The sequence below is a fragment of the Stenella coeruleoalba genome (genome assembly GCF_951394435.1).
Source record: "Stenella coeruleoalba genome assembly, chromosome: 17".
Classification (NCBI taxonomy): Eukaryota; Metazoa; Chordata; class Mammalia; order Artiodactyla; family Delphinidae; genus Stenella; species Stenella coeruleoalba.
The window spans coordinates 52,761,332-52,833,420 of NC_137163.1; the positions used below are offsets into that span (position 1 = coordinate 52,761,332).

A 72,089-nucleotide genomic window follows, 5' to 3' on the forward strand; every position below is an offset into this window, starting at 1 on the left:
TTCATTTATGCCAAGAATATAATAGGAACCAAACTTTTAAGAGTAATGTCTGATCTATATTCATTTTCACCACAGAAGACAATATGCATATATATTTATATACACACACATATATATGGGTGTATATAAACTATATAAATACATGTAAGATACATAAGACATATATAAGTATCTTAAATTTATTTAAGAATGTTATCTTGAAAAGTTAAGTCTGGGTTACTTAGCTAAGCACCCTTATTCTCCACTAAGTCTATAGATATAGTTGGGGATACATGTATGCACTGTATGAATGCAGTGAAAGAGATTGCGAAAGCTCAGAATTCCATGAGCCATTTTCCCATGGTGCCCTTGTCTCAGATTAAGTTTCATATTTTATAAACCCAAGGAACCTCTCTGTAAGGAGCTTAGTATACCCACTTTCAGTAACTCAGATGATTAGCACATCAGGGTGAATAATGCTCTAAGTAAATGTCAGTTCCTAATGCTCAAGAATAGTTCTTGAATGAATGAATACATGAATTAATGGACCAAAACTGTTAAAGAAGTTCCAATTAGTGGCTTCAAATCCTTCCCAAATTGTTACTTTTACTGCTTGGGTACACAATTTCCTGTGGTTTGAATGTATTGTGTAGTCTATCCAATTTTCCAAAAGAGCAACCTAACTATTAGAAACAATCAAATAACAATTTATAGAAACTGGTTAAATAATCTGTAGCGCATCCACACAATGGGCTGCTATCAAGATTTGAAAAGAATGAAGATCTCCATGAACAGAGATGGGATGAGTTCTGGGACAGATTTGGTGGGAAAAAATAGGAAAAAAAAAAGCAAAGGTGCAAAAGAGTGTATATAATATGCTACATTTTTTATAATTTTAAAAAAGAGAAATAAGAATTTGTATACATATTTGCAGATTTTCTCCAAAAAAATTATGGAGTTTAAACCACAAGTTAACAAAAATGGATCCTTATAGAGGATGGTTGGGGATGGGGTCTATAGGGATGAAAGTGAGATTTCTCAGTTTATCTTTTTAATTTTCTAATCATAAATGTTTTATATTTTCAAAAAAATTAAAGAGGATTAAAAAACACTAAAATTTAATTTAGGCAGAAACAAATGAACTTAACTGTATATTAATGTGATAATATAACCACACAGAAAAAAAAATATGCTTTGAATAGAGTACTCTGGCTATATATATCCTTAATAAAGTATATTACATATTAAGAAGAACTGCAAAACAATCTTGAACTTTACTGCTAGATTTAATTTTGGTAGTAATATCAGTGTTGTTATTGTGAAACCATTTTTGTGTATACTTCTTATATTAAGAAAGAACAATGAGTAAATATATTGATACCCGCTGGAACCAATGATTTTCACTCTGGTTTATACAAATATGAAAGGGCAAAAGCTACAATGAACATTGTCGTACTAGATTTGAATATTCTGTTCACTGAAAGATGCTAAAAGCAGTAACACCCCAATGCCAGTGAACCAAAAAAACAAACTTTATGGCTCCTCACTTATGGACTTCTTATAAGGCCCTATACCTAATTTTATATTTGTAATTTTGTATTCTTCTTTAAAAAAAAAAAGACAATTCCAAAATTATATTAGCTTCAGGCTCCACAAATCTGCATCTACCTCTTGCTATGGGACACCTGGCCCCCAGAATTTGATTTCTGAACTCCTTTACCCTTTACAAGGAATCGAGCCCCTTGGAGAAGTGGCTGGTTTCAGAAATAGAACAAGGAAAGATCAAGGTGAGAGCCTAGAACATATTTTTTATGCCAGAAAGCTAGAAAGTGATCAAAAACTAATGAGTCAAGAGAATGAGACACAAGCCACAGAATGGGAGAAAACGCTTTCAAAAGACACATATAATAAAGGGCTGTTATCCAAGATATACAAAATACTATTAAACCTTAACAATAAGAAAATAACCTGATTTTTTTAAATGTGCCAAAGAGCTTAACAGGCACCTCACCAAAGAAGATATACAGATATACAAATAAGCATACAAAAGATGTTCCACATCATATGTCATCAGGGAAATGAAGATTAAAATGAGATACCACCTATTCAGAATTGGTGAAAATCCAGAACACTGACACCACCAAATGCTGGCAACAATCTAGAGCAATAAGAACTCTCATTTACTGTGGTGGGGATGCAAAATGGTAAGAAGACAGTTTGGCAATTTCTTACAAAACTAAGCATACTCTTACCGGACAATCCAGCTATCACACTATTTGGGATTTACCCAAATGAGTGGAAAACTTTGTCCACACAAAAACCTACACGTGGATTTTCTTTTTTTTTTTTTTTTTTTTGCGGTACACAAAAACACACCTCACCGTTGTGGCCTCTCACCATTTTGGCCTTTCCCGTTGCGGAGCACAGGCTCCAGACGTGCAGGCTCAGCGGCCACGGCTCACGGGCCCAGACGCTCCGCGGCATGTGGGATCTTCCCGGACAGGGCCACGAACCCGCGTCCCCTGCATCGGCAGGCAGACTCTCAACCACTGCACCACCAGGGAAGCTTCACATGGATGTTTATTGCATCTTGATTTATAATTGCCAAAACCTGGAAGCAACCAAGATGTCTCCTTCAGTAGGTAAATAGATAATTAAATTGTGGTACATCCAGACAACAGAATATTATTATTAAAAAGAAATGAGCTATCATCATGAAAAGACGTGGAGGTAACTTAACTGCATATTTCTAAGTGAAAGAAGCCGATCTGAAATGGCTACATACTGTATGATTCCAACTATATGACATTCTGAAAATGACAAAACTATGGAGACAGTAAAAAGATCAATGGTTGCTGAAGGGGTGCTGAGATGAACAGGCAGAGCACAGAGGATTTTTCAGGGCAGTGAAACTATTCTGTATGATACTATTATAATGAATACATGTTATTATAAATTTGTTCAAATCCATCGAATGTAAAACACCAAGAATGGACCCTAATGTAAACTGTGGACGTTGGGTGATTATGATGTGTCAATGTAGGTTCATCATTGGTAGCAAAGGTACCCTCTGGTGGGAGAATGTTGATAACGGTTGAGGCTATGCATGTGCGCTGGTAGGGGGTATTTGGAAACTCTCTGTACCTTCCTCTCAATTTTGCTGTGAACCTAAAACTGTCACCCAAAAGTAAATTATAAAAAAAAACAGACCCATAAAAAAACTAATGGGGTCATGTAAAACACATACACATACACACCTCCCACAGGAGCTAGCTTACAGGAAGTCCCACTGCCAGATTTGGGACAATTTGGCCACCAGAAAGAATAATGATGATAATACATTAATCCTCTCCCTCAAATATCTATGAGTCCATAGTGGTACAGAATGAGAGAGAGAGTGAGAGAGAGTGAACTTCTTTATGAGAGAATACAGATGAAATGATAGAATTTTAAACAACCATCTTTGCAAGGCCAGTATTTCAGGCAAGAATCAGTAATGGGCACTAAAACTTCTGGGTGAAAGGTTTGGTTATTGGTGAATAAAATATTCACACAGTCTAGGATTAAAAGACAAAAGATACATGACAACAAAACATAATGTGTGACCCTCAATTAGATTCTAGATTGGGGGAAAAGCTGTAATAGATGCTTTGGGGACAATTGGAGAAATATAAGCATGGACAGCATGTGGTATTATTGAAATGATGTTAATTTTCATAGGTGCGATGATGGTACTGAGAATACTTTAGGAGATGAATGTTAAAGCTATAAGGCCGAAGTACCTTGATGTCTGCAACTGATTCTCAAATGTCTCGGTCAATAACTGGTGACACTAGTTGAGGCATGTTTGGGTGCTCATGATGCCATTCTTAGAATTTTTCTGTGGGTTTTAGTTTTTTCAAAAGAATTTGGGGGGTCAAATCAATGAACCCTCAAATCAATGAACCTATTAACTTGCTAAGTAAACTTTTATAACTTTGTGTGGACTTTCTCCTTAACAAGGAGCCTCTGACTCTGGGATCACAGCCATCAACTGTAAACAAGTAAAGTGAGATTAACACTGGCCAGAGAACCCAGGATATGGTCATCAACTCCACTTTACTCTTGAACCAGTTAGATCCAGTACAAGCTTCCTTCGCAGAAAAACATGCTTAGGTCACCTCTCCTCAGTGAATCAGATACTGTATGTATGAGAGGCACTTGTAAATCACAACTCTAGCCACACAAATATTCAATTAAGTATAGTAGCATATTAAAGAAATATCAAGGTATGAATTAAAATTCTTTTGTTAGGGGAGATACACAGATTCTTCCTCAGAAATACAAATTCCCCCACCCCCACCCCGCCCAGGGATTCTTTATACAAATTCTACATGTGAACTGAAGTGGCTGTGTTCATCTGACTTTTACCCAGCAGGAAACTGACATGAGCAAGGTTCCTCATTCCTCAGTTACCTAGAGAGGCAAGCCTCACTGTCAGGAACATGGCCCCAGTCTGCAGAGTCCCAAGTCCGAGGTGCTCTCACTTTGTACCCATTTCCTTCATTCATCAAGTCCTGTGATTTGCACAGCTATGACTGATTAACCACAAGACTTGTCATTTGATTCATTTGATGTCTGGTGGAGAGTGTTAATTTTATGGAGCTGATACTATATGTGGTTTCAATTTCTTCAATTTCCCATTCCTAAGGTTATGCTGGGGTTAGAAATGCACAAGGCAAGCTCTCCAGATTACACTGAGGCCCAAAGGGGCTAAAGGTCTTGCTCAAGGGACAGAGATTTCACTCTAGGATGAGAATTCTTGTACCAGAATTGGAAAGGTGACTACAAGGAACCACCTCTTAAGTCACTTCTCAGATTATAACTTCCAGAAACTAGAGCAAAACATTTTGTCCCATATTGTCAGACAAGAGCACATTGCTAAAACCCTGCCTGCTATATTTTTGTTCTTTCGTTTAATCTCACACTGTTTTCTACAGTAACAGAAATGTATCCACACCCTATTTTATAGTACTTTGTGTCTTATTTGAACATATTATAAGAGCAGATAAAGTGTGAAAAAGGAGAGAGCTAAGATTACTTAAAAGAAAATGAAGGGCTTCCCTGGTGGCGCAGTGGTTGAGAGTCCGCCTGCCGATGCAGGGGACACGGGTTCGTGCCCCGGTCCAGGGGGATCCCACATGCCGCGGAGCGGCTGGGCCCGTGAGCCATGGCCGCTGAGCCTGCGCGTCCGGAGCCTGTGCTCCGCAAGGGGAGAGGCCACAACAGTGAGAGGGCTGCGTACTGGGGAAAAAAAAAAAGGAAAATGAAGCTGTATAAACATCAGAACAGTGTTGTGTTGAAAAGTCCAGATAATTCATGCCAAAATAATAATTCAAAATAATTAACTAAAAGAATTTAGTGCATTGTTCCTTGGTTTGGAATGAACAAGTCAATGTCACTCTATTCCTGCCAACTCTCTGAAATATAATGACAGAGAGAAATTAGGGTGCTGACAGACATTCTGTCATCAGCTTTTCTAAAGTTTATTTATCCTTTTCTGTCCTCTAGGAAAGGACAGTCTATTCTATCAAGAACGATTCCCATATCCCCATCTCAGCACCAAGGAAGGCTTGATACATCCTCACTCCAGTAAGTTCCCTACCTGGATCCCACCATTCTGCCACTGAAAACTTGATGCACTAGCCTTGGACACCTAGCACAACCTCCCACTCCCACCAAACACATACCATTATATCCTTTATTAACCTATGTTACCAACTCCACTCCTTCTTTGTCACTGCCATCAGCATACTAATGTGTTCTAGAATTTTCTCCCTTTAGGAAGAAAGTTTCTCGCAGAACATACATACAGCTCCCATTTGCTACCCACCTGTCCTCTCTGGTGTTCCTTGAGTTTTTCTCTCCTATACTCAACTATATTAGTAAGGTTTCTCCAGAGACACAGGACCACACACTGCGCACGCACTTGTGTGTGTGTGTGTGTGTGTGTGTGTGTGTGTGTTATAAAGATATTTATTATAAGGAACTGGCTCACACAATTATGGAAGCTGACAAGTCCCAAAATCTGCAGGATGAGCCAGCAAGCTGGGGACCCTGGAGTGTCAATGGTGCAGATCCAGCCTGAAGGCCAACAGGCTTGAGACCCAGGAAGAGCCAGTGTTTCAGTTCCAGTCCGAGGGCCATAAAAAGCTAATGTCACAGTTCATAGGAAGTCAGGCAGGAGGAATTCTGTCTTACTTGGGAAAGCGTCAGGCTTTTTGTTTTATTCGGGTCTTCAGTTGAAGGATGAGACCCACACACATTAAGAAGGACAATCTGCTTCACTCAGTCTACTGATTTCAATGCCAATTTTATTCAAAAACACCCTTGCAGAAACACCCAGGATAATGTTTGACCAAATATCCTGGCACCCTGTGGCCCAGTCGAGTTGAGACATGAAATTAACCATCACACAAACCTTTAAATTTGGGGGGTTGGGGCTTTCCACTAGGATCTCTCCTCTCTCTACACGCTCTTCCTAGGTACTTCTATCACTTTCTAGGATGTAATCTACATAGTTCAGCTATCTCTTCCAGCATTATCCAAGTTTTACATATTCAACTATTTACATTAAAAAAAACAAGTAGTGGGCTTCCCTGGTGGCGCAGTGGTTGAGAGTCCGCGCAGGGGACATGGGTTCGTGCCCCGGTCCAGGAAGATCCCATATGCCGCAGAGCGGCTGGGCCCATGAGCCATGGCCACTGAGCCTGCACGTCCGGAGCCTGTGCTCCGCAACGGGAGAGGCCACAACGATGAGAGGCCTGCGTACCGCAAAAAAAAAAAAAAAAAAAAAGTAGGAATTCCCTGGTGGCGCACTGGTTAAGAATCCGCCTGCCAATGCAGGGGACATGGGTTCGATCCCTGGTTCGGGAAGATCCCACATGCCGCAGAGCAACTAAGTCCATGTGCCACAACTACTGAGCCTGTGCTCTAGAGCCCCGGAGACACAACTACTTAAGCCCGCATGCCTAGAGCCCATGCTCCGCAAAGAAGAGAAGCCACCGCGATGAGAAGCCCACGCGCAGGAACGAAGACCCAACGCGGCCAAAATTTAATTAATTAATTTTTTTTAAGAAGTAAAAAGAAAAGTGAAATTTGTTTAAATGATGTCTCTTATTTAACCTGATACATCCAAAATATTGTTTCAACATGAATTAATAGAAAAAAATGAATGAGTGTGCCAATTATCAATTTATAATTAAATTGATTAACATTGAATTAAATATCATTATGAAATTCAGCATTAATTACTGCTCTGTGATAAAGGAGCTTCAAGAATTTATTTGCAGCAAGCACAATGTTAATTTTTTTTCAGTTGAGGGACATTGCAGGAGGGGAGACTGGTTTCCTGGTTCTGGCGTGCTACTTTTTTGTTTTTTTCTTGCTCCTCTTGGCTGCTGGCAGGAACACATGTGGGTGGACTTGCAGGGGCACCCTGGTCCAGTCTCACACCCAGAGGGTGCAATCCCTTGCCAAGCTCACAGCCTCAGCCCCAGCCCAGTGACCGTCTCACTGCACTTCCTGAAGCAGGCACCACATACCCCAGCTCTCATGCCACCCTGCTGGCAAGCAGATGCCTCAGCTCCCTGTGCACACCAGCCCACCAGCCTCAGGCAGCCTGCACCGTGACGGTGTCTGCCATGGTGCTCTTGATCCAGACCTGTGCATTCTAGGCTGTGCATCACCCCGCCAGAGAGTTGGTGCCCCGTGCTCGGAGTCCCTTTGCAATCTGCATGCCAGACTTATCCCACTGTACCCTAGAGGGGCGTTTTCTGCTTGCCTGGCAACCCTGGACCAGCTCCTATCTGGGCCACCCTTTAAACTCCTCTGCCACCTTGTGGGCTGCAACCACACTTCTCCAGAGATATGAATCCTAACCTTGGAAAGGAGGCCAACTACCAAGTTTGTCCTTCCTTCAGAACTCGCCCTTAGCCTAAGGGTATTCCTTAGCATTCTCCTTTACATCTTATTCCCTGTTAGAGTTGATAATTCCTTACAGTAAACTTTTCTTGTACAAGTTATTGTGTGATTTCTGTCTCTTGGTTGGCCTTAACTGACACAATATATCTTTTACGTTCTTTTTTTCTTACTAAGTGTTCTAAATCTGGTTTGTATTTTACTGTTACAGAATATCTCAATTCTGGCCAGCCCCTTACAAGTGACTGATGGCCGTATGTGGTCAATGGCTACTACACTGGGCAGCACAGTTCTAGATCTCCCGAACTGATTCAACTTCTGCAACTTCAGGTGTCCAGAATGGAATTATTTATTCCTCTCCCCATCCCAATCTCCTTCTCAAAAATTTTCCTATCTCATTAAATGGCACCACCACATACTTGGTTGCACAAGTCAGAAGCTTAATTCTCATACTTCCTGCTTGTCTCTTTCTCCCCTCACCTCCTAAACAATCAGTTAATATGACAAAACCAGAAAAGAAAGAAAACTATACTTTAAGCATTAAATCCAAATCCGAAAGATGTATAATTTTATAAAAGTTCTTATGCCATTCCTTCCTGATCAAAATTTCAGTTTCTTAAAAAGTATCAACATTCCATATTAATTAGGATGCAGTGAAATAGGCATGTTCATATTCTGTTGGTAGAAATGTAAAATATATGATATTTCTGGAAGCAAGTTGGTAACTTAAATCAAGTATTTTAAGTATTTGTAATCTTAGATCTTATTCCTAGTCATGCTTTCCAAGAAAATATTAGGAGATTGCTCAAAGGTTTATGTAGAGGGATGTTCATCACAGTGTATTTATAACAGAAGAAATCAAGAAACAACAGAAATGCTAATGATAAGAAGAGAGTTGAAATAACATCGAACATCAAAAAGATGTAACTTTAGGAAGATATTAAACATATTTTTAAATATACTTAGTATATATGTTTATATTTATAGATTATACACTTTTATCTAGAGAAAAATTCCAATATTTAATAAACAACAGAGTATATTTGCTTAGAAAAAAAGGTTGCCAAGAAATATATTTAAAAAAATCTAAGTGGCTGGAATTTATTCATTGTTCAAAAATATTTGTCAGGTTCCCTCTATGTGCCAGACACAATGAAGAGTAGCCCCTGCTCGCCACAACTAGAGAAAGCCTGTGCACAGCAACAAAGACCCAATGCAGCCAAAAATAAATAAATTTTTAGAAAAATAGATAAAAAAATAAAAATACAGTGGAGGCGATATTGTGTAACTTCTGAGTCTAGAGCATAAAAGACACTGCAGTTTCTCCCTTGATTTCTTGGATCATTCAGTCCAGGGGTAGCCAGCTTCCACAGCTGAGGATACTCAAATAGCCCTGTGAAGAGATTCTCCTGGAGAGGATTTGGGGTATCCTGACCATAGCCAGCACCAACCTGCAGCCACGTGAGTTGCTTTGCAAGAAAACCCTCCAGCCCCAGGCAAGTCTTCAGATGACTGCAGCCTCGGTCAACATTTAACTGAATCTCATGAAAGACCCTGAGCCAGAACCATCAAGCCAAGCCACTCACAAATTCCATACCCACTGAAATCATGAGAAAATAAATGATGAGTGTTATTTGGAACAAATAAATTTGGGGGTGATTTGTTATGCATTAGAGAACCAATATAGCAGCAAACAAAACCAGATAAAAATGCTCTGCTTTTATGGAGCCTACATTCTGGCAGGAGGAGACAGATAATAAGCAAAGTAAATACATATATGGGATGCTATATGGTGATAATGGGATAGCGGAGAAGGAGGGCAGGGATGTAGGAGGACTTGGAATTTTACAGAGGTAGTCGTGGAAGCCCCCCACTGGAAAAAAAAATGGCATTTCAGAGAAGACCTGAAAGAGGTAAGGGAAGAGCTTTGCAGCTATTTAGGGGGAGAGTGCTCCAGAAGAAGGGTCGAGAAGCAAGAGCATGCCTGGCATGATTACAGAAAAGTAAGAAAGCAGTGCAGGCGGTGGCAAGGGTTGTCAAATAGGGCTTTGCAGGCCGTTGTAAGTACTTTGGCTTTATTCTGAGTGATGTGGGAAACACTGGAGGTTTTGAGCTGAGGAATGACATGAGCTAATTAATATCTTAGCAGGATTCCTCCGGCTGCTGGGTTGAGTAGAGATTAAAGCAGGGGAACAAGTTAGGAAGCTATTACAGTAAATACAAATGAAAGAAAGATTGTGATGAGTTAAATCAAAATGCAGTAATTGCTGGTTGTTCACATCCTTCTTTATACTTTTCTGAATTTTCCAAATTTCTACAATGACTCTTCATGACTTTTCTAATCCAAAAGGAAAACAATGTTCATGAAATACCTTACAGTCCTCAGTATTTTCTGTTGCATTTATCATAATATAGATGCCCATGTAATTCTTAGTAGCATTTCAATACAACGGAGTTGCTGTAAAACATCACAAAAAAAGAGTCAAAAACTGTCTTTAGTCTGTATAGACTCTGAACATAGTATCAACTGAAAAACAACTCAAAATCATTTTTGAGCTTTAGACAACTTGAGTGTTTACATTCTCAGCTAAAATTGATAATTACAAAGCACAGCAGCCTTTCATTTTGCTTTAAACACTGCTGAAATTTGGAGTGTCAAATGGTAATTTAATAGCTCACTGCCTCCTTTGCAGTTACCAATTTTCTGAGTCTTAAACATGCACCTGCTAAATATTTCCCAATTCCTATAATTTTTAACCACTACTTGCATTTTAACCTAGCATCACAAAAAATGTGAAAGGACTTCATGTACTCTTTGAATATTTTTATTGCCGTTGTGATATGGATTTGACCTTTCTTCACCTTCAGATATTTCATGTGTAAGCTGTCCTTTATGACTGTAATTAGTTCAGGTTCAGGATTTCTAGGCATTTGGCCAGGAGATTACTCTGGATAAAATCTGCTTAATTAAATTAAAAACATATTTGCCAAGCATCTATCACTTCCAAGGAATAGTACTACAAGAAGATAAAAAGAAGTGTTCTTGTAGGTATTTTTTAGTCATGCTAAAGATGATAGAGCTTTAAAGTCATTTTTAGTGTATTGGCTACAACCTCTTCCTGATTTTTATACTTCAAGGAATTTTATTTCATTCAGCAAATGTTTAATGCCACACCTCTCATGCACTGGAAATATGGAATCCTGGATGGAACTACAAAGGTAAGTAATGGACCTGGCCCCTGAAAAGTGCATGGACTAGTTGAGAGACTAGTAATATGATATTTGAATTTAAATTATAGAAAATAAATAATAAAAATATAAAGCCTGTGATCTACCTCCTACAGTTTTATAATAACCTGAGGAAGTGAGTCATTTTTCCTACACTGCAAAGAGTTAATCATCTCTTTTCATTTACTGGTTCTTATTTTCCAGATATTTCCAGGAATTTGACCTAGACAGAAAGGTTGAAGGTCCTGTCTGCTCTGCTCTTCTCTACTTTATTATATAGAATATGTTATAGATGTTTACTATGAGTCTGAAAATAAATGCTTCTGTCACTGAAGAGTTAAAGGAAGAAAAGAATCTCCATTTCTATAATCAATCATGAAAATTTTCATAATAATTGGCTCCTCACAAGAAATGCAGATTTCACTGAAGGGTAGCTTTACTATTTATTTGGCCCACAAAGAAACCATAACAGAAAGGCAGAATGTATATCATTTTTACTGACTGTTCTTCACGAACTGGATACTCAAAGGAGACACAGCAGGGACACGAACATCCCAGGTTCTCTATCTCTTCATTACCCCTCATCATCATTTATTTCCTGGACCATTGCCTCCCTGCCTAAAACCATCCTTTCTTCCAAACTATTTTTATGCTGCCAACTGAATTGGTTCCATACACAAAGCCATAAAACTCGTGTGTGTGTGTGTGTGTGTGTGTGTGTGTGTGTGTGTGTGTGTGTGTGTTGGGTGACACAGAGGGAAAGGGACTCCTTCATTCCCCATAGAATAAAATCCCAAACTTTGTTATTTGCTTGTCTTCCTTTTTCTCTTCCTTCCTCCTTCCTTCCTTCATAATTCAGTTTAAAAGACATTAGGTCTTAATAAAGGAGGGAAGGTGGCAGCAGGGTAGGGAAGGTCACAGCCTGAGCAGGGTGAGGAAGCCATATCTTCAGATGGCAGCAGCCAGAGCAAATTTTGCAATCCCATTAGGAGTTAGGAGGGAAACTGCATAGGGTGGAGTTGGGGGGATTGGCAACAGTGATGGAAGATTTGTTACAAGCAGGAAGATGAATCAAATGAGTATATATATTTATAATAACAGGAGTCAGGTTTCTCATTGATGGAGAAAGAAATTACAAATATGGAAAGGTAGAAAACTAAAATAAATCCTATGGTATTCAACTGGAACTGGAATAATTGGAATTGGAAATATTGGCATGAACTCATGGTTTGCACATACAGAAATACATACAGTTGGTGAGGTGTGTGAATGTATATAGGTAGGTAGCTAGACAGACAAATGGTATAAACATACATGCATATATTGCCTAGCTCTGCCCACTGAGAAGACGTGGAAGCATCAACATCCAAGATTTTGGTTTCCAAATATTAATCTCCTCTGAAAGGAACCAGGGCTCCATGGAGATTTGACTGATTCTAGGACTAGAAAAGTGTAGGTCCTAGATGAACCTAGAATGCTTTGTTGTGCAAGAAAGTATGGAGGTAGTCAAGGAATGGTGGGGACAAGTAAAAAGGATATACATGAAGGAGCACTCACTGGTCAAATATGGGGCAATGTGAACATCAAAATAAACTATGAAGATAATATCCATTGAATAATATCCACTGAATAAAATAGCATCTCATGAGCCCATACTTAAATAAATAAAGGAGAAAGTTTTTACTTACAATGGAATGTCAACTGATGACTGTAGAAGGAATGATGGAAATAAAAAAATTATAATTTCACAGTCATCATAGTAATAATTAATTCATCCAAGAAACATCAATGTGTACCAAAACCAGCATATAAAATGTTGATTTTGGCTTCAAGGAAAGGGATACTTACATAATGGGAATGGGATACTTACATAATTCCAAATACCTCCTCACAAAATACTTATTGATTAAAATGAGGAAAAGAGTAACTTTATAGTGAAGAAAGCTGGTGGATATCATCTTAAGTGATCAGAAGTTACATCCTCTATAATGGGACAAGTCAAAATCATGTACCACCTTATAGGATGCAATGAGAAGATCACAGTATCACTTCTGTGCTATTTCTCCCCCACCAAAAAAAAAAGTATGCATTCTGAATTTTATGATAAAGAAACAACAAAAAAAAAAACCAATTAAGAACATTCTACCTGGGGGAATTCTCTGGCAGTCCAGTGGTTAGGACTCCACACTCTCACTGCAGAGGGCCTGGCTTTGATCCCTGGTTGGGGAACTGGGATCCCATGAGCCACACAGTGCAGCGAAAATAAAAAAAATTCTGTCTAATAACTGGACTATTATTGTCAAAAGTGTCAAGCCAAGAGAACCAAGGCAAGATTGAGGTGCTGTTCCAGATAAGAGTTGACTAAAGAAACATGGTAACTACCTGGCAAGGCTATCATTCAGATTTGATGGGGAGAGAAAGAGTTTTACTCACAAGCAAAAGCTAAAAGAGTTCAGCACCACTGAAATAGCTTTACAAGAAAAGTTAAAGGGACTTCTCTGAGCAGAAAAGAAAAAGCCACAACTAGAAATATGAAAATTATGAGAGGAAAAATCTAATTGATAAAGGCAAATATAAAGTAAAGGTAGTAGATCAACCACTTATAAAGATAGTAGTACTTAAGTACTTAAGGGATACACAATATCCCCAATAAGTACTTAAGGGATACACAAAACGAAAGATGTAAAATATTATATCAAAAATGTTAAATGTGGTGGTGGCGGGAATAAAAATGCAGGGTTGTTAAAATGAGTTGGAACTTAACAGATCATCAACTTAAAAATAATCATGTATATACATATGATGATACATATGTATAAATATGTTATATATATAGCCACATATAAACCTCATGATAACCAGAAACCAAAACTCTATGATAGATACACACACACACAAAAGAGAAAGGAACCCAAACAACACTAAAGACAGTCAACAAATCACAAGGAAAGAGAAAATAAAAGAAGGAACAAAAAAAAACTATAAAAACAACCAGTAAACAATTAACAAAATGGCAACAAGTACATGCCTAACAATAATTACTATAAATGGAAATGGACTAAATTCTCCAATCAAATGACACAGAGTGGCTGAATGGATACAAAAGTAAGACCAATATATACGCTGTCTACAAGAGACTCACTTCAGATCTAAAGACACACACAGACTGGAAGTGAGGAGACAGAAAAAATATATTCCATGCAAATGGAAACAAAAAGAAAGCTGGGGTAGCAATACTTGTAACAGATAAAACAAACCTTAAAACAAAGACTGCAGCAAGAGACAAAGAAGGACATCATATAATGATAAAGGGATCAATCCCAACAAGAAGATTTAACAATTGTAAATACATAAGCACCCAACATAGGAGCACCTAAATACATAAAGCAAATATCAACAAAGATAAAGGGAAAAACTAACGATAGGAAAGAGAAATTAATAAAAAAATCCATGTACCATTGTATCAAAAAGAATTCCTATAGTTCATTGTTAGTGTATAGAAATGCAATAGATTTCTGCATATTAATTTTGAATCCTGCAACTTTACTGAATTCATTGATGAGTTCTAATAGTGCAGTGGCATTTTTAGGATTTTCTATATATAATATGTCATCTGAGAACAGTGACAGTTTTACTTCCTCTTTTTTCCAATCTGGATGCATTTTATTTCCTTTTCTTATCTGATTGTTGTGGCTAGGACTTCCAATATTATGTTGAATAAATGTGGAGAGAGTGGGCATCCTTGTCTTTCTCCTGATCTCAGAGGAAATGCTTTCAGCTTTTCACCATTGAGTATGATGTTAGCTTTAGGCTTGTCACATATGGCCTTTATTATGTTGAGGTAGGGTCTCTCTATACCCACTTTGTTGAGAGTTTTTATCATAAATGAATGTCGAATTTTGTCAAAAGCTTTTTCTTTATCTACTAAAATGATATTTCTATTTTTCAATTTGTTAATGTGGTGTATCACATTGATTTGTGAATATTGACCCATCCTGCATCTTTGGGATAAGTCTCACTTGATCATGGTATATGATCCTTTTATTATATTGTTGAATTCAGTTTGCTAATATTTTGTTGAGGACGTTTGCATCTTTGTTCATCAGTGATAGTGACCTATAATTTTTTTTTGTAGTGTCTTTGTCTGGTTTTGGTATCAGGGTGATGCTGGCCTCATAGAATGAGTTCAGAAACACTCTTTCCTCTGCAATTTTTGGAAATAGTTTAAGGATAGGCATTAACTCTTGTTTAAATGTTTGGTAGTATTCACCTGTGAAGCCATCTGTTCCTGAACTTTTGTTTGTATGGGAGGTTTCTTTTTTTAAAATTACTGATTCAATTTCATTATTGGTAATTTATCTGTTAATAATTTCTATTTCTTCCTGATTCAGTCTTAGGATATTGTACTCTTCTAGGAATTTATTTCTTCTAGGTTGTTCATTTTATTGGCATTTAATCGTTCATAGTAATTCTTTATGATCCTTTTAATTTCTGTGGTGTTGATTGTAACTTCTCCTTTTTCATTTCTGATTTGATTTATTTGGGACCTCTCTTTTTTTCTTTATCAGGCTAGTTTATCAATTCTGATTACCTTTTTAAAGAACAAACTCTTAGTTTTATGGATTTTTTATGTTGTTTTTTCAGTCTCTATTTCATTATTTTTACTCTTATTGTTTTCTTCTACTAACTTTGAGTTTGTTTGTTTGTTTCCTGAGGTAGGCTTGTTTTGCTATACACTTCCCTCTTAAAACTGCTTTTGCTGCATCCCATAGATATTGGATGATATGTGTTTTTGTTTTCATTTGTCTCCAGGTATTTTTTGATTTCCTCTTGATTGCTTCAGTGACCCACTGGTTGTTTAGTAGCATATTGTTTAGCCTCCATGTGTTTTTGGTTTTTGTATTTTTTTTCTTGTGGTTGATTTCTAGTCTCATAGTGTTGTAGCCAGAAAAGATGCTTGATATTCTTAAATTTATTTGTGGCCTAGCATGTGGTCTATCCTGGAGAATATTCCATGTGCACCTGAAAAAAAATGTGTATTCTGCTGCTTTGGGATGGAATATTCTATAGTCTATTAAGTCCATCTGGTCTAATGTATCATTTAGGGTCAGTGTTCCCTTATTGATTTTCTTATTGATATAAGTGGCGTGTTAAAATCCCCTACTGCTATTTTGTTACTGTTAGTTTCTTCCTTTTGGAGAGAATGTAGAGAAAGGGAAAACTTTTTGCATGGTTTCTGGGTATGTAAATTGGCGCAGCTACAATAAAAAACAATACAGAGCTTCCTCAAAAAATTTAAAATAGAACTACCATATAACCCAGACATAGCAATTCTGGGTATTTTTCCAAAGAAAACAAAAACAGTAATTCAAAAAGATATATGTACCCCAATGTTCATAGCAGCACTATTTACAATAGCCAAGATATAGAAGTAACCTAAGTATCCATCAATAGATGAATGGATAAAGAAGATGTGGCGCATATTTTTTCATAAAAAAAGAATGAAATTTTGCCATTTGTGACAACATGGACAGATCTAGAGGGTATTATAGTACGTGTAATAAGTCAGACAGAGAAAGACAGACATCATATGATTTCACTTATTTGTAGAATGTAAAAAATAAAACAAATGAACAAACATAACAAAACAGAAACAGAGTTGTAGAGAAAAAACAAGTGGTTGCCAGAGGGGACTGGGAGGGGATGAGTAAAATAGGTGAGGGAGAATTAAGACATACAAATAAATGAGCCATGAGCATGATATGTACAGCATGAAGAATATAGTCAATAATAATGTAGTATCTTTGTATGGTGACAGATGGTAATTAAGACTTATTGTGGTGATCGTTTCTGTAATGTATAGAAATATCAAATCACTAAGTTGTGCACCAAGGAATTAATAGTGTTGTAGGTCAACTATACTTCAGTAAACAAACTTATAGAAAAAGAGACCAGATGTGTGGTTACCAGACGTAAGGTGGGGGAAGGGGGAATTGTATGAATGTGATGAAAAGGTACGCACTTCCAGTTATAAAATAAACAAGTACTAGGGATGTCATGTACAACTCGATTAATATAATTAACACTGCTGTACATTATATATTAGCATTGTTTTTTCGTTTTATGTTTTGTTTTGTTTTGTTTTTTTGCGGTACGCGGACCTCTCACTGTTGTGGCCTCTCCCGTTGCAGAGCACAGGCTCCGGACGCGCAGGCTCAGCGGCCATGGCTCACAGGTCCAGCCGCTCTGCGGCATGTGGGATCTTCCCGGACCGGGGCACGAACCCGTGTCCCCTGCATCGGCAGGTGGACTCTCAACCACTGTGCCACCAGGGAAGCCCCTATGAGCATTGTTAAGGGAGTAAACCTGAGTTCTCATCACGGAAAAAAACTTTCTTTTTCATTTTCTTTTATTTTGTATACATTGAATACATGAGATGATGGATGTTCATTAAACTTATTGTGGTATCATTTCATAATGTATGTAACATCACTTTGCTGTACCTCAAACTTATACAGCACTATAATGTCATATATCTGGATAAACTGGAAGAAAAAAAGGTATGATAACTAAATGTAACACTTTATCCTGAATAGGATCCTTTTACTATAAAAGACATTACAGGGATAATTGACAGTTTGAATGGTGACTGTGAAGTAGAAGGAATCAGTGTTCATGTCCTGATTTTTGATGGCTGTATTGTTATGTGGGAGAATATCCTTATTTGTAGGAAATACACACTAACATATGTGGGGTAAAGGGACCTCTTGTCAGTAACTTACTCTCAAATGGTTCAGAAAAAAACAACTTGTATTATTTTTGTGATTTTTCTGTAAGTTTGAAACTCTTCTAAAGTAAAAAAAATAAACCTTTCCTGGTTGTCAAGGTCCTTCATTAGCTCATCTTACCAGCCTCATCTTCAACAGCATCTCCACACCCCCACTCCTCCACCCACATTGGACCTCTCCCACTCCTACAAGCATAGCATGTCCATTTCTGGGTCTCTGGCTTGCTCGTGTCATGCTCTATTCCTATAAGGCTTTATAGCTCCACTTTTGCCTGTTAAAATTCTTGAGTGTAAGAAATATCATAACACACATTCTTGAATGTATGCATAACAGAAATACCATAAAACTTAAAGTTTTAAATCAAATTAAATCTGGCTCCAAATTTTCACTCTTTAATTTGGCATAAAAATTTCATCTCAGTCTCAAGTATATGGGAAGCGGGTAGCTTACCCTGCACACAGAAAAGAAAACTTTCTCTAGTTTTCAGTTCATCACAATGGCTGCTGTAATGCTTAATATCAAAATCCACATTTCACTTGAAGGCGGAAAGCTCCATCCATTCTGTGACATTTGCTGGTGTAGGGATCTTATGCTACTACTCCCCAGGCCATGGTGGCATGTGCCACAGGGTCTTAAGTCTCAATCACTTGCAGAAAAACCCTCACCACCTTCTCCCCAACCATTTCCTCGGTCTCCAGAAGCTCATCTTTTCCCCAAGCATTAGGTTATTTCCTTTTTCCATTCCCTAAGGAAGACTCAAGTGGGAATGCCTTTATACGTGGAAACTTCCATTTTCAGCCTAGAAACATAAAACTCATCGATAACCATTAGAGGCAAGGAAACTCAAACTCATTTTGTAAACGTTTAGCTACCTTAGAATACTGGGAGGAAAAGTGGTTTCATCCTTTTAAGCCTCCTATTGCTTTGAGTATAAAACACGAATACTTTGACCAATTATACCACCATGCGGCTCATCTGCTAAGATGAGCTGGTAAAGTTTTTTAAAGTATTAAGTTGGTAAAGGGCCAGGTAGTAAATATTTTAGGTTTTGTAGGTTATGTGGTCTCTGTCTCAACTACTCAACTCTGCTGTTGTAGCGTGAAAGCAGCCATAAATAGTATGTAAATGAGTGTGGCTGTGTTCCAATGAAACTGTGCTTACTGACACTGAAATGTGAATTTAATAAAATGTTCATGTGTTGTAACATATTGTCCCTATTTTGATGTTTTTCCTCCATTTTAAAATGTAAAACCATTCGTAGCTCACGGGCTGTACAAAAATAAGCAGCGGGCTGAATCTGGCCTGTAGGCTGTAGTTTGCCGATTTCTTCTCTAAGACAATCAGATGAGAAGTTTTAACATGAATGTTTCCAGAATTCTGAATTATTTCCTTCCATAAATAGCTCATTTTTGTGCATTTATCATAGTCCTTACCACTTTCTGTCAAAAATGATCATTTCATATGCATACGTCTATCTCAAATGACTGTCCTCTTTACAAGAAAGTACTTCCTTTGAGGCCTCACAGAGCCTAGGTGTTCAAACTATTTCAGTTGAATGAAACTGAGTAGTGGGGCAAATAAGGTTGATGAATGAAACAAGTCTATCATGGAGCATCATCTACACAATGCTGGCTTTGTTCTGGGAGAGGGCTATGAGTTTTGTTGCAGATGATTTGTAATCATTTTTGTGGGCTCTCATTTTCTTCTCCCTAATTATATTTGTTAACTTGTTGAATTGCTTCCAAGACCGTTCTTTGAGGACTGAAGCTGTATAAAGGACTCCGCATTGCTGAGTCTCAACAGGAAAGCTAAGGGTTCCAAAAAAATGTTTCTTTATTTATGATTTTATTCATCTTTAAGGTTTTTAGAAAAACTGGAAGTATGAGATTGGGATGAATTTTTAAAGATTAGAAATCTTGAAGCTATTTGGTTCATAGAGAATTAGAAAAACGTCTTTTAGAAAATTACGTGCTTCTTTTGTCTTAGTAATACCTTATGCTTTCCTGTTTTGTATTTCACTAACTCTGTACAAAATCCTGTGAAGTAGGCTGAACAGGAGTAGAGTTAAGACTCTTCAAGGTACAAGTGGTTAAAAAAAATAACCCAACAGGGGGCTTCCCTGGTGGCACAGTGGTTGAGAGTCCGCCTGCTGATGCAGGGGACGCGGGTTCGTGCCCCGGTCCGGGAAGATCCCACATGCCACAGAGTGGCTAGGCCCATGAGCCGTGGCCGCTGAGCCTGTACGTCCGGAGCCTGTGCTCCGCAATGGGAGAGGCCACAACAGTGAGAGGCCCGTGTACCGCAAAATAAATAAATAACCCAACAGGGACTTCCCTGGCAGTCCAGTGGTTAGGACTTCGCCTTCCAATGCAGGGGGTGTAGGTTTGATCCCTGGTTGGGGAATTAAGATCCTACAGGCCTCGCAGCCAAAAAACCAAAACATAAAACAGAAGCAATATTGTAATAAATTCAATAAAGACTTTAAAAATGGTCCACACCAAAAAAAAAAAAAAAACAAAAAAAGTAAATAACCCAATAAAAAAAAAAAGCAATGTTTTCATTCAGATAACTGAGAAGACAGGGATGGATCTTTCTTCCATCTATAGCTGAATCCAAGGACTCCAATGATATCACCAAGGTCCTGTGTTCTGTTGTTCAGCTCTGTGTTCTTTTGCATTGCTCTTGTTCTCTCCCACTGCAGTCAGGCTTCCCTCAAGTTGCTGGAGGAGACGGCAACTAGCAGCCTCAATTTCACATCATCCAAGCACAAGGATACTAAAAGCAAGAAGTGTCTCCACTAGCTCTGGCTGGAAAATCTTTAGACGAGGACTGTAATTATTCATTCAACCAGGATCACTTAATGGGAGAAGAGCGGTTCCCCAGAGAGGAATGCTGAGCAGATAATGAATGTTCTCTGAAGTGTGTATTTACTGAGCGGCCATCTACATATGGGAAAGGGAGGCACAGAGAAATGAAGTAACTTTTCCACAGTCACACTGTTGGTAGGTAACAGAAGTAAACAGAAATCATGCCTTCTCACTCCTACCTCATACAGTGACTCTGCCCTTGCCTGTATAACCATGTTATTTCCATGGTGTAAGTATCTCTATCTCACCATTTCCAAATGAAAGCTAGGCCCGTAAGTTTTCATAAAGACTATAATGTCATTCCATTGCATCTATTTCTTTGTCTTCTGCATATACATCAATAACTTCACATTCAAGGAACCATAATTATATTCACCTTTTAGCTTCAGTATTCCTGGATAACTGGCCTTGTGAAAGAATCTAATGGTTTTCTGTCGCTTTGATGTTACTTTGGTCTTGCTGCCACACATTATGGGCATTTTATAATGCATTTTAAGGTGTTTTTAAAAGTCACTCTTTAGAAAAAATACAGAATTTTAATAAAATTACATTGACAAGTAATTATTCCTCATTCCTTAACGTATTCTCTAATTTTTTGTGATGGACATAAACAATAAAGTGATTTACTGTAAAAGTGGTTCATCTTTCTATAAGCAGGCAAGTGGCTGATTTGGCGGGAAGAGGACCTGACCGACGGCCAGCCCTCGTGGATTCTAGTTTGGCTGTGTCAATTACTAGTTGTGTGGATACCGAAAATGGCTTAGACTCTGAGCCTCAGCATTCTCACTTGCAAAAGGGGAATGGTACTTTGGCCTTATTTTGATACTTAGAGCAGAACTCATGTACCGTTACAAAAATGATACAAAAATGTCAGTACTTCTACATTTGTTTAAAAGCTGGTTTTCCCTAAGACTGTAACAAAATAAGGAGAGAACATGTGAAAACTGTTACCTCAGTGGAAAGATCGTCTTGGAAGAAGTGATTCGATTTTCTAGAAAACTCAACCCAGAACACCTTAACTGGGAAATATACACACACAGACATAAAACTGGAAGGCACAAATGTTTCTTCTAAGATTTTCTAAAGTTCCCTGATTCTTGTTTTACAACTTATTGATATTTTCTTGTGCCTCTGCCGTGCTGTCAGAAATTCTCATTTTGAAGCAAGGAAACTTCAATGAGAAAAGCATTTCAACTTTTGGCTCACTACAAATTTTCCCTTGGGAGATTATAGTTCTAGATCTGCTCCAGACATTAGGTTCTTTGTTGCTCCAACCAAACCCGGGACACCACCCAGAAGTGCGCAGCGCCACCTCCTGGAAGCGCGGACAGAGCCAGCCAGCAGTAAGCGGCTGAGAGCCGACCACCTGTGTTACGGTCTGTGTGGCTCTGGTGACTCAGACACTTCGGGTGGTTTCTGTACACATACCCCTGCGAGGAACTCCAGACTTAGCCGCGTCTTCGACGCCTCAGCTGAGTAGAGGTTCTTAACCCAGCGAACGGCAAGGCATGTTAACAGTGAGGACCCTGTGTTTAAGGAAGGGTGCTCCACAGCTGAGACGGTTCTGTGGGCAGGGCTACGTTAGGTGGGTGGGAAACCAGCCCGTGAGCGGAACGACGCTCGGTGGGCGGAAGGACGCTCGCTGGGCGGAACGACGCTCGATGGGCGGGGCTTATCTCCGTCTGCAGACCAAGCTCACGGGGCAGGACTCCGCCCTGTGGGCGGAGCTTATCTCGGTGGGCGGAAACTACGACCTGAGAGAGGACCCTTGACTGGCTGCCTCATTCCGGAACTTCCTGGATCCTGCGGGGGCAGATGGCGTTACCTGGAGCATAAACCCCTGCACGAGGGTATCGGAGGACTGGTGAGAGATTAATTAAAAAATTTTCCGGCGCGCTGGCGTGGAGTTTCCGAGGGTTGAGACAGGATTGGCTGTCCGCGGGCTGCTGCCGTCTGGAGGCTCCGTTCCGTCGTCGCTTGCTGCCTTAGGCAGCCCTACTCGGCCGCAGGCCTGCTGGCTCAGGCCTGAAACCCCCATGCCTGCTGGGCCTTCATCCCACGGCAGGGTACCAGCTTTGGGTTGTTCTGTTGTCACCAGTTTCCACGTGGTTGTTAGAGAAAATCCCTATCCCACTACCCCCCCCAGCTAGGCTCTCACCTTCTCCACGAACCTTCCTCAAGTCCCCAACTCTACTGGATATTTTCCTTTTGTGACTCCACTCGTATGCTGTCAGTTACAGCACCTATCTTTATGTTTCTTGTGTTTGTATATGTTTTATATGTATGTATATAGGTTCTGTACCACACTCGGTACATAGTAATTGATTAATGAATACTAGACGAATGGTTGGATTTTGGTTACTTATTGGAAGGATTTTAGATTATTTAATTTGGGGGTGGTTTATGTGTATTTTCTGCTTCTATAATAATCATGTATTTTCTACTGTGTTTATTTATTTATTTTTTAGAAGGAGTTCTATTGGGGTTCGGAAGCATTGCTGTCTCTGTTGTTCCTGAGGCTAGACATTGAAGGAGGAGAGATACAATGTGAGCAAAGGGAAGAAGGGAAGAATGTGCAAGGTGTCTTCAGAGAGTAATTAGTAGACTAGAGTCGGTATAGAGAAATAGCAGGAGATACCTTTGACAGATTTATGCTAGAGTCAGGTTTCCAGCGATATGTCAGGACAAAGAATATTGCTCCTTGTGGGTTGGAGGAGCCACTGAAGGATTTTAACATTGGGACGGTTCATTTCGTACCACTACGCAGGATAGACTTGAATGCATGTGGCTTAAGCCAGGGGTTGACAGTCTTTCCGTAAAGGGCCAAATAGTAAATATTTTAGGCTTTGCGAGCCACAGTTGTCGCAGGAAAGCAGCCACAGACAAAACATACATAATCGAATGGACGTAGCTGCGTTCTAATAAAACGTCATTTACAAAGACAGGTGCCTAACCTGATTTGGTCCATGGGTATAGTTTGTCCCAACCCAGAGTCTAACCAAATAGTCCTAGGGACTAAAGCAGTAACCCAGTCCTGAACTAGGCAGTACTAAATCATGCTTTTGTACTGCATTTTTATTTATATTTGAGACCACATCACATAATGAGAGCTCAGGATCTAGTCTGCTTGGCTTTGAATCTTGGCATTCTCTGACTACTAATAGTGCAGCAATGGGCAGATTAGCTTCTCTTTGCATCAGATTTTTTTTTTTTAATCTGTAAAATGAGGATAAAATAGTACCTCCTACAAAGTGTTGTTGTAAGGAGTAAATTAGTTAAAATACATAAAATGTTAGCATAGTGCTGTACATGTAGTAAAAGCTTAATAAATCTTAACTATTAATATTTTTTAAATTGTTCCTCATGTGCATTGTTAAAGACAGGTTTGAGAGATGTTTCTCAAGTAGAATGTATAGGCTTAGTGTGTTTAGCTATAAAACAAAGATAATACCTACAGTTTTTAGGCAAGAGCCATTCACATAGAGGTGATGTGGAAGTCATGAAAGTAATTTAACGTGGGGGTTAGGAGGTGTAAGATTAAGTACTGGTTTTGAGGAGGTGCACACAGGAGTGAAAATGGGGCAAGTAAAAAGGAATGAAAGAAGGAGAAGGGAGTCAGTCCTAGAGTATGAAAGGAACTGGAATGGAATAGCAGTATGTAAACTAGCAGAAGGATGGATGGTGATGGTTAGAATTGTCAGATGCTGCAGAGAGCTGAAAAAAAAAAAAACAATTGTTGTGTTGAGAATATTAATTAATCTAACTGGCAGAAACTAATGTGGAGCCTCTTATGGGTCAGGTGCTGGAGATGCAGAAAAGAATTAGCTACACACTCTGCACTGAAACAGAAAAATCTAGTAGGACCAAAAGGACATGGAGATAATTTTTATACAAGCAGCAATTTTAAAAATAATCAGGAGGAAGGTGGAACTTCTTAGATTTAATTGGTACCTTTACTTCCAAAAACTGAAATTGATTTACAGTTCATGAACATGGGCAACTTAATTGAGCTCCTTTTCTTTCTTTCCTAGACAATGGCCAAGAACAAACTAAGAGGACAGAAGTCCAGGAATGTATTCCACATAGCCAGCCAAAAAGGCTTTAAGGTTAAAAATAAAGCAAAACCAGTTACCACTAATCTGAAGAAGGTTAGTATCACTTATGCACTCTGACTTTATTGTTTACAAGCAAAGCATAATTGTAAAGCTACTGAAAAACTGAATGCTAATATTTAAAATAGGTTCTTAGCCTTTCCTACAAAAGCATGATGATTTTAAACATTTGTTTTAAAAAAGAAAAAAAGATGAAGAAAAATAACCTCCCTTTCTTGAATTCAAATGTGCAAAAAGAAGAAAGCATTTTAACTGCAAATGTATGAGTCTCCAAGTAACAGTTTTAATAGTTTTCTCAGAGCATAGAAATCATAAAAAAACATGGTATGGAAAAGTTATCTCTTCAAGAAGCTTTCAACAGAGTCAAGACATGGAATGTCAGTCAACACCCATTCTTTTTCTCCTCAGTAATTCTTATTTCTCTGAAGATATCTAGAACTCAGATAAAAACCTAAAAATAGAAGATAAAATATTTTGTTTCTTAAAATACAAAATTTGAAAAGAAAGGAGTTACTTTATCTTTATTTCAAAATATTTGGGGAATGGGAAATTTCTTCAAGATTAAGTAGACTCCTTAAGAAGATTATTCAAGAAAATGTTTTCAAGCTTAAGTAGTAGGTGGAGTCACCTCTAGAGGACTTAGTAATTATCATAATGGTCCATAGAAATGTAACATTTTATCTTTCAGTCTTCATGAACTAGCTGAGTTAAAATTTTTGGTGGAGCAATTTCATGACTTTGGAAATGCTAAAAAGGAAATAAAGCTGGGTGATATGACTGGGGTTTGGGGGTGAGTTTTAGATAGAACTGTCTTCAGGGTTGACATTGAAGCCAAGACCTGCCTGATAGGAGCCAGTGATGCAAACTGCCGGGAAGTGTTGATGCAGCATGTTCTAGGCAGAAAGAATAGTGAGTGCAAAGACCCCCAGCTGGGTGAAGGCTTGGTATATTTGAGGAAAATTATTTTGTTTGGATAGGAAGTCCTAGAAGCTTTATGGATGCTAATGGAAAAGATCTGTGGGTAGGCAGCCTGGTTGGAGAAAGTATCGAACACTTTTCTGAGAAAGCAGCCTTAGGGGGAGGTCGTACAATCACCAGGTACTATATAAGTGGTAAATTGAAGTTGGTGGCCATGAACTTAAAGTGAAGCCAGTCAGCCAGCTATGATTTTTTAGAGCTTCAGTTTTGGGCTCCAAAAGGCTGATACTTGAGTTTAACTAGGTTGCCAGGCAAGTCTGATTGAGGGAGAGAAGAGAAGTAGAGTTAGGGTGTGAAGGAGTGACTGATTAGTGGTCATGGAATCTGTGCAGGCTAAAGGAAAAAGTGGGGATATGAAAATGTGAACAATAGTGAACTTGGTGGGAAAAGATTTCAGTGAGATTTAAGAATTATTAATAAAATAAGTGAATAGAAGGATAGGAGGTGGTGCAGTAACAGGTAATGATGCAGCCTAAGGTAATGCATGGGAGTGATGGCAAGGTAGGTCGTGGAAAAGACCCCTGGAGATGAGGACCTGAAGAGATTAAGAGGCCACAGGATAGGTTTTTGTTGTAGCCACTAAAAAGCGACGCCAGGCGTGAGAGGGGTCAGTGAGCCATGGTTTGAGATCTTTCACGAAGGAGCAAGTAATCATGGTGTTGATAGGTGACAGTAATGAGGAGAGGGGTGTCAGAATGTCCTGATGCATAAGATGCAAAAAAGCCAAAAGTTTTGAAGGAGAAATGGTTGGGGAGCAGCTGTGAAGAACAAGAATACCACCCTCACCTTTCAGATTCAAGTGAGGACGGCTACAGGGGCCACTGTCCTCAGGAGACTGCCAGGCACTTCTATCAAGGAAGGATTCAGAGACGTACTGTTAGAAGGACACTGGAAGCATGCTATCCAGGTTCCTCATTTTACAGATGAGAGACGATAGCACCGTAGCTTAGAAAGATAGTGGTCACATATTTTGGCCTGCTTATTCCAGGAAAGTCAAAGTATGAGGTATATTCACATAATTCTTATTTTTTAAAAAACAGAACCTTTTGTCTAAAATGTCCCAATAAGACTAAGAATTTTAGTGTAAATTGTCTCCATAAATTGGTAGGATTGATAAGAGTTTATAGGTTTGGGGGGTAACAAGATTAAATTAAGGTTGCCTATATTTTTATCCTTAATGGTTGTGAGATCATGGATTAATGCTCTTTTTCTTTTTTTAAAAGATAAACATCATGAATGATGAAAAAGTTAACAGCGTGAATAAAGCTTTTGTAGATATGCAAAAGGTACTTGTACAGTTCGTAAAAGGCCTTTCCCTTGAACCTCTGCAGAAACAGCTGGTGAGTGGAAATCACTTCCTTTTGTTCTGGCTAATAAACTACAAATTTTCAAAGCCTGTATTGATTGTAATTTTTAGTATTTGGCTCTGTAGTATGTATAGCTTATTCAGACTTTAAAACATTGAGTCTAAAATATGGGAATTTATTGTTCTATTTCCAAAAGTACAACTAGAAGAAATTATATTGAATAATAGATATGTCAGTAGATTATGTCATTTTTGTTTGCTATTGTTATCTAAATTTTTAAATGTAATTTTCTCTCCAGATTCCTCAGCAGTGTCATGAAAACGAACCAGTTAATGTTGATGAAGCTACAAGATTAATGGCTCAGTTGTAATACACTGGTGATGCATCAAATTCTCCAAAAAGACCAATAAATTAAATGTTTTATACAATTTTATTTTTAAAAATCTTGTTAATGTACAGGCATTGGCACATTTTAAAAACAAACTACATAAACAGATCTTTCCTATAACCTAGGAAAGTGGAATGTCAGAAGTCAACAAAATGTGATAAACTTAAAGTGCTAAAACAGAAGGCACTTCACAAAATCTGTTCACTGAAACAGTTAATATATCCTAGTTTACACCCTTCACTTTATAAGTGGCAGTGAATGTCTGGATCAGAGGATACACAGAAATACGGACAGTCTCGTGGCAGTAAAAATGTAAGACAAACAAATGATGAGCCCTTGGCCAACTTTTTTGTTTTTGATGACCTTAAGTCTACTTTAACTTTCCTCTCATATAAGGAAAAAAACAGAAGGTTCAGAATGGGAGGAAAAGTTGAAATTCCAGAATGTAATTACTTGAGGGTAGGGAGTTGGTAGATATGAAATCACTTTTTCCCCTGAAGCAATCAGAATCCTTTGTTCTTATGGTTGAAGTTTTGTGAAGTAAAAAAGAAAGTATTAGGGAAGAACATTTCAGAATCAGTGAACTAAAAAGATGTTACATTCATTATTTTAAATACTTAGGTTAAGACGTCTAAAATGTTACACAGTTAGAGGTAGATAACAGTCCCAGGTTTCCATGGAATCTAATAATTTAGTATCTGGACATCAAACAGATCACAAACTCCTTCATTATCATCTAAATTAAAGTTGTAGTCATCTGCCGGGGTTGGAGAAAGCCGTAAAAGCGGAAACACTGCAAGCAAAAAATAAATTCAGTGTTAAAGATGGTTTCTACATACAGGTAATGATGTCTAACATAAAATACTATCAAAAACATCAAGCCAAATTATGTTTCCCCTGTTATACAGCAATTTTTTAAAAATATGTAATAGGAAATGTAATGATCAAATTAATGACTTATATTTTGAAAGATTCTTCTTTAAAGACATTTTATGCATTGATTATAGGTGTTAGCTTGAGAAACAAGTTAGTTTTTATTGGTTGAACTTGTCACTAAAATTTATGATTCAGAAACACTGCTCAAAGTATTTTCTCTGATCTGCTAAATAAGCTACCACTTCGAAAACAGAGAAAGGAACTAGACATAAATTAATAAATATGCTGAAATTCTCTGCTTTTACAGAAGTGTTTGATAAATGTCTAAGTGGTTACTGTGCCATTGGCTAATTTAACAGCTGCTACTTCCTAGGTCTCGGCTATACATATTTGTTAGGAACCAGGACTCTGAATCCAAGAACTTTTAGAAAGGTGAGGCCCAGAGAGTAATTGTTAAAGTAACTACCATATTATAGCTAGTTGATTTTTAAGAATTACTTCAGATTAGACGATGATGTGGCTAATCTTAGTAATACTGACTTCACATTGGCAGCTTGAAGTTGGCCATGGTAGGAGTATTTACAAAACTGTTTTCAGATTTCCTGTTGACTCAGATACACTGTTTTACTCTTCTTGGCCAAATTCTTCAGGTGTAAAAAGGGCTAGTATGCCAACAATTTAGAACTTTATTCAGTAAAAGTGATGAGTATCCCCTTATGAATTCTTTTTCCTCAAAATGCAGGCAAAAAAATCTGAAGGATGCCTGTAACTTACTATGAATCATCATAGTACATTAAGCAGTTAAAAAATATAGGTTCTTCATTTCTTTTAAATCATGTGCCACTCATAAATTCTAGAAAAGCATTATTGATGTATAAGGTTATATTTATTAAAATTTTTAACTACTTACCATCAGAAGACATTAACTCATCAATGATATCTCCACTAATAGATCCCGCTGGAAAAAGAAATGTGATAAAGCTTTTTTTACACTTCTCTTTATATATTTTAACAGCAAAAAGGCAGTTACATTTAAACAGCATATATTTAAACACAGTATATATTAAGCACAGTTATATTTAACATCAGCATCTTGATTAAAAGTACGAAATTAGGGCTTCCCTGGTGGCGCAGTGGTTGAGAGTCCGCCTGCCGGTGCAGGAGACACGGGTTCGTGCCCCGGTCCGGGAAGATCCCACATGCCGTGGAGCGGCTGGGCCCGTGAGCCATGGCCGCTGAGCCTGCACGTCCGGAGCCTGTGCTCCGCAACGGGAGAGGCCACAACAGTGAGAGGCCCGTGTACCACACACACACACAAAAAAGTACGAAATTAAAGTACTAGAACTTTATGGAAACAGAATTTTCATGACAACTAATCTGTACCTGGCATTACTTTTAAACTTCTGAACTCAAGATGTAGCCCCAAAAACTCATCATTGTTTTCCCAAAACTGACTCCTCAGTTTTTAAAGTCAGTGTTACCATAATTCTCCCTATGACTCAACCTTAAAAGTGCAACATCACTTTACAGTCCTCCTGTTAACTTTATCTTCAGATCTCACACATCAAAGGTTACTTATTTTGCCTAAAGAGTATTTCTCAAATCTTCCTTATTTCTCTTTCCAGTCCCATTGTCATCACCCCACTTTAGCCTCAATGTTCTCTCACAGTTGCATAACTGCAAACATCTTATCTTCTGTCTTCATTGCCTCTAATCTCTTCTTCCCAGGGCCAGAAGTCTCTTCTTTCCTAATGACGTTACTTCTGTGTTCACCAGTATACAGTTCTAAACGTGCCACTTCCCTGGTCACAAATCTTCATTGGTTTATAGGTCAAAGTCCTAACTCAGTCTGATATTCAAGGCCCTCTCTAATCTGGCCCCAAATTGTTTTCTTTACTATTTCCAAATACAAAATCATGTACGGAAATGAAATGCTCAGAAGTTTCTTTAATGCTTTGTGAAAGCCAATGTACTAATTGTGTCTGAGCTAAACCATAAACCTGCCTACTTTATTCTTCCCAATTAGATTATAAGCTTTTGAAAGATGACACTTTCTGTTGTGCATCCCTGTGGCCTATGGTGTGGAAATACTTATAGGGGAAGGACATGGGCAACAAGAAGCTGAAAAATATTCTGTGTCCAGTAAGATCTTTTTAGGCTCACTCTTACCTATTGTGAACTCAAAGAGTAGACCACATCCCAAAAGGATAAAGGTAAAAATAAACAAAGTGGAATATATACAATATAGTTATTTTAAATTATCTGCAATACTACGTCTAGATTGCATGGCAATCATTCATTCAGCAACCATGGGTCCTTTATTTGCAACCACTAAGGAGTTGGTAAATACCTAGCCATGTAATAACCAAGGGAAAGGACTGGGTGCTGAGGAAATTTTATAAATTTAAGAAATGTGGCCCCTATTCCTGATGCCCAGTTTTTAGCTATTTATCATTTCACAGATCAAACAACTTAGGAAGGCAAGATTTCCTAAATAATTGGAGTTGAGACCACTTATCAACTCTATAAAACTAAGCTTTCCAAATAAAAAGTATAACAATAGAGAATACAGAGAAACAGGAGACATAAGTCACTATAGTTGTCCCTAGTATGATTTTTATTAAACATAGAACAAATTTCAATTATATATACTAGAGTTACTAAGAGATAAAAGAACCTTACAAAGTAAATCGCAGATAAAAAGCTGACATGTAAATAGTAAAAGGGGGGTGGGGGAACAAATCTGGTTTAATTCCAAAAATGGAATCCTAAGGAAAACTGCAAATATATATATTTACACAGTCTATGAAACAACTAGTAGTAGTATAATTAAAGACAGGATCTGTTTTTTAAATTTTCCTCATAATACATATTCCAGTGCTGGGCACACAGAAGACACAAAATTAATACTTGTTGATCAGGTTTACTATTTTGCCTCCTATACTAGATAATAAAATAACATCACAATTGAGAAATTCAGAAAAGCTCTCCAACTTGTTCAACACAGCATTCATATTTTCCCCTCTACTTTTTAAAACAAAGGCTCTGAACCCACCTGAAGATAAGTCTGTGGCTGGAGTCTGCTGAAGATTCTGGCTTCTTTCGGAGACATGTTGCTCAGGCAAGTTCTGAGTTGCCATGTTGGATTTCTGTGGAGGCACTGGAGTCGAGGGCTGAGAGGAAGGCTGTGTGAGGTCATCAGGTGGGGGAACAGGAAAAACCACGGGCTTAGAGGAGCTGGACTCTTTATTTATAAGCAGCACGTGGATAGGTCCGGAATGACTCTTTAGATTGATCTGGTATTTCTTTTGTCCATTCTGACCCTTTGAAGTTAGTGGGCACAAACAAATGAATAAAGGCCAACATTTCTAGGTAAGCTGAAACATTAAAAATAAGACAGGCAAAGCTATAGGGACTAACTACGAGAAAATTAAGCCGCTAAGTCAAAACATAGAGACCTAGAATGGGATATTGAGTGCTATAAACCACTTGCCCCTAAAAGTAAGCTTTTCTTAAATACTGGGCAACTCCCAGTTGTAGAATTCTGGAAACCATCTATTTGTGTGTAATTATACATGTCAGTGTGCAGCAGCACTCCAAGCATTCTCCACATATATGGAACCCCGTCCCCTGGCATCGGCCGCCATGGATGTGGTCATCTGAATGTGCGGTCTTAAATGGCAGCTATTTCACAGGTCGAAACTTTTTTTCATTCAGCAAAGCACAAAGACAACTGAGTTTTCCTACAGAGATATAAATGTAAAGTCCCTCCATTTCAAAAAGGTAATTTGTATCCCGAGGCTTCAGAAACCAGTAATGTAAACGCCTAAATACAAAGTTCTAGAGTAGCTGGGAGAAGAGAGGGAGGTGATAACAGTAATTTTTTCTACCTCTTTTTTGATTGTTATAGTTTTCAAATCAGTTTGTTTCAGGAAATTTGAATCTGAAAACTAAAATCATGAAATTTATATTAGCATAGAGTCAATAAATATCTCTGACTCAATAAGCCAGAAAATGTTTTTTAAAAGACCTAATTTAAAGCAATATATTATTGTTGATATTTAAAGTGAACTTTTTCCTCAGGATTGTTATATTGGTTATAGATATAGTCAAACTGATCTTTTAAGATTATTGACTATATCATTACTCATTCCTTGATGTCTTCTAGCTCAAATAAAATCAAATTTTAAGAAAAGTTAAATGTTAAATGATTCATTCAGTCACTTCCATAATTTTACCAAAGTACTGAAGACATCTAAATTCAGATATCAGTACTTTCAAACAGACACCTTAAAAGCAGTAACTTGAAAGTGTTTGCAATTAGCTCATGTTCAGCTAAAGAAAATATATTTGTCCCTCTTGGAACAGTAGATCCATTTTAACAAAAGTTATCCTACATACATACCATTTCTGGAATAGGTACCTCCAGCTGTGTACCAGAAGGTGCTTGAATGGCCAAAAGTGTATCACCTGGTCAAAAAAATTAAGAAATAAAGATTTTTACATTTTAGAAAATACTACTGATCCTGTAATACAGTGGCCAAGAGTGTGGGTTGGCCAAGAGTGTGGGCTGTGGAGTCAGAATGCTTGGATTTGAATCCCAAGCTAGGTAACCTTGGGCTTTGGTTCTTAATTCTGTAAAATGGAGGCAATATAACTTACTGCATAGGGTTTTTTTTTGAGGACTAAATGAGGCAATATATGTGTTAGACCTTAGAACAGGTTAAATGTGTTAGCTCTATTCTCATAAACAAACTGCTTTCACCCAATCTCATGTCAAGTCTGAGATTCTTGAAACCTTTTAGCCTTAGTTAAATAACACTGTTTAGTTGAAGTATTTATACTACTTAAATGACTGGAGACACTAAAGATTAGGTATGATACAGTGAAATCTTAAGCTTAAGTGAACTTACTTTTGAAGCCAAATTCTACAGCAGTCTCTGCTGAGTTGAAGATTAAAAATACTTCCCCCTTTCTTTGAAAACTTGGGAAATATGATGGCAAAGTAGAGCAATAAGCCCACATATATTACCAACGTAATCTTAGATGAAAGTCAGATTCCACTTGGCAAGGTGTTCGGCAGATTATTTTTTGTATGTGCATGATACAAGACTGTCCTCTTTTAATAGGTCATGCACAATTAAATATAAATCTGTATGCAAAATTTCATTTTACTTGTATTATATATATTATGGAAATACAGCCCCCACCGCCCATTTTAGTTACTAATATATTGTCATCTTAAGGGGAAAACATGGAGGCTGGGGATGGAATAGGGTGAGGAATAATTTTCCTGATAATAAAATGGATAAACCTCACTCTGTCCTCATGCTTTCTTTGGGTTCCATTTGTGACCAGCACACTTGCTACATATATTTTCATAAACAGTGCCAATGAGAACCGTGTTCTAGTTCAAGTTTAGTCATTGACTCTGTGATTCTGTGACTTTGAGGCTGTTGCTTAATCGCTGACTTAGGTGCCTCTCCCACACATAGTTTATACCTACTGATGTGGGCAATGAAGTGAAAGCAGGGAAAAGCAGTTATTGTCATGGAAACAGAAATGAAAGCAGCCTATCAACACATAGCACTGTAGAGTGAAACCCAAAAATGTCCACAAGTCCTGAAAATAATGACTTAGGGTGAGTGCATGGAGAATTTTGAATCACGTTACACTAAATAGGTTGATTACAGGAAGAATGTAAGAAAAAATTTACTAACAGTACTTACCATTAAAGCAATTACAGATGTCTTCATGAGTTACATAGGAAAATGTACTGTCATAGAGTTAAGGAAACAACATTTATATCAAGGTCTAGACATTTAAATTAAGATAATAAATCTGAAGGCCAAAATAAAATGACCAAATGCATGAAGGGACTGTCACATATGGTCAGATGAAAAACAACACAAGTCTTCAGTCTGAAAAGGCAAAGACAATCACATAAAGGTCCATAAGAGAAGTGTCCATCCTTTGCTCTAAGAAGAAGCCACTTTTGATTTCTCTGTCATTGAGAACTCTTGGGAGAGAGATGGAAAACACATTCCTCATGGAGACAGGAGCTTCAGGGGGAAGGATATTGATGGGAAAAAGGATGCTCTCAGTGGGAGTGAAGAGCAACTATACAAGCCTCTGCATCGAGAATCTTCTTGGGTCATGGTTTGGGGAATTGGGAGTGGCCACAATCTTGGAAAGCAGTGCAGCAAAGTGCATGATCAACTAGTTCAATGCTTTTTGAATCTTGGGGTTCCACAAGGCACAGTTGAAGACCCCCATTATTATCAAACTGTTAAGGAGTTCTGATCATAGAAAGGAAATAACAAATGAGATCATGGACTTGTTCACCAAAGACAAGACAACACAAAAAATAAATTGTATACATTAGTCAAAAGTTCATAAGAGGTGGTACCAGATAAATGTAGTTAAAATGTTCCATATGACTACAGGTAAGTTCACAAATCAAGAGTCACAGATATCTAAGAGAACACAATGACTATAAGAAACACATGGAGTATATCACTAATGATGTTTCCTCCCAGTACAACAGATACTCCAGCCTTGGAACCCCACCCTCCAGTAAATACTGTCTTTGGGTTAATGTTAGGCGGAATGTATCCTGGACTGATTGCAGGCCTGTAATATTTCATTTTCAAACCAAAATTAATTTTTTAAAACTTTGAGAGCTGCTGAATTTTTACTACTTCAGAACACTGAATGATTTAAGTACAGAACAATGATTTAAGTATGTCTATGCACTTAACAATGACTTCCAAATTCGTAGACCCCCTAAGCACACTTTAGCTAGCATGTTACGTCCTATCAATGGGTAGACTGAATGTAGGTGAATTTGTTTTTCTCAATGCAACACAGTAATGATGCTAACTGATGCACTGTATAACTTAAAAAGGTAAAAATTTTAAAATATTAGTATAAATCAGAATTATAAAATTAAAATGTTATATTCACTAGCAAAACTGAACTCTAAAAACACTAGAATAAAGTAACTGATCTTCAGCCTGAAAGAATATGTAGATATTATGTATATATATAGCGTATTTAAAAGGATATCTATTATTAATGGAGTCGTCCATCACATTTTTGATGCTTTGCTGTAGCCACAACTTCTGCTGATCAAGTTCTCTTTCCTTCAGTTCTAGATCTTCAATTTCGGCTTTAAGATATCTTAATCTATCTATGACTTCTTTAGTATTACAGCCAGCACCTACACCTCTTAAAAACATATGAGAATTAATATCCCCAGTATCAGACCCAGTTAAACATCACTTAATTTTTGTAGTAGTAAAACTCACTGAATATATTCAAGACAAAAATCTTTACACTCTTCTAAAAATCAAGCATTAAAATCCTTAGAAAATTTAAACACCATATACCTCTGAATATGTTTGCTTAGACAATTTATTGCCAAGAACAACCAAAGTACACAAATTCTCAACATGTTCTAGTATGCTTTTTGTCTTCTAGAAGGTCAGGCTGGTGACTGAGGCACCAGAGGATGTCAAAGTCAAATTGTCACACTGGAAGTCTCACTATATGGACTGAGATACTGGTAAAACACATTATAACCTTTTAATATATTTTGGTGGGATTTTTGGCTAAGATAAACCAAAAAATTAAGGCTAAAGGGGACAAATTTGTGGAACAGAAAGTGTTTATCACACTCAAACATACAACAGTTAACAAATGACAACATGCATTTCAACTAACCATTATTTACAAAGTACATAATCCTGTGTATAAGACACAGTTCCTGTTTTCAAGGAGTTTATATTAGGCGGGCAGATAAATACTTAAGCAGAGAGGAATTAATAATACAAAGCAGTATGCAGTGTGTACCAAATGAGTAGCTTGAGGGAGAAAGTAAGATCTGAATTTTAAGAGTGTAAATTAAACAGTGGAGTGAGCAAGGGGACATCCCAACATAGAAGTGACACATACAGAAGCCCAAAGAGGTGTGTCCAGGGACACAGGTGGGGCTGGTGTGACTAGAGTAGATGGCTGAAATAGAGGCCTTCGGAGAGGCAAATGGTAGAAAGGTCAGATCTTACAGAGCACTGAGAAGAAAAAGAAAGGTTTTAGAACAGAGTACTGGTTTGTAACTTACTTCCATTGTATACTATTTTTTGACTTTTTTTCAATTAGGTCAATTCCTTCCAAGACATTGGTGATATCATAAATTCTTCTCTTTTGCCTCACTGCCAAAGTATCTGCAGCCTGTTTAAAAAAAAAAAAAAGGAAAGAACAATGAAATAAATTACATTTCGTATTTTAAGGCCAAAAAGGCTTTGGTTATTAAGGTCACAGCATGAGAGCCCAATCCTAAATCTGACCCAGTCAGCTGCTTGGGTATGTGCAAATCAACCCTCAAACACTGAAAATACCAAAGAAATTATTCCATTTAAAAGCCAGCAGATGTTGGAATGGAAAAAAAAAATGAAGAAGTCGTGACACGAAGCCCACAAAAATTAAAGAACACAATAAGAATACTTCATATCACCTTATGGGCTAATCCCGAAAAGGCACTGCTAATTGTCACTTCCTATCTTATTTCTCCGTTCATAAACAGTCTTGTCTAAAATCAGCCTTAATTACTTTTTAAAACTTTGAAAAATTATATGTCAGCAGCTTTTAAATAATGAAGTCAAGATACTTGGGGGAAAATTCTGAATTATACACACACTGTAATACCTTGAAATACACAATCTGCATTTTTTAAACTCACAGTGAAAAGAGAGGAATGATCATGCCATTCCAACACAAAGCATAAAATCTACAAGAAATCAAAATCTATAGCACAAGGTTTTGGTACTAGCAAACACAAAAGCTTGGTAGTTTCACTCACATTAGGTAAGACCAATGAAAATAATTAACGCTATCATGTCATGAATGAATTGAGGAATGCTGGACAGTTCTTCTAACTAGTTCTCACTCACATGTCTGACATTTGTTCCCCAATAGTACAAACAGAACCTCTAAGACGAGGTTACCTTACAGCTCTTTTTTTCAGAGTGGATTAGACAACAGACTATCTTGAATGTGGAGTCACATTTTAAGATTCATGGTAGTAATGAAAAAACACATTTATGTCCTTACTGACAATATTCAGTACATATGTACAAGATTTCGTTTCATATAGTTAGTTACCAACTACCCCAGGGCTTGCTTCCTTCCACAGGGGGCATGTGCAACCAACAGCAACTGCTTGCTTCACAGGCATGTGGAATCTGTAAGTGAAATGTCGGTTCTATCAATCTAGTCGTTGTGTTACCAAAAATACCGGTTACTGTTGTCCAATCACACAGGTCTTCGGGAAGGGGATTCATGCCTCAAACAGTGGACTAGGAGGGTAAGTAGGAAGTGGCAGAGAGAAGGAAGAACCAGAGCGTGAGGCTGTTTGAACCCCCAACTCTGACTAGAGTTTGGCTCCATCTCTTCTAGAAAACGAGCAAATGAAAAAGAGGACTAGGCATTGTTTCATTGATATCCTCTTCCTTGTACTTAGCAATTTCCTCTCTGTTTCACCTACCATCCTAGAGTTTCTGTCCTTGAGTGTGAGGCTGTCTTTCTGAAGAGCAATCATCTACCGCAAAGCTAACTGTAAAATCTTAACTTGTGAATTAATGTCTCACTTCCCTCTTGAGAAGTAGCCCACAGCACTCCAAGCCAGCTCTGTGTTATCCGTAGCTACAGACTCAACACACAAAAGCCGTCACAACCACAGCAACAGCTCACCAGGTAGGGTATTAAAATATGTTTGTATGAACCAGATCACATAGCTATTCTAGGTCACTGGGCAAAGAGCCATGAGATCTCACTTTTAGCTCAAAATTTGTAAAAAAGTATCTCATTTATAATTTATTACTGCTTAACAATTATAAAATTAAACACTTGATTTCCAAATCTAAGCATTATTTCTTAAATATCTTTCTATTTAAATATATATACATGATCAACATTAAAAAGGATCTCCAGGAAGCTTTTATTTTAGCAGCTGCATCATCCTTCTGAAGTCAGGTTCTGGAGCCAGGCACACCACGATCCAACCCCAGCCCTGCCACTTCCTGTCTTCAGTTGGCTTCAAACTCATTAAACCTCACTTCCTTTTTGGAAAATGGATAACAACACATGCTGAATTGTGGGGATTAAACTGGATAATCTTAGCACAGTGTCTGCTGCATAATTTAAATATTGGTAAGTAACTGCCTCATCATCAAATACAGGTTGAAACAAGAGATCGTGGGTAAGTTAGAGTTTGCATGTATACGAACCTATCGTATTTTATGTAGTGTTTTTAAAAGTTGCGTGTGAATTCTTAAAGTTTTATTAAGTAGTCCAAGACCTTTGTACTTAATAAAATCATACAAGGAATCACCACCACCTTCATTCATTCATTCAGCACCCACGGGGTGCCAGGCTCGTCTGCGTCTTAAGGATACAGTGGTGACAGAATGAAGTAGCCCACGGCACTCCCTCTTTTGAGGTCAGGGAGTTAATAATGTACAAAGAATTATGTTAGAAGGAATGCATGTAGGAAGGTGCTATATTTAACAGGATTTTCAGAGAAGAGCTCCCTGATAAGGCGACATTTGAACGGAATGAAGTGACCCCTGGGAACACCTGGCAGTAAGTGCAAAGGCTCTGAAGTGGGAGATGCTTAGGTCCTTCAAGAAAAGGCGGGCAGGCCAGTGTGGCCAGAATAGTGATTGAGAGGGAGAATGGGAAGGGGGTGTGTAACAAGAGGAGGAAGAAAGGGGAAGGGGAAGAGAGACAGGGAGACAAAGATGATAACCTGGAAGAGGTAGCAAGGGGCCAGATCACTGGGGTCTTGCAGGCCACTGTAAAGACTTCAGCTTTTACCCCCAGTAAAACAGAAAGTCACTGGAAGGCTCTGGGAACATAATGATTTGGCTCCATATTTTCAAAGGTTCTCTCGGGCTGCTCTGGGTGAAAGAAAAGAAGCCAGTGAGAAAGCAATGGCAATAATCCATTCAAGAGATGGCCATGGCTTGGTGGAGGGGGAGATTGTGAGAAGTGGTGAGATTCAGGATCTGTATTTTTTAGAGCTTTTTAAAATTTTTTTACAGCTTTATTGGATTATAATTTATAATTGCTTTACAACATTGTGTTTGTTTCTGCTGTACAACAAAGTGAATCAGCTATATGTATACACATATCCCCCCACTCTTGAGCCTCTCTCCCACCCTCCCCATCCCACCCCTCTAGGTCGTCTCAAAGCACCGAGCTAATCTCTCTGTGCTATACAGCAGCTTCCCACTAGCTATCTGTTTTACACATGATAGGGTACATATGTCAATGCTACTCTCTCAATTCGTCCCAGCCTCCCCTTCCCCCACTGCGTCCACAAGTCGGTTCTCTACGTCAGTGTCTCTATTCCTGCCCTGCCACTAGGTTCATCAGTACCATTTTTCTAGATTCCATATATATGCATTAATATATGGTATTTAGGATCTATTTTGAAGGTACAGCAAGCAGGCGATCCTGAGAAAGGAATCAAGAGTAACTCTTTGGTTTTTGACATGAGCAACTGGAGATGAGGAAGGTTGCAGGAGGAATATGTTTGGGACACTGAAAATCAGGAACACGGCTTTGGACATGTTGACTTCCAGGGGGGAGAAATCAAGAAGGCCACTGGACATTGGGAGTGTGTGGGTTAGGGGAGAAGTCCAAGCTAGAGATACAAATTCAGAAGCCATCAGTAAAGAAGACATTTTAGGACACTGGATGGAACCTACTGGATTCACCTAGGAGGTGAGCATAGAAGGAGAAGATGTCTAAGGGCCAACCCTGGGGTTCGCCAGTATTTAAGATCCGAGAAATGAGGGGCAACCTGCCACTGAAGTAAGAGAAGTAGGAAGAGTGGGGTCTTGGAAGCCAAGGGAAGAGTGTAAGAAAGAGTGACCATGTTAAGTATCGCTGGCAGGGAGACCTGATTCACTGAGACCTGATCCATGGATTAGAAAGATCACGAGTGACCTTGGTCGGCGCCGTTTTGACAGAGTGGCGGAGTAGAAAGCCTTCATGGAGAGATTCCAGGACAGAGTAGAAGGAAAGCTGGAGTGGACAGCTCTTCTGAAGATTTCTGCTGCAAAGAGGAACAGAAATGGGGCAGTAGATATAGGGAATTGTGGGGTTTCCCCAGGAAGTTTTTTTTTCCCTTCATTTCTCTTTTCTTTTAAAGGTGGAGCAATTTCAACATGCGAGTATGCTGATAGGAATGAGCCAGTAAAGGGGGAAGAGGGATAATTCATGATGCAGGAGAGAGAAGGGGCAACCAATAAAGAAACAGCAGTAAGTAGGCAAGGGGGGATGTGAATCAGACTAGCTGAGGATCAGCCTTACATAATAAGAGGGCATATTAATAACTGAAGCTCATCAGAGTGCCCAAGTGCAGCTGTGGGTACGATAGTAGACAAGGTAAGGGGAGAGGTTAGACACTTCCTTCTGGTTGCTTTTTTTTTCTCATCAGTGGAGGTGGGAGTGGAGGAGTGAAGGGGGAGAGGGGTTTAGTGGTTGAGAGAGGAGAAGTGTGAAATCCTCATCTAGGAAAGCCAGAGAATAAGTCATGTAGAAGGAATGCTGGACCTCACTATGGTCCGGTTCAAGTTAGTGGTCCTGAATTTAAAGTGAGAGCCATCAGAATCACTGTGCATTTTCCTGCGGCCCTGCAGAAAGGCTGGGGTGTTGTCAAGGGACAGGCAGGGAACAAAATGGGTGCATCCTCATCCCATGCTGGCACCGTGGCTGTTGAATGCACATTGAGTATGCTTCAAATTTACTTTAAAAGTTTACATTTATCATTCTAGGACCTGACCTATATAGCCATAGGGAAGCATCCGTTAGATGCTCACTTTTTCAGGAAAAACAAACATAACCCTCTGAAAGGCATAGATCTCCCCTCCAAATATTAAACTCTTTTCTAAAAATATGTCACCAATGGTGAACAAACTGATATCCACAGGTGGAACAAAATTAAAACTTGTGATGCTTTTAGGAGGTGGACAAGTCAAATAAAACCTAAGAGCTGAGAGGGATCACATATAAGTGCTAAAAAGGGCTTTAAGAATTTTCTGGCCCCACCCCTTCACTTGAACAAATGAGTCCACTAAGACCAGTGTTAATTCTGGGAGGGAGAGAGATTATGTGGTAGCTTTATTTGGATTAGGATTAGTTGCGGCTCATTTGCTCAAGGATGTTCTTCCGGTGCAGCCTGATGCTTCATTCAAAAGGGCTGATATAAACACAGTAACTCTGGAAACATCCTGTCTTTCAGGTTCTCCATCTGTAAAGCAGGTACTTTACTCTCTTCCAGGACAACAACTGTTGACACACGTGCACTCAATGTCTTAGCTACTGTGCTACAGAGACTAACGTTACAGTGAGGAGGGCCACATCCAAAAATCAAAACTGTGCAATACAAACACTACAAGGGACTTTCCTGGTGGCCCAGTGGTTAACACTCTGCGCTTCCACTGCAGGGGGCACAGGTTTGATCCCTGGTCGGGGAACTAAGATCCCGCATGCTGCACAGCACGGTAAAAAAAAAAAAAAAAAAAAAAAAAAAAAAACCCACTACAAAACATCAGTTAGTTATATACACATGCATACAGACATGCCCAAGTGATGGGATCCTGGATATAAGGTGGAAGGACCCCAGGTAATACACCAAGATTGCCTATGAAATATTTTAATGAGAATTTAAAAAAAACTGTGCTCGATGGTATGTTGCTTTATCTCATGGTAAGATTACTAGCTAATTTCAAACACTGTTAAAGATAATTGAGATGTAGAATGTTTGATTTCAACCCACAGTTAAGAAGAACCATTTATAAGCCAGTAATTGGATAATTGTGTAATAGGATCTTTCACAGATGTTATCTAACTTAATGCTCACAACTGCTTTGTAAAGTAGGTATCATTCTCCCTGTTTTATAGGAAACAGACTCAGAAGGCTAATGAATAATCAGGTGGAATCTGGCATTAATTATATATTCATGAAATAAATTTGTGGCAAAACATTTTCAAATGGACTTCTATTATTTTTAAAGACTGGTGGACCGTCATAAGTTCCCAAGCTATACAAATGCACTGAGTAGCAATTCGAGTACCACTAGTCTGCAGGTGGTTCCATCTAGAGTGTATAAAATGGTCTGAAAAGGCAGAAAGATCTTCATTTCCACTTATTATTCAAAAATAATAACCAGTAACAAAAAAACTGTAAGCATATCTAAGTCTTCCGGACATGGCTAACACCTGGCAGAATGAGGATGAAAAAATGAAACAGTCCTGTAAAGTAGAGACAAAGTGTTATAGGAGACTGAAAAAAGAGAGATTACTGGAGGTGGGGGCAAAACAGGAAAGAGTTCCTGGAGGAGGCTGCTGTGTGCTTTCAATGCATCTGTAGAGGATGTTACATCAGGAAGGAAATTAAATACCCCAAAAATAAATAACTTACTTTAAGGCTACAAAGGGCTTCCTCCAGAAGCAGCGCTAAGCACACAAGTGTTTTAATGAGTAAATCTCCCCCGAAGAAATCTCTCCTTAAAAAATCTGCAGTGCTTTCACTACCTCAAACTAACTACTACTCTATATGATATTTTTAAGTGCATAAGCTTTAAATTTGTTCTAATTCTTAAATTTTTTTAATAAACTCTGCATAAGCTTTTGAAAAGAAACTTCATTTGTACTGCCTTACTCAAGTCACCCAAGATTTCTCAAAAGAAAAAAGAAGACACTTGATAAAATATCTATTTAAGTAGGAAAAGCCTGCTGAAACTCAGCTCTAGAGATTGCTTGCCTAGGTCCCCAAATGCGTGCTTTGTAATTCTCATATGTGTTAAGTTTCTAAAACAGGAGCAAAATTAAGCATGCATCTGCTATTCTACCACTGGGATTTGTATCTGCACATTTTCTATCATCCTAATGGTTAGAAGTTAGGAACCAAAGAAGTGACACAGAAGTTAGGAACACGGGCTAGCCTGTAAGATAACAGTTAAGACACTGTTGTTGTGAAGATTAAATGAGTATATTTGATACACTTACGAGAGTGCCTTGTACATCACGAGTATTACATTCGCGTTAGCCATTATCACTATTATAGATCCAATTTCTCACCTATAGTAAGAAAACATTGTTCTTTGAAAAGTGTATCATGGAACGTAACAGACCACATTTACTTACTTATCTGGTGTAACTCACTAACTGTAACATTTCAGAACACAGTCAAGCACAATGAAGTAGGAAAAAGGGCTTCTGCAGAAGCAAAAATAGATATAAAAAGGTATGTTTTATTACTCAAATAGTTCACGCCATTTGGATCCTATTTACTCCTTCTCTTCTATGATTCCTAACAGTGGGGATATTTAATTTCAACGTCCACGAGAAAACTGGAAGTACCATCTGGGACACTGGCGAGGTAGCTAGGCAGCAATCAAGGGATGTGGCAGAAATTATAGAAAGGATAAAAAACTCACTAAGCAGACAAAGCTGAGGGCACTGGACATGGCAGTAATCCAACACACTTAGAAAAGCTTTGAGGCTATCACCTCCAAAGGATACAAAAAATCATATTCATCATGACTACCCCAAGTTACCAAAAGAATAAAATCAAGCACAAAGACATGTGTAATGCATTTTGGAAAATTTTCAAACCAAAATGGTTAAATGTTCTTTTATAAGAAATAATGTTATTAATAGACATAAACCCTTAGGTAATCAGAAAACTCAGCTATGGACAAAATCTCATTATCTAAAGGATAAACAACGGTTTCAGAATACCTGGACTTTTCATTATCAAGAAGAATGTACTAGTCAGATGTGGATTTTAAAATAAATCCAAAAATCTCAAAGGGATTACAGTTGAATGTGACCAATGACTGAGTTAAACTCAATTTTCAGGGCAACTTCCTTCACAACTGTGACCAGCGGCCTATTCTGAAAACTGATTAAACCCCCCCAAATAACTGGGGCATCTCTGTCTCAAACACACATACACACACAGACACGCATATGTATATACATCAAAATGTCAAAAATTTCCTTCACCAAGAACTTCTAAATGTCAAATCTATGGAAGAAATAAAAATGAAAAGATAAAGATTTGACTATCTCAATAATTAAAACTCAGTAAAAGAAAGTATGAAGACCACGAATTAAAACATGGACAAAAGATAAATTTCACACCAAAAATTTGTTAACATTCTTGAAAAAGTTTTCAAACTTTTAATGAGTTAGCAAAAGAATAATAAAGAAATGCAAATTTAGGGCTTCCCTGGTGGCGCAGTGGTTGAGAGTCTGCCTGCCGATGCAGGGGACACGGGTTCGTGTCCCGGTCCGGGAAGATCCCACATGCCGCAGAGCGGCTGGGCCCGTGAGCCATGGCCGCTGAGCCTGCGGGTCCGGAGCCTGTGCTCTGCAACGGGTGAGGCCACAACAGCGAGAGGCCCGCGCACCAAAAAAAAAAAAAAAAAAAAAAAAAAGAAATGCAAATTGAAACAATGAAAATATACGTCTACACAGAGAATTGTACCCGAATATTCATAAAGGCCCAAAATTGGGAGCAGCAGGTGAATGGATAAGCAAAGTGTACTATATCCACAAAACGAAATACCAATCAGGGACAGAAAGGAATGAACTATTGGTACAGGTAACAATGGGCGTGAATCTCCAAAACATCATGCTGAGTGAAAGAAGCTAAACCCAGAGCACATACTGTATGAGTACATTACCATGAAACTTTAGCAAAGGTCGTTTTAATCCATGGAAAAGAAAACAGAGCAATGCTTGCTTGGCGGGGTGGGGAGGCTGGAGTTTGGCTGGGAGAAGGCAAAAGGGAGCTGTTTTGGGTGATGGAAATGTTACACATCTGGTTGTGGTGGTGGTTACAGGTACAAGCATTTGTCAAAACTCACCGAACTGTACAGTTAAAATGGGAGCACTTAATGGGTGGAAATTATACCTTTACAAAGTTGACTTAAAAAACAGAGATACTATTATTCATCATCTTTCAAATTTGTAGAATATGAAAACATCAGAATACCCAATATTGATTCATTCTATCTATCCATCACTTATCTAACAAACACCTGGAAACAGCACTTACTATGTGCCGGGTACTGTTTAAGTGCTTTAAAAGTAAAAACTCACTTTAGCCATTCCTATAATGATAATCACATGAGATAGATACTATTATTGTCACCATTTTTGCAAAAGAGGAAAGTGAAGCTCAGTAACTTGTCCAAGGCCACCGAAATGGTATGGTAAAATCAGGATGTGAACCCAGGGTGTATACTTTTAGCCGTTGCAAAATGCTATTTCTGATGTGGTGAGGTAGCTGGTCATGATTATATGCTGCTAGTGGAGTATAAGTACCATCTTTTTGTAAAGCAATTTGGCAACATTCATCAAAGGTTTTACATTTTTATGATTCTTTGATCTAGTAATTCTTTAGTATAGATTATCAGAAGCAGAAATAATTTTAAAATGTCTAAATGCCAAAAATGTTTCCTGGACCTCTGTTGCTAAATCCAGTGGACGCTACAAAGTCTTGTATCCTCTGCAGCACTTGACTCTGGTTCTCTCCTTCCTAAAGCACTGTTCCCTGGCCTTGCTGTCACCACAACCCATAGGTTTTTCCTCCTCAGTCTCGGGCTGTTTCTTCTCAAGTCTCCTTTTTCTCTGCTGTTCCTGAACTGAGTGTTGGCCCAACTTCCATTCTTACTCCTCTTTCCACTCTAAACCTTCTCCCTTACATACCTCATAAACCAACCATTTCCATCAAACTGGTAGCCCTGGTCTTCTTCTTGGGCTCCAGATTCATAATTCCCACAGGCTGCCAAATATCTACTCAAGGATGGCCTATAGGCGTCTCATGCATGCCCAGAATTGAACTTCCCTTTCCTCCAAATTCCTTTCCTCTTTTCGTAATTTCTAAGTGAAAACCACCACCATCCACTCAGCTGACCACGCCATGACCTGGCAGTCATCCCTGATTCCTTTTCCTATAGACTCAGCAACCAAGTTCTGTCACTTCTACAATGAAACATCTTATCTCCCCACTTCTTTATATTTCCACTGCTCTACCTTAGTTCAAGCCTGTAATCTTGCCTAAATTACAACCTTGTTCTCTAAATTCAACAGTCATCTAATTTATAGCTTTGCAAATGTACCATTTCTTTCTCTGGCCTCATGGCTCTGGCACTTGCTGTCTTGCTGGGAATGCCTTTTCACCTAATGCAAATCTGATCACATCCATTCTATTTGTTGAAAGCTTACAACAGACTGGCTGGATCAGTACTGGTAACACACAAGACACAGTCCCTCGCCTCACAGAGCACTTGGTCTAGAAGGGAACACAGGCAAATAAATAAATGAAGAAACAATCCCATCTTGTGATAAGGGGTATTAAGGAAAAGAACAGGTAACGGAGAAACAGAATAAACGGGAATCAACTTCAGCCACTTTAGATTAAGAGGAAGAGTCAGGAGATGCATCTGCATCAGTTTCCTATGGCTGCTGTCAAAATTATCACAAATTTAGTGACTTAAAACAACACAAATTTATTATCTTATAGTTTGGTAAATCAGAAGTCCAAAACGAGTCTCACTGAGTTTGGATCAAGGTAAGGCTGTGTTCCTTCTGGATGCCCCAGCTTCTAGAGTCTGCAGCATTCCTTGGCTAGTGGTTCCTTTCCTCCAGCAATGGTCGGGCCAAGTCCTTCCATACTGCCATCTCTCTGGCCCTCTCTCTTCTGCTTCCCTCTTCCACTTTTAAAGACCCTTATAATTACCAATGGGCTCAGATTCATAATTCAGAAAAACCTCCCCATCTTAACGTCAGCTGATTAGCAACTTTAACCTTAATTCCCCTTAACTGAACAGATTCACAGGTCCCAGGAATTAGGCCATGGGTATCTTTCGGGAGTCATATTCTACCTACCAAGCTTCTAAGACAAGGAAACATTTAAACTGAGACCAGAGGGTTTAGAGAAATGGCCAGTCAAGTAAGGGAGAGAGTGTCTGTGTGTGTGTGTGTGTGTGTGTGTGTGTGTGTGTGTGTGTATGTGTGTGTGTGTGTGTGTGTGTGTAAATGTGCTCCAGGCAGAAGGAAAGCCCTGTGCAGCAGCCATAAGGTGGAGAGCAGAGGGTGTGTGAAGCATTAGAAGAACTGGAGCCATGGAAGGGGCAAGTGTGCGAGAAGAAGGGAAGGACTCCCAGAAGAGACAGGGTCCTGTAGGCACTGGATGTTGTTCTAAGTAGAGGAGCAACACGACCTTAAATTCTTAATTTACATATATCAATGTCACCTGACTTTTTGAGTCCCTTAGTCCCAGCTCCACTCTCACTGCTCCCTGGAGCCGTCAATGGCTCCTACATCACCGGTCACCAGGGCTCAGCAGGTGCTTCCATACCCCCTTACAGTGTGAAAGTGTCCAACTCCCATTTCCCTCACTTTTCCCCACAACCATAAGCTGTAAGCTACTAAAGGAAGGGGCTAGGGCACACATTGGTTAAGTTATATTTATTGAATGAGACAGAACAAAACCTAGAAACAACTAATACATTACCAACCTAAAACAATGGTGAATTCTGGATAATATGATAGATCTAAGTTGAGGCCCTCACAATTTATGTTTATAATTTGGGAAAATAAAAGTTTGACCTCAGCTATGAAAAGGTGTAACAAATTGGGAAAATACTGAAAATTGAAAATAGTGGCTCTCTTGGGGTGGTGGCATACTGGGTAATTTTTATTCTGGACTATATTAATTTTTTCCAAGTTTTCTACTATTTGTATGCTATTTCAACAGATATATTTTAAGTTTAAAAAGGTAAATGAGAAAACCAAACCCTCCCTTGTACAAACATATTAAGTTTAAGACATAAAGGGAGACTCATGGACTAATAATTGGGGAAAGTTAGACTTAAATGGCAAAATCTAAAAGAAATGTATTTATAAGAAATATTTAGCATGTCAATACTTACCATACTCAAGAGATGGCATAACATAATACATACATCCAGACAAATGGACGTGTGATTCACACTGAGAGGCACTATTTAAACACTGACTTTTATGATTCATCCCTAGATTCTAATCTCATTCTTAAAAATATCAGTTTATACCATTAAGTGCACTTGATATTAAGGTAGACATTCTCTGGAAATTAGTACTTTCACTCCTGATTTCTTCCTCTTCCCCTTTGCCTGGTATACCTCAATTTAAAATTTTTGAGTCCTTTTCTTTCTTGGTGCTTTTCTTGTACACAATGGATGCCTGAATTTTTTCATCTAAACAACTTTCTTAAAAAGAAAAAGGAATCGGATACATTCACATACTGGAGAAACTAGCAGGTTTCAATTATCACTCATTTGATGTTTTCTGTATATTATGCTTTAATGCTTTTACCTTTTCATCCTTTTTTACGGATTTGTTACGCTGTGTTATTTTTTCCCTTTGTAAGATAGCAATTCAAAGTGTATTTCTAGTCTATTAAGTTACTTTTAAAATTTTAATAACATATTTATAAAAAGAAAATGGTGCATAAAATCAGCAAAAGCTCAACTAAAATACTTGGGCACTCTGCTAATGAAATCTCTCAGTTACCTGAGGGTCTCAACTAGACACTCCTTACTCTTATCCTTGTGAGAATCTTCCTAAAATGTCTACAGTCCTGCCTACACATACTCTCCATTCAAGGAAAGAATCTTTCCCAGTGATGGAGGCCCTCGCATCACCTCATTCACTGCTCAGTCCCCTGGAACACAGATGATGAAGATGAGCTACAGCTGCACTGACCTTGCTCTTTTTTTTTTTTTTTTTTTTTTTTTTGCGGTACGCGGGCCTCTCACTGTTGTTGCCTCCCCCGTTGCGGAGCACAGGCTCCGGACGCGCAGGCTCAGCGGCCATGGCTCAGGGGCCCAGCCGCTCCGCGGCACGTGGGATCTTCCCGGACCGGGGCACGAACCCGTGTCCCCTGCATCGGCAGGAGGACTCTCAACCACTGCGCCACCAGGGAAGCCCTGACCTTGCTCTTTTTAAAAATTAAATCCAAAATTTAAAAACTTTATAACTTTCCTATTCCCCTGTAAGTAAAACAGAATTTTACTGTAAAAGTGGATTTTACTTTATTCCATTATAGAAATGACTCTCAAAGCTTACTCATTTCCACTAGAAATTAGGTCCCTTAATTAGTAATGTAAGATTTGAATGCCGTAATATGCTGCCATTCAGACGTGAGCAGAGACTATTCCAGAGCAATTAAATGGGGAATTTCTTCCATCCCTAGCCTCCAACATTTCCCCAAGAGTAGCTCTCATCAATCTTAGTGAACTCCTAAAGGGTCAACTCTGTTTGACATTAATTCCTTCTACTATCAGAACAGTTCTTTTTGATGCGTGAATAATATGATTGAAAAAGAAGAGGCAGTAGAGCTCATTCCATGGTTCTCAGATGTCAGTAGGTATCAAAACTACCTGGGTATGTATTTAAAATGCAGATTCCTAGGCTCATCCCCTGGCCCTACAGAACCTGATTTCCCAGGTCTGACATTAGAATCTTTTTTTTTTTTTTAAAGATCCAGAAGATGCTGACATATTTGACCATTGGTCTACACATTGAGAAAGCTGGTGGAATCCCTTTCTTGAAGTGTGAGGGTGGAGAGACTGTACAGCTTAGCACAAAAATAAAATCTGCCTGGGGCTTCTCGGTTCACAACTACTGCCACCACTTACGGTGGCTCATCCCTTCTTCCTTCCACTTTAAGGATAAGATATAAAGGATGTGGAACATGCCCAAGACACACTGCTGATAGGTGGCAGAATCAAGACCAAGAACTCACTAGTACTGTCTTAGCTATATGCCCATTTATCCTGTCCAGAACTGAAAAACGCGATGGCTGGCTTTTCTTTTTTTTACTTTCTTGTTCTCTAGAAAAGCTATTCTTCACATTATACCAAAACTTCAGAGGTAGGTACACTTTGCATAGCATAGCATCAATTCTGACATCAGACTATCTGGGCTCTTATCTCCTTTACTGTGGATATTGGCTGTAACCAGATAACGTCATTAAGCCTCAATTTCCTAATCAGCAAAATGGAGATGTAATATCTCCCTTAGAGTTTTGTTACAAGAATTAAATGCGCTAATACAAGTAAAGCATCTGGCATAGTGTCAGTCACTTAGTATTAGCTACTAGTAATCATTTTTATTAGTGTTGTAGAGCTTTAGTCTCCTAAGAATTTTCTTTTCCCATTTGGTCATGCATCTTGTATTTAACAGATGTTTAATAATTAGACCCTGGAATAGATGTATCCAGAGAAGCTTTATATAGATGCATCTTTAATATATTTTATTTTTTAGAGTAGCTTGAGGTTCACAGCAAAACTGAGTAAAAAATAGAGATTTTCCATAAATCTCCTGCCCCCACACATGCACAGCCTCCCCCACTATCAACATCCCTCATCAGAGTGATACATTCATTACAACTGATGAACCTACACTGACACATCATAACCACCCAAAGTCCATAGCTTACATTAGGGTTCACTGTCCGTGTTGTACATTCTGTGGGTTTTAATAAACGTATAGACATGTATCCACCATTATAGTATTGTACAGAGTAGTTTCACTGCCCTAAAAATCCTGTGTTCCACTTGTTCAACTTACTCCCCTAACCCCTGATCTTTTGCTGTCTCCATTGTTTTGTGTTTTCCAGAATGTTATATAGTAGGAGTTATATAGGATGTAGCCTTTTGAGACTGGCTTCTCTCACTTAGTAATATGCATCTAAGGTTCCTCCTTGTCTTTTCATGGTAATGACTCATATTTTTCAGCACTGAATACTATTCCATTGTCTGGATGTACCATAGTTTATTCATTCATTCACCTACGGAGGGACATCTTGGTTGCTTCCAAGTTTTGGCAATTATGAATCAAGCTGCTATAAATATCCATGTGCAGATTTTTGTCTGAACATAAGTTTTCAACTCCTTTGGGTAAATACCAAGTAGTGTGACAGCTGGATCATACAGTAAAAGTATGTTCAGTTTTTTAAGAAATTTCTGCAACATGTTGCATTCCCACCAATAGTGAACGACAGACAGTTCCTGTTGCTCCACATTCTTGCCAACATTTGGTGTTGTTAGTGTTTTGGAATTTTGCCATTCTATTAGGTATGTAGTGGTACTGCAGTATTGTTTTATCTATTTTTTTTTAATTGCAGTAAAATACACATAATATAAAATTGGCATCATAACCATTTTTTAAGTGTACAATTCAGTAGTTTTAAGTACCTTTACGTTGTTGTGCAACCAATCTCCAGAACTCTTCTAATCTTGCAAAACTGAAACTCTATACACACAGCATTAGTTTGCTAGGGCTGCATAATAAAAATACCACAGACTGGGTGGTTCAAACAACATAAATTTATTTTGTCACAGTTTTGGAAGCCTGAAGTCTAAGATCAAGGTGTTGGCGAGTTTGATTTCTTCTGAAGCCTCTCTCCTTGGCTTGCAGATGGTCTCCCACATTGTGTCCTCACATGGGCTCCCCTCTGTGCACAGGCATCCCTAGTGTCTGTGGGTCCAAATTTCCTCTTCTTACAAGGACACCAGTCAGATTGGCTTAGTGCTTACCCTGGTGGCCTCATTTTAACTTAATCATCTCTTTGAAGGCTCTATCTCCAAATACAATCACACTCTGACTACTGGGGGTTAAGACTTCAACATATGGATTTTGAGGGAACACAATTCAGCCCCAAACGCCAAAGAAGCAACAACTTCCCATTCCCTCCTCCCGCAGCAACCACTCCTCTACCTTCTGTCTCTATGAACTTGACTGCTCCAGTTACTTCATAAAGTGGAATCATACAGCATTTGTCTTTTTGTGACTAGCTTAATGTATTCAAGGTTCATCTATGTATGTATCAGAAATTCCTTCCTTTTTAAGGGTGCATAATCTTCCATTATATGTATATACCACATTTTGCTTATCAACTCATTTGTTGATCGACCCTTGGGTTGTGTCCACATTTTAGCTATTGTGAATAATGCTGCTATGAACATAGGTATACAAATAACTGTTCAAGACCCTGTTTTCAATTCTTTGGAGTATATACTCAGAAGTGAAATTGTCCTGAGAATTTTTAAGCATGCACTGAAGTTCTGGCTCTCCTACTCATATCTCTCTCCTTAGGATAATCCTTGCTTTATTCTGTGACATCACAATCTAAGACCTTAGATTATTTATTTCTTCCACAGTGTGTATTAATCAGCAAATCATAAATGGGTATGAGTCAGGGACCTGTGAGATAAGAAACACCATAAATATTTTATCATATTAATCCAGGTATCGTTCAGGCAATTGGTAACTTGAACAATTATAATAAACAAGATAAGGAATCTTGAGCATACTTTAAAAACTTGAAGGTGGCATCAAAATGGCAAATCTAGAAACTCAGTTATAAATTAATAGGAATTTTCAAAATAACACATATAGTCATGACTATCCTAACTTACTTAAATTTTTAGTTCTATAAAAATAGAACCCTAGTTTAATTTGTGAAGTAATATGAATTTGTCATCAATATCCTCATTTTAATGCAGAAGCTCAATACCTTCTCTTCTATCATGAGTAGAGGTATAAAAATAATCATGCATTTTTCTTTACAAGAAAGATTCCATGCCCTACACAGATGAAAAATTTAAGAAATTATTTTTTTTTAGGAATACTGAAAGTCAGTATAGCACAGAGAATAAGAAAATATGGTCTAGTTTCAAGTCATAGCTGTGACTTTCTACTGTGTGACATTGGGCAAGTTACTTAACCTATCATTTTCTCATCTGTGAAATGGGGATGGTAAGTCCAAATTTCAACTGTTTGGATGATAAAATTAGTTAATATATGTTAAATGCCTGGCACATACTAAGCTCTCAATAAATGTCAGCTACTAACAGCATAAATTGGCAAACCACATAACTGGAAAGGACCATGACATAACTTGTCATCTCACTAGAATAAAGAGAGAGTAACTACCCCACTCCCACTATTGTAACAAATTTTTAGAATTTGTTTTGTTAAGCTATGTCCTCAATTAGTTAAATTACTAAGAAATGTATCACTAAGATACAGCATTATGTTCTTATTCTTCAGTAGTATATGTCACAAGTTAGAAAAGAAATAGCATCTAAGTGGTTTGGATATATTATGGATATATAAGATATTTGGATGTGATGGCTGATATTTTTTATATTCATGATATTCACAAAAATGATTTCATTAATTGCTTCTTAAAAAATATCAAGTGTATAATGCAAAAGTACCAATAACTTATGTTGAAATACACCACCCCCAAGTAAGAATATAAGGAAAAAATGTGATTTTATAATTTCAAATTAGAGAAACTTTATAATTGTCAGTGTTAATCCATCTTCAACACATCAGAAAAAGTCTTTATGATCTTTTACTATGGTGTACAATAAGAAACATCATTGGAAAGATTTCAATATAAGATTTTTACAATATAAGATTTTACACATATATATAAGTAAACATATGTAAATAAATGATATCTATCCATATTTATGTGAAAAAGAATGATACTCAAACTGTTCTCTACAACTAAAATGTCATTAATATAATGAGACCTAATGTCACTGCAGAAACCTTTGAACTTTTAAGAAAAGATGGATGAAACAATGTTGTTATGATATATTAAACTCCATTTCCCACTCATTGCCTCTGTGACTTCTGGACAGCAAAACGTGGCCACAGATGAAGCAGGAAGAAGCCAAAGAACTTAGGGGAAAGTAAGGGCAAAGTTCCACCATTCCAAGGCAAGTTGCAGAAGCCTTCAGTCAGCCCTCAGAGTTCAGTTTCATCTGGAAAATCCCAAACTTTCCTGATTCCTTACTGAAGTCACAGGCTACAATTGAACTTCTAGATTTTGAATAGTAGTTTGCAAGCTATGCTTTGTAACATCCCTGGCTTTCACTGATGACCTCATGACTTCCTGTGAAATTCTTTAAACAGAATCCAATTTAGTTCACAACAATTTAAATACTATATCTGCCGTAAAGCACTTTCAGGGAGGGAGGTATGGAGGAAAGAGTGGGCGGGGGAAAAAAAACGAGAACAAGAATTTCCAAGGGTGTGGGAAAATTCTAGGAGTAACACTTCAAAAAGAAGAGAGTAGAAACTACTTCCGGAAATGCAAAATATGTGCATCGTGCCTCATTTGTATAAACTAGAACAATTCAGATATTTCAACAATCACATACTGAACACCCAGGGAAAGGAGACGGCATTCAGTGACATACCTCACCTCCTGCACTACACTGAGAGGAGGGCCCCTAGCAGAGGCCATCAAGTTGGCCTTTGTGAGTTCAGGTCAGGGAGAACTAGAAGATGCTCTCCTGCTCAGATGCTGCTTCTGTTACTTTAGGCACTGCCTTGATGACTGCAATCACACTCTCAAGCTAGGAAAGGTGGTCCTGACCCTCCCCTAGGTGCTGGGACCAATCCTCTGCAGTGATTACTGACTCGTTAGTAATTTTTGTTTTTATTGCTTTACTTCTTACTTAAACTGCATGTGCTGGCTGAATTTTAATTCAAGTGTGATCACAGCGCTGTTCCTCAGCGCTGTGGAATCCTTCCAAGTCCTGCCTTGAACGGTTAAGTCATTTTGTTTAACGGAGCAGCTTTTGATGCATGTTGCTGTTTGAAAATTCCAAACTGTAGTAAAAGACGAAGCACACGGTCTCGTGAAATAGGAGTTTACTGAGCGCTTCCATCTTTTGGGGTGAAAATTATAAAACACCCCCTTTTCGTGTGATGGCAAATCTCGCTTTTAGAAATTTATATCAGATACCAAATTAAGTCACAAGTCAAATATCCCTCTCAATCATCAGGATGATGAAAAGAAGTTCACAAGGAAGAGGTTTTTTAAATTACTATTATTGTTTTAACGGGGAGGGCTGAAGAGTTCACCTTTTTGTGTGTGTGTCATCCAGAAGAGGTGGCAAAATCGGATTTTGTTTGCTTGTTGGTTTTAAACAACCGAAACACGGTCTCAGCAAGAATCGCCTATTAAAACCATCAATTCCCAACAGGAAAATCAATCCCAAGGGTGCCTCGGGGCAAAGCGCCCTGGTAACCCCTGCGCCTCTGCCACAGGTGGACGCGGAGCAACAAGGACACTCGGTCGCCCTCGGGTCCCTACGCCCAGAGTCTGAAGCCACGCGGGCGCGCCCGAGCTCCTGGGCTCTTTGTCGAGAGCCCGGCGCAGCGCCGGGCCCCATTGGTTAACGCGGTCGGTCCGGGCCATCCTGGTCCCGCGTCCCTCCCCCATCCCGGCGTCCAGGGCCTGGGCGCCGGCCACGTGGCCCCTGCTCGCGGGTTTCCCGGTCTCCGGGATGCGCGTCCACGCCGCGCCGCCCAACCCACGCGACAAGGGGGTGGTCTTCTCCCAGGACCGCGGGCTCGGAAGTCCGCCCCCTCCCCGCCTCCCGCACTCACCGCTTTGAGATCCAGGACGCCGTCCTTGGCCTCCTGAAGCAGCGACACGAACTTGGTGGTGAGCAGTCCCAGGCTCTTCTCGTGCCTGCTGCTGCCGCCCCCGCCGCCCCCGAGAGGCGGCGGCGGCGGCGGCGGCGGGGGCTGCGCCTGGGACTGCTGCGGCTGCGGCCGCTGGCCCTGCCCCTGGCCCTGCGGCGCCGGCTGCCCGGAGCCCGCGGGCTCGGCCGCCGCCATCGCGTCCCCGCGCCGCGGTGGTGCGGCCCCCGCGCTCGGCCACCTGCCGGGTCGGCTCCGCGGCGGCCGCTGCCGTCGCCGCCCGCCGAGGGCGGGACGAAGGGTCGCGGGCTCCTGCAAACAACAGGTGCGCTGCGCCCACCCGCCTGGGGGCCGCTCGGCGCGCCGGGCCTCCGCCCCCTCCCCGAGCCTGGGGACGCGAGAAGGAAGCCCACGATCGAGGGGAGGGGGAGTGGAAGCGAGAAGAAGGGGCGGCTAGGGGTGGGGACCCGAGTTTAAATGGCAGGAAGTGACGCCGCGGCCCGCCGTTGCTTGGAAACGCATTTTTCTGTAGGAAGGAGGGGCGAGCGGAGCGGAGGGCAGCGTCGGTGACTGGGTTTCACACTTGCCTCCCTGCTGTTGGCGAGCCGACCCCGGGAGCGGCGACCTCCCGCAGCAACGCCGGGAGGAAACAAGGGCTTCAGGGCAGGAAAAAACCCTGCCGGGTGGCCATCAATTTCTGAGCCGCTGGGTCCGTGGAGCCACACGAGATTAGCCTTCGGTCACTTACCTTGATTGGGCGGTTTCTGCTGTCTGCTCTTTTCGAGCTTTAGGATCCTTTGCAAATATTTCAGTGACTCGGACCAAATGCAGGGTTATATTCCATAGATTATCTTTTTGGATTTGAAATACAGGAAAAACAGAATCATGGAATCATAGGTAGAGATACTGGGGTGTGGAGGGAGAGGTCCTGAATTGCTCAGACTCGCCGCTGGACTCCAGATCTCCTGCATTTAAAACAGTGTTCTTAATACCTTACTGGAACCAAATTATATTGTGTTATTTAGAATATTAGGCACCCGCAGGTTCTTGTGTTTCGTGATACCCCAAACTATTGATGGGAAATGAGATAACACACAGATCTGGGTAAAAGTTTTTTCTCATTTGATTACAAACTCTCGAGAGTCAGAACTAAATTTTAAATGAGTTGGTGTCACACACAACACTTTGGATATAGTAGATGCTCAATAAATATTAGGTGAATGAAAATTCCATATGATGGTAATTAATCAAGAAAGTTTCATGCAAGAAATATTTTAAATTTAAAATAACAATAAACTAGCAAAAAAGGGTCACTGGAATGAAGTGAAATACTCAGCAGCATTAGCTAGTAAAACTGGACACACCATTTATAACAAAATATTTATGCTTCCAATTCATAGGTACAGAACTTCATTAATAACCAGACAACCTTTATTTAATAAAAGAACTCTATAAGCAAAACTTGGAATTAAAAACCTTTAGTAGGGCTTCCCTGGTGGCACAGTGGTTGAGAGTCCGCCTGCCGATGCAGGGGACATGGGTTCGTGCCCCTGACCGGGAAAATCCCTCATGCCGCGGGGCGGCTGGGCCCGTGAGCCATGGCCGCTGAGCCTGCGCGTCCGGAGCCTGTGCTCCGCAACGGGAGAGGCCACAACAGTGAGAGGCCCGCGTACCAAAAAAAAAACTTTAGTAAAACATGAAAAATTCAATTAATAAAACCACTCAATTTAAGTTATCTCAAAATGGGTTCTGCTATGTGATTTGGCATTAGCAAAATTATTATTTTACAAATTAAATTAATTTGCAAATTAGTTTTAATTTATTATTAATAAATTAATAGAATTAATAAATACAATAGTGTTTCTTAAGGAGGTTTTAGTTTTAATTTGAAGTGGTAACATTGTGCTATAGATGCAGGGACAGGAATTGATAAAAATAAAGTTGTTATTTTAAAAAACTTTTTTATATATGTCTTAGCTTGGTCTGCCATAACAAAAATACCATAGACAAGATGACTTAAACAACAGAAATTTATTTTCTCACAGTTCTGGAGTCTGGAAGTTCGGGTGCCAGCATGGTCAGGTTCTGGTGAGGCCTCTCTTCCTGGCTTGTAGACAGCTACCTTCTCTCTGTGTCCTCACATAGCAGAGAGAGAGAGCAAACAAGTTCTCTGATGTCTTTTCTTATAAGGGCACTAATCCCATCATGAGGGCCCCACTCTGTGACCTCGTCTAAACCTATACCTCTCGAAGGCTCTCTCTCCAAATGTGGTTAAGGCTTTAACATACAAATTTTGGGGAGATACAATTCATTCCATAGCATGTAGTATTAAATCATAATAACTATTTTGGTAATTTTTTAATTGTTCTTTTTAATTTCAGTTTTTAAAGTTTTTCTACAATGCAGTTATTATTAATGATGCTAATAGGTCATTTGAAATTTATTTTGCAATATTTTTGTGTTTTTCACAATGAATTTTTCATTTGTTTAAACTCAGTAGGATTCAATTAAAACACATTCACGAGTTAGCAGCTATTTCAATTAGCCTTCAAAATCCTATGTCTGTCAGAGAAACTACAAATTACTTGCACCAGTGGCTTCCAAACTTTAAGGAGAAAAATCATCTATGGTGTTTGTTAAAAATGTGATTCTTTTTTCCAAATTTCAGAGATTAAATCAGCATTTGATATGAGAATTTGACCTGGGAATCTGCATTTCTTCACAGATAGTTTCAGGTAATTCTCATGCACACAGTCACCCCTTTGAAAACACTGAATAACACAATGAAAAATAATAAAATATATCATTTTTCCTAAAACTGCTAAAGATCAGAGCCTGATAATGCAAAAGTCTTTTTAATATTTTGAAACTTTTTGGAATTTCTGCTAATGAATTATTTAAAAATGTGATTTTAAAAAATCAGAATATAAATAATCTTTAAGAAACTGATATTGGTCACTGTTTGAAGTATATTACTCTGAATTTGATTTCTGTATCCTTTTGGCTATAAAGGAGACAACTCTAAACGGCTATCAATTGCTACACTAGTTCTTTGTACCAATTCTGACAAAAGCCTAATAATTCTTTCCATCAAAAGTTAGGACTCATAGCATATTCTCAAGAAGTAGGTAAGATTTTTGTGCACTAGAATAATCCAGTTAAACTAAACCGTATTGCATTGACCTATGTAGTACTAAATGCATGACAGTAATCCTTTGTTAAATTCAGACTAATTACACTGGATTAACTGGGCAAATATTATGATCTATTATAATATTGTTTATATGCTCCTGATTATATTTTCATTATTTTTATGCATTTTGGAAGTGCAGCTGCTTAGCCAATTCAGGAGTAGGAGGGAGAACTTCAGTGTTTTGAATTCGACGGAATGACTTATTAGCCCATAGTTCACTGGACTGAGTGTCACATTTGTGGAATTTCACATGTTATTTTCATAGAAGTCCAGGATCAGGTTAATATATGTGCAGTTGTGTCATAATATAGTAGGTAACTATTCAAGAAAATTCAACCAAATTTTATTTTGTTCACTGGTGGTGGCATACTGATTTTCAAATGCATCAGCCTATCAGTTGGAAGTGATAGGTTGGAACTTCCAACTCTCAGGTGTCCTTTGAGCTAAGAAACTTCATCAAAAGGCTGCTTACATCAGCTTTATTACTCCCTTGTTTAATCTGTTCAAAGTTAATGAAGATAAAATTTGGCTTTCTGTTTTTCCTTCCAAATCTTACAACACACAAACATCTATCTTATGCAGTTTCAAGATTAAAAAAATTAGGTAAACACATATGTTTCAAGGATTATTAATCGTCACATTATGACAAACAACATTATTTTTTACCTACCTATAACCTGCATGGTATAGTAATAATATGATAGATAACCCAAAGACCTTGACTTCAGAAGTGTGTACCCTGTAAGCAGAAACGGGAAATGAAGATTACATTCAAACACCTATAGAAATATAATTCACACACATTAAAGAGATTTTAAATTTTATTTAGTGACTTATACTCTACCTTATTGCCCTATCAAGGCAGCTTACCGAAAGAGGGAAGCTTACATTCAGAAGGCAGCTTACATTAAAAAATATGGCATGATATTAAAAGAAACAAATAGTTGCTTCTAAATCTTCTTGAAGAGTCAGATTGAAAATTCGAATTCTCATCTTCATTAAGTTAAAACTTACGATTTGATGTTGGGGTTTGAACTTCAACCACACATATTCAAATTTAAGAACAAGAGATCCAAGTTTGTTGTAACAAAAATAAACTCAACTAATATACACTAGAAGCTTCTATTTACTAACACCTGAACAGTCCTCTGACTGCTCTTGTGGATAAAAAGGGAAGGTAAATATGGTCAAACATTTACAGAAACTGTATGTCACTTAGACCTTCCTGAAAAATCAAGTTGCTCAGCAACTCTCCCACTGGAAACACTGTTGATAACACTGTTTTTTTGAAATTTCAGTAAGGTAAAAGTGTTTATCACTAAACTACCAAAGCAAGATGACTGCCGTGCAAATAATAAGCCATAGCATAAAGACCTCCTATTCACAATACATTGCCCCAATTAAGACACAAACTTAAAAATCATACGCTCTGATACAAACCCTTTGGTAACTAATACCCTGTGTCAACCTAGAGTTGACAATTTTTGAATTTATCACCAAGAGAGAGTAATTCTAAGTCAAAAGTGGTTTTATCAAAAGAATTTCTCACCAGTGAATGGTCCCCACATCATTCAATTCCTTGTGTAGTGTCACATCTATTCCCTAGATTGAAAAAATAAAGCACTCTAAAATAAATCCCTCAAGATAATGATTATAGGTACCCTAGAATTATCTAATGTTAATAAATGTACCATCCTATCTTGCTCTACTGTAATTGACTATTTTATTTATAAAAATACCTATTTATTTAATTATATGTGTGCCATTTATAAAAATTAGGGAATTTATTCAGCAAAAATTAAATTCAGACTCTCAGTGGATATCTCCCAACTAAGTCATGTTAGCCATACACGTTACAAAATGAAATAATACATTCTTTTAGAATCTCTGAAAAAAAATGTTTTGTAAACTGGAAAAAAAAATTACCTTTGGGATCTTTCCTCAGTCAGTAAATCATCCAACAATCTATCTGTCTTTTGTAATTGTGTGATATGCATATTACTAGTGTTAACAGAATGACTGTAGCTGATACATGGTAAATCTTTTGTTATTTTAATACTTTCATGATTAATTTAATGTGGATTAGGCAAAAATTAAAAATAAACATGACCAAAACATTAAACTAGTGATTTCATTTATGTTATTTAAGTTGTGGCTAAAAGAGATATTTAATTTTTAAAAGTAAGTCCATTTTTGGAAAACTGATAAGAAACTAATAGTTTGGGTAGTGTGAAACCCCAAAATCATGAAGGTGAAATTAACGATGTTATGCCAATTTTTATATGGTCAGTTTATTCAATGATCATAATCAGTTGAACTTTGGTAAACACTTATCTTTTAACTGACAGGAAGAAAACAATTTAGAAAACTTAAACTACTCTTGTAGTTTTTAGCCAATTATGCATCACAAAGAATTTCCTCTCAAAGTTCAGAATTGTTATGTGGGTTTTATCAGTAAAGAGAGCAAGTAGACAGATTTCATAAGATCAGTAATGTTTACAAAATAGTAGGTGATACCTGCCAGCATTGTTAACACTGAGTAGGAGGGAGAGTCCAGGATTTGAAAGTATAAACTAGTGTTCTCTTCACCACTGTCCAGAAGAAAATATCTGCCAGTCAAGAAGCTCCTCCCCACAAAGGTTTAAGGATAATGGAAAGAAGTGGTATAGACCAATCTTCAAAGTCTCCCACTGTGCCCTTACTCTCAGGGGACCACATCCTAAGAAAACAGACTCTAAAATCAAGACAGGTACATTACCAACAAATATAGCAGTATGTATATGGAAGTGAAAAACTGGCGAACAAAAATAAGATAATCCATTGGAAGTTGCGGCAGCTATGAGAACAGCCTACTGCAAGGTGGGAGGTGGTTGGGAAGCATATAACCATGAAGTGAGTCAAGAGTAATTATCTACTGTGGGCAGTACTGCCAGACAGTAGTCAAAATCCTAGAAAGATATTGAAAATTCTTATGATATTGAACTAGACCCCAAATTCTCAAGATTATAAGAACAACCATTTCCTTAGGTTTAAGTAAAAGGTATTCCAAGAATTTGATAAAATGGAAAATAAAAATCCAACCTCAATTATAAATCACATTCTTACTTAGATCCATGTGTATATAAGCAGACTACAGCTTATATACTTCTTGAAGGAAGTATAAGGAAAAATTCAGTTTACTTACAGATGTAACAACTATACTTCTAAATTCCTTTCCAAAACCTGGTAGGAGTCATGGTGGAAAACTGTACAGCAGCCCCTGGAAATGAGTGTTTTGATTTGGTGAGACTCAGGTTAAGACCCACAGACTGATCACCCTATATAATTTCCTCTAAGTATGTATATCAAACCAAAGAGAGTGGCCACATGGGAAGGATGCTTACCCTTTCTTTAAAGCCTGAACATATCCTCAGCTAGATCCTGAGGTAAGGGTTGAGGGTGGGGATTGGTTCTAGCTTTTGTTTCATGAGTTCTAATAAATAGATGTTTGTTTCTTTTGCTTTGTAGGTGGCTGTCTGTATGCCTGATTCAACAGACCTCTCAAAGAGTGATAATGGGGTAAAGTGATAATTTGGTAGGGAGCTCTAGAAAGGACAAGGTTTGAGCTATCTGATGGGAAGCAATTGGGTCAGACTGTTGACTTAGACCCAAGCTGTGCCACTGATGGTGGGAATAAGAGCATGACTGAGCTGTAATGAAAGAACTCAATCAGAATCTAGGCACCCTAGAACAGCTGTCTTAAATTTATGTACTCCCGAGGAGACATTTGGACAAAAGCAGTGGTTACATTCACTTAACATAATTGAGTCAATTATATTAATAAAATGTATTTAGCTGGTCATATCTCCTTTGATCACTGTGATTCAAGCCATGTACATTAGGTGTGAGCAGCAATACCATCTCTCCAGAGGAAGTAAAAAATAGATAACTGAGGACCACCTTTGGTATTTCCACTCTATCTCCTTTCAATCCTCCAATGGCCAGCTGATAAATCATAAATCAGATGGAATATCAAGATTTCTTGATAAAAGTCTACCAATTGAATTAAGCAATCACAACTTTGGCAATGTTGCTCTCCCACCCCTATAAAATCTGGATTCACCTACTATTTGTCACAGATTTATTTACTGGGACTTTCAATGATGAGATCAACCTAAGGACATTACTATCATCAACCGCATTGATGGTATTTAAATGTTAGTAGGATTTAATGAAGCAAGATATCAACTTCTTATTCACTAATATCTCAACAAAAAGGAGAAGGGATAAATTGTTATCCCTCCAAAAAACTTAGGGTCTTGCCATGTAAGTGAACATACTGGAATTCCAATGGATGAGAGAAGGTAGAATATCTTTTCTAATTATACTCCAGAATATTAAACTGAAACCTCTATCCTAATATCCCAACCTTGACGGAGCCAGCAGCCTTGAGATAGCATATCTTTGCCTTGGGAATTTGATGTGCTGTATGTACTAGTTAAGCTGGAAGTCTAGTAAATTTGAGTTGAGGTACTTTTTTTTTTTTTTTTTTTTTGCAGTGCGTGGGCCTCTCACTGTTGTGGCCTCTCCCATTGCGGAGCACAGGCTCCGGCTGCACAGGCTCAGCGGCCATGGCTCACGGGCCCAGCCGCTCCGCGGCATGTGGGATCTTCCCGGACCGGGGCACGAACCTATGTCCCCTGCATCGGCAGGCGGACTCTCAACCACTGCGCCACCAGGGAAGCCCAAGCTGAGGTACTTTTAAATCAAGATTTTGGATTCAGGAATAAGCTTCAGTTGTAATCAACCCTTCTTAGGTCCCATGACCCAGAAAGTCAAATAATTTTTTAAACCTCTAACATCTTTTCAATCATCTTTAGACAAAAGGCACAGACACACACACACACACACACACACACACACACACACACACAGAGCATGTGTCAATACAGAGCCCATTTCTGTATCACACAACGGCCTGAACTACCTGTTATGAATTGAGGGCTCTTAGCTCTTCCTTCTCACAGATAAGTAAGCCTAGTACTCTAGCAGCTAGTAGAAATGGTATAATCAAGATTAGGTAAATGGTAATAACTAGACAAGCTTGATGGAGCATGTGCTACCTTAGTGCACACTAAGGATTCCAAAATCTTCCTGAAGTGTCCCTTCATATTATATCATCTATTTTAACAAATTGGGATCAACCACATGCTGAGCTCATCATCAGGCAAAAAACTCGATGATTTATGAATGGGGCTGACTGGTATTTGGCTGAACAATATCTATGGATCACAGTTGATTTGTATCCTCACTTTTACCTATCCACGCAATATTAAGGAACTACTCTTTCCTCCAGGAGGTTGAAGTAGACAAAAGTCTCCTTGATAATTAGCTTGACAGTGACTACTGTGGACAGGGGACTTTTAACGGGAAAGAAGCGCACATGGCCATCTACCACCAACAGTATGGTCAGAGGTGAAATATCAAGTATCTAATCGTTCAGAGAAGAAATCCAGGCTGGTGTGGCCATCAAAGCCATTCTTTAACATTGACATACTCATCATAGGGGGTACATATTAGTAGAGACTTACTATAAGTGAGTTTATAAATATTATTTATAATTAATGGCCACCAGAAATTATCAACTTATTACTCGCCATATTGAATGAGTTGAGAACTATTCCTTCCTTCTCTCTTTTCTGAAAGAGTATGGCTATGGACTGATTTTATTTATTTTTAAAATATTTTACAGAATTCACTGGCAAAGCTGTCTGAACCTGAGCTTTTCTTTGTAGGAATTCAGTTTACTTATTATAGGTTTATTCAGATATTCTATTTTTTCTTGAGTCAGTTTTGGTAATTTGTATCTTTTCAAAAATTTGTTCAACTAAGTCATCTAATTTGTCCCCATAAAGTTGTTAATCATATTTCTTATAATCCTTTTTAGCATCTTTAGAGTCTGTAATGCTGACCCTTCTTCATTCTAGAAATTTTTATTCTCTCTTCTTTATTGCCCAGAGTTGTTAAAAGTGCATCATTTTTTGAAAATATTTTCAAAGAACCAACTTTTGGTTTGATTGCTAGTTTCTCTATTGCTTTTTTTCTATTTGATTGATTTCTGCTCTGAGATTTAATATTTTTATCCTTGGGGTTAAGTGGATCTTCTTTTTCTGGTTTTTTTTCTTTCTTTCTTTTCTTTTTTTTGGCTGCATTGGGTCTTCGTTGCTGCATGCCGGCTTTCTCTAGCTGTGGCGAGCAGGGACTACTCTTCGTTGCAGTGTGTGGGCTACTCATTGTGATGGCTTGTTGCAGAGTACATGCTCTAGGCACAGGGGCTTCAGTAGTTGTGGTGTGTGGGCTCTAGGGCATGCAGGCTTCAGTAGCTGTGGTGCGCGGGCTCAGTAGTTGTGGCTCATGGGCTCTAGAGTGCAGGCTCAGTACTCGTGGCACACGGGCTTAGTTGCTCCGCAGCATGTGGGAATCTTCCCGGACCAGGGATCAAACCCGTGTTCCCTGCATTGGCAGGTGGATTCTTAAACACTGTGCCACCAGGGAAGTTCCTTTCTGATTTCTTAAAAAGAAAACTTAAATTATTGATTTGAAACCTTTCCTTCTTTCTAACATAGGCATTTAAATCTATAAATTTCTCTCTAAACATTGTTTTGCTGCATCCCATAATGTTTTCTATGTTCTATTTTCATTTTCATCCAATTCAAAATATTTTCTACACTTTGTGATTTTTTATTGAGATATACTTGATTTACAATATTATATGTTTCAGGTGTACAACATAGTAATTAATTTTTAAAAAGGTATTATATTCCATTTATAGTTATCATAAAATATTGGCTATATTCCCTATGTTGTATAATATATTCTTATAGTTTATTTTATATATAGTAGTTTGTATCTCTAATCCTCTACTCTTATCTTATCTACCCCCCTTTCCTCTCCCCACTGGTTACCACTAGTTTATTTTCTATAACTGTGAGTCTGTTTCTATTATGTTATATTCCCTAAGTTTGTTTTATTTTTAGATTCCACATATGTGATACCATAGCAATATTTGACTTCCTCTACCTAACTTATTTCACTAAGCCTAATATGCACCAGGTCCATTCATGTTATTAAAAATGGCAAAATTTCATTCTTTTTTATGGCTGAGTAGTATTCCATAGTAAATATATTCCACATTGTCTTTATCCATTCATCTAGTGATGGACACTTAAGTTGCTCCCCTATTTTGGCTATTGTAAATAATGCTGCTATCAACATTGGAGTGCATGTATCTTTTAAATTAGTGTTTTCATTTTCTTTGGATATATACCCAGGAGTGGAATTGCCGGATCATATGGTAGTTTTATTTTTAGTTTTTTTAAAGTATGTATTTATTTTTTATTTATTTATTTTGGCCATGCTAGGTCTTAGTTGTGGCATGTGAGCTCTTAGTTGTGGCATGTGGATTTCTTAGTTGCAGCATGTGGACTCTTAGTTGCAGGATGCATGTGGGATCTAGTTCCCCAACCAGGGACTGAACTTGGGCCCCCTGCATTGAGAGCACAGAGTATTACCCACTGGCCCACCAGGGAAGTCCCTATTTTTAGTTTTTTGAGAAACATCCAAACTGATTTCCACAGTGGCTACACCAATTTACGGTCCCATCAACAGTGTACATGGGTTCCCTTTTCTCTACATCCTTGCCAATATTCATTATTTGTGATCTTTTTGATGATAGTTTATTCTGGCAGGTGTGAGGTGATATCTCATTGTAGTTTTGATTTGCATTTCTCTGATGATTATTGATGTTGAGCATCTTTTCATGTACCTGTTGGCCATCTGTATGTCTTCTTTGGAAAAATGTCTATTCAAATCCTCTGCCCATTTTCTAATCAATGGTTTGGTTGTTTGTTTGTTTGATATCAAGTTGTATGAGCTGTTTATATATTTTGGATATTAACCCCTTATTGGTCATATCACTTACAAATATTTTCTCCCATTCAGTAGGTTGTCTTTTCATTTTGTCAGTGGTTTCCTTTGCTGTGCAAAACCATTTACATTTAGCTAGGTTCTATTCACTAAATTTTGCTTTTGTTTACTTTACCTTAGGAAACAGATCAAAACAAAAATATTGCTATGATATATGTCAGAGTGTTCTGCCTATGTTTTCCTCTAGGAGTTTTATGGTACCTGGTCTGACATTTAGGTCTTTAATCCATTTTGAGTTCATTTTTGTATGAGAAAATGTTCTAATTTCATTCTTTTACATGTAGCTGTCAAGTTTTCCCAGCACCACTGACTGAAGAGATTGTCTTTTCACCATTGTATGTTCTTGCCTCCTTTGTTGTAGATTAATTGACCATAAGTGTGTGAGTTTATTTCTGGGTTCTCTAATCTGTTCCATTGATCTATGTGTCTATTTTCTGGGCTAGTACCATACTGTTTTGATTATTGTAGCTTTGTAGTATAGTCTGAAGTCAGGGAGCATGATTCCTCCAGCTCTGTTCTTATTCCTTAAGATTGTTTTGCCTATTCAGGGGCTTTTGTGTTTTCATACAAAATTTTAGATTATTTGTTCTAGTTCTGTGAAAAATGCTGTTGGTATTTTGATAGGTGTTGCATTGAATCCGTAGATTGCCTTGGGCAGTATGGTCATTTTAACAATATTAATTCTTCCAATCCATGAACATGGTTTATCTTTCCATCTGTTTTTGTTGTTTTCAGTTTTCTTCATTAGTGTCTTATAATTTTCTGAGTACAGTTCTTTTTACCTTTTTAGGTAAGTTTATTTGTAGGTATTTTATTCTTTTCGAAGCAATGGTAAATATTGCTTCCTTAATTTCTCCTACTGATAGCTTGCTCTTAGTGTATAGAAATGGAACCAATTTCTGTATATTAATTTTGTGTCCTGCAACTTTAACAAATTCATTGTGGAGCTCTAGTAGTTTTTTGGAGGCATCTTAAGGAATTCTATAGCATAATGTCTGCACAAAGTGACAGTTTTATTTCTTCCTTTCCAATTTGGATTCCCTTTATTTCTTTTTCTTGTCTGACTTCCATGGCTAGGACTTCAATACTATGTTGAATAAAAGTGGTGAAAGTGGGCATCCTTGTCTTATTCCTGACCTTAGAGGAAATGCTTTCAGTTTTTCACTGTTGAGTATGATGTTAGCTGTGAGCTTATCACATATAGCCTTTATTAATTATACTGAGGTGTGTTCCTTCTATGCCCAATTTCTGGTGAGTTTTTGTTATAAAAAATGTTGAATTTTATCAAAAGCTTTTTCTACATCTTTTAAATCATCATATGGTTTTATTTTACAGTTTGTTATTGTGGTTTATCCCATTGATTGATTTGTGGATATTGATAATCTTTGCATCCCTGGGAAAAATCCCACTTGATCATGGTGTATGATCCTTTCAAAATATTGTTGGATTTACTTTGCTAATATTTTCTTGAGTATTTTTGCATCTATGTTCATCAGGGATATCAGGCTGTAATTTTCTTTTTTGTGATATCTTTGTCTGGTTTTGGTATCAGTGTGACACTGGTCTCATAGAATGAGTTTGGAAGCATTTGTTCCTCTGTAATTTTTTTGAATAGTTTGAGAAGGATAGGTGTTAGGTGTTCTCTAAATGTTTGGTAGAAGTCACCTGTGAAGCCATCTGGTCTTGGACTTCTGTTTGTTGGGAGTTTTAAAATTCCTGATTCAATTTCATTACTGGTAGTTGGTCTGTTCCTATTTTCTAATTCTTCTTGATTCAGTCTTGGGAGATTGTACACTTCTAAGAATTTGTCCATTTCCTCTAGTTGTCCATTTTGTTGGCATATTGTTGTTAATAATAGTCTCTTATGATCCTTTGTATTTCTGTGGTGTTGGTTGTAACTTCTCCTTTTTCATTTCTGATTTTATTGATTTGGGCCCTCTCTCTTTTTTTCATGATGGCTAAAAGTTTATCGATTTTGTTTATCTTTTCAAAGAATCAGCTTTAATTTTCATTAATCTTCTCTATTTTTTTAGTCTCTGTTTCATTTAGTTCTGTTCTAATCTTTATGCATTCTTTCCTTCTACTAACTTTGGATTTTGTTTGTTCTTCTATTTCTAGATCCTTTAAGTGTAAGGTTAGTTTGTTTATTTGAGATTTTTCTTGTTTCCTTGGGTAAGCTTTTATCACTATACACTTCTCTTTTAGATCTGCTCTTACTGCAACCCATAGATTTTGGATCATTGTGTTTTCATTTTCATCTTTCAGATTTTTTTTGATTTCCTCTTTGATGCCTTCAGTGATCTATTGGTTGTTTGATAGCATATTATTTAGCCTCCACATGTTTGTGTTTTTTGCAGTTTTTTTTTCTTGTAGTTAATTCCTAGTCTCATAGCATTTTGGTTGGAAAATGTGCTTGATATGGTTTCAGTTTTCTTAAATTTACCAAGGCTTGTTTTGTGGTCTAGCATGTGGTCCATCCTGGAGAATGTTCTATGTGCTTTTGAAAAGAATGTGTATTCTGCTGCTTTTAGATGGAATGTTCCATGTATATCTATTAAGTTCTTCTGATCTAATGTGTCCTCTAAGGCCAGTATTTCCTTATTGATTTTCTATCTGGGTGATCTGTCCCTTGATGTAAGCAGAGTTTTAAGTCCCCTACTATTATTGTGTTACTGTCAATTTCTCCCTTTATGTTAGTTAATGTTTGCCTTATGTATTTAGGTTCTCCTATGTTCGGTGCATATGTATTTACAGTTGTTATATCTTCTTGGATTGATCCCTTCATCATTAAGTAATGTTCTTCTTTGTTTCTTATAACAGTCTGTTTTAAAGTCCATTTTCTCTGATATTTGTATTGCTACTCCAGCTTTCTTTTGATTCCCATTTGCATGGAATAATTTCTTCCATGCCCTCACTTTCAGTCTGTGTGTCTTTAGATCTGAAGTGAGTCTCTGGTAAGTAACATATATATTGGTCTCATTTTGTATTCATTCAACCACTCTATGTCTTTTGATTGGAGCATTTAGTCCATTTACTTTTAAAGTAATTATTGATATGTATGTTCTTATTGCCATTTTGTGAATTGTTGTGGGATTATTTTTGTGGGGTTTTTGTTGTTGTTCCTTTTGTCTTCTTTTGTTCTATTCTCTTGTGATTTGGTGTCTAACTTGAGTGTTATACCTGGATTTCTTTCTTTTGTGTGTGTGTGTTATCTATTATAGATTTTTTGTTTTCCTTGCTGCTTTTAATATTCTCTCTTTATCTTTAATTTTTCCATTTTAATTACAATGTGTCTTGGTGTTGTTCATCTTTGGGTTAATATTGTTTGGGACTCTCCATGCTCCTGGACTTTGATGTCTATTTCCTTTCCTAGGTTAGGACATTTTTTAGCTATTATGTCTTCAAATATGTTCTCAGTCCCTTTCTCTCTCTCTTCTCCTTCTGGAACCCCAATAATGCAAATGTTAGTAGACTTGATGTCCCAAAGGTCTCTTAAACTGTCTTCATTTCTTCTCATTCTCTTTTTTGTTTGGCGTCAGTGATTTCCATTACCTTGTCTTCCAGCTTGCTGATCCTTTCCTCTGTAAAATTTAGTCTCCTGTTGATTTCATCTAGTGTATTTTTCATTTCAGTTATTGTAGTCTTGGTCTTTGTTTGGTTGTTATTTGTATTTTCTAACACTTTGTTGTTAAATACTTCTAACTTCTCAATCTGTGCATCCGCTCTTCTACTGAGTTCTTCAATCATCTTTACAATTGTTACCCTGAACTCTTTCCCAAGTAGATTGCCTATCTCCACTTCACTTCTTTTTCTGGGGTTTTATCTTGTTCCTTCTTTTGGAACATGTTCCTCTGTCACTTTATTTTGCCTAACTTGCTGTTTTTATTTCTGTGTATTTGGTAGGTTGGTTACATTTTCCAGCCTTGCAGCAGTAGCCTTTTGTAGGAGATGTAGCTATGCGTCCCAGCAGTGCACTCCACTCTTGTTACAAGAGCTATATGCTCTAGGGGTACCCCCTATGTGGGCTGCTTGGGTCCTTCTGTGGTGGTGGGCTGACTACTGTGGGAAGTCTGGTAGGCCTGGCTAGTCCCTGGTCCAGTTGGTTGCCAGGCCCTCCTTGTTTGGAGGCTGCTGACCATTGGTTTTTGAGGCTGTGTCATGAGGTAGCTGGTGGTGGAACCCCAGATGGCTAGTACTCGCTCACCGATGGGCTGTCAGCTTCCAGGAGATCTCAGGGTTGGTTCCTGCCCAGTGGTGGGTGAAGCCATGTCCTGGAGCTAGTGATGACCTACCCATAGGCAGAGCGATGTCCTGAGTTCTGCCTGCAGGGCCCAGGGTGTCCCAGAGCTGTTATTGGATGGGAGTGGTTCCTGACACCCCTGGGTGTGGGGTCTGGGGTATTCTGAAGCTTGTGTTGGCCTGCTGGTGGGCAGGCCCAGGGCCCAGCCAGTCCCAGGGCTGGGGCTGGGCTGTTGGTGGGTGGGCTGGGTCCACAGGCTGTGGGGCTGCAGTTGTCCTGGGGCTGGTGTCTGCCCTCTGGTCTGTGAGACTGATCCCAAGGCTAGAGCAGGCTCATGGGTAAGTGAGGCCAGGGATTCTGGGGTTGGTGCCTGCCCATTGGTACGTGGATCTGGATACTAGTGTCTCTGGTTGCAGGGCCCTGGGGTCCCAGGTCTAGGCCTGAACACTGGTGTGTGGGGACAAGTTCCTTGGCCCTCTGATGGCAGGGTCATGTCCAGGGGAGGCTGTGGGCTCAGTGAGTCTTAAGGCAGCTTCTATGCTGGTGTGTGTGTGCAGGGGGCTTTGTCCCTGCTTACTGAGTTGTCCCAGTGTTGGTGACTATAGACTGGTGCATGGGGGCAGG

General features: G+C 38.5%; 2 protein-coding genes across 4 annotated transcripts; one reads left to right on the forward strand and one right to left on the reverse strand.

The window, feature by feature from the left end:
- Positions 1–22,515: 22,515 nt before the first annotated feature.
- On the forward strand, positions 22,516–27,677 carry RBIS (ribosomal biogenesis factor). 2 transcript variants are annotated; one of them, XM_079901761.1, is made up of 5 exons: positions 22,516–22,685; positions 23,290–23,368; positions 24,853–24,969; positions 27,135–27,251; positions 27,517–27,677. In XM_079901761.1, the coding sequence occupies exons 3-5, from the start codon at positions 24,856–24,858 to the stop codon at positions 27,586–27,588; spliced, it is 303 nt and encodes a 100-aa protein (XP_079757887.1). In that variant the 5' UTR covers positions 22,516–22,685; positions 23,290–23,368; positions 24,853–24,855; the 3' UTR covers positions 27,589–27,677. The 2 variants fall into 2 exon arrangements, with proteins under 2 accessions (XP_079757887.1, XP_079757888.1); XM_079901762.1 differs by lacking the exon at positions 23,290–23,368.
- Positions 27,678–28,260: 583 nt separating this feature from the next.
- Positions 28,261–56,512, reverse strand: E2F5 (E2F transcription factor 5). Of its 2 annotated transcripts, XM_079901759.1 has the most exons (9): positions 56,032–56,512; positions 36,605–36,714; positions 35,549–35,712; positions 34,212–34,253; positions 32,888–32,952; positions 32,373–32,432; positions 31,538–31,805; positions 29,393–29,440; positions 28,261–28,399 (listed from the first exon to the last, which is right to left on the reverse strand). In XM_079901759.1, the coding sequence occupies exons 1-9, from the start codon at positions 56,263–56,265 to the stop codon at positions 28,290–28,292; spliced, it is 1,101 nt and encodes a 366-aa protein (XP_079757885.1). In that variant the 5' UTR covers positions 56,266–56,512; the 3' UTR covers positions 28,261–28,289. The 2 variants fall into 2 exon arrangements, with proteins under 2 accessions (XP_079757885.1, XP_079757886.1); XM_079901760.1 differs by lacking the exon at positions 32,373–32,432.
- Positions 56,513–72,089: the final 15,577 nt, after the last annotated feature.

What these genes read in the sequence shown, in the direction of transcription:
- E2F5 (XM_079901759.1), bottom strand. Translation starts at nt 56,265, where the DNA reads ATGGCGGCGGCCGAGCCCGCGGGCTCCGGGCAGCCGGCGCCGCAGGGC. An exon ending in AAAAATAGTATACAATGGAA is followed by an intron (nt 35,713 to 36,604) that starts GTAAGTTACAAA and finishes TATGTTTTTAAG; the next exon opens with AGGTGTAGGTGCTGGCTGTA. An exon ending in CTATAACAATCAAAAAAGAG is followed by an intron (nt 31,806 to 32,372) that starts GTAGAAAAAATT and finishes CTAACTTCAAAG; the next exon opens with GGTCAGAATGGACAAAAGAA.
- RBIS (XM_079901761.1), top strand. Translation starts at nt 24,856, where the DNA reads ATGGCCAAGAACAAACTAAGAGGACAGAAGTCCAGGAATGTATTCCAC. An exon ending in TTACCACTAATCTGAAGAAG is followed by an intron (nt 24,970 to 27,134) that starts GTTAGTATCACT and finishes TTTTTTTAAAAG; the next exon opens with ATAAACATCATGAATGATGA. An exon ending in AACCTCTGCAGAAACAGCTG is followed by an intron (nt 27,252 to 27,516) that starts GTGAGTGGAAAT and finishes TTTTCTCTCCAG; the next exon opens with ATTCCTCAGCAGTGTCATGA.